Genomic DNA, 72,089 nt, shown 5'->3' with positions numbered 1-72,089 from the left:
TTGTACTCCTCCTTGGACTACCCTTCTATCCCCTTACTTGAGGAAGAGTCTTTGACACACTAATTGCTAGCAAATTGTAAATTCATCATAAGCAACTCTTAACGGTATTTCATGCATAACCAAAAAGTAGGAAATTACTCTACACCCAGTTTTAACACATTCCCTGCACTAGCAAGTTCCAGGATCCTTTCCACAGTTCCATCACACACACACCCACCAAGCATTGCTCCTGCTGCCCCCTCTTACTCGTGCTTTCCTTTACCTTTATCTACAGTATGCCAAGACTTATGTTTCCACTACATGTTCTCATTGTTAGCGTAGTCTTAAGTTGATGTTTTGCATGATAAATCCATTTAAAAAAATGCATGCCATGTACATATTTCTGAATTATGCGTTTTAGCATGAATTATTGTCAACGCGAGTTTTATGTTTTTCCCAAGCAGATTTGAAAAGCCTATTCTTGTTTTAATGTTTGTTTTGTGAGTAGATGGTACTTACTAAGCATCCGCTTATAGATTTGCATTTCCTTATACTGCAGATAAAGGAAAAGGAAAGCTCGAGTAGGAGGAGGTAGCAGGAGCAGTGTTTTGTGTGTGTATGTGTGACGGAACATTGGAAGGAGATCGGGAACTTGTTATTGTATGGAACATGTCGGAACTTGGTGTTAAAGTAATTTCTTATTTTCGGTCTACATGAAATACTATCACTAATTGCCTACGATGAAGTTGTTAGTTTGACAGTATAAGAGTGGCGAAGAGGGGAGCTCTAGGGTCTCCCAAAGGGGAGAAAAAACCCTTTTGTAGAGTAGGGTGTGACCTCCACATGGCCCGTGTCATGGCCGTATGGATTCACACGACCCCCTACTTCCTGTTTCGGCCAAGGTGACACAACCGTGTGGATTCACACGGCCATGCACCTCTTCCTCTCGGCCAAGGGGACACGGCCGTGTGAATTCACACGTCGTGCACCTCTTCCTCTCGGCCAAGGGGACACGCCCATGTGGATTCACACGGCCGTGCCCCTCTTCCTCTCGGCCAAGGGGACACAACCGTGTGGATTCACACGGCCGTGTCCCTCTTCCTCTCGGCCAAGGGGACACGGTCGTGTGAATTCACACGTCCGTGCACCTCTTTCTCTCGGCTAAGGGGACACGACTGTGTGAATTCACATGGCTGTGTAGCTTTGCTTTGTTAGAGTGTATACTGAAAGCCTAAGCTTTTGTAAACATTTATTTTGAATAAAGAATCACATTTAGTCAAATTATCTACATTTGTTTGTAGTTGTTCAATTAATTTATATTGTAGATAACATAGTATGTGGTGTCACATACAGAAGATGATGTTATCAGTACCTTATAAATTATAAACAGTGACTCACGATCAAAATGGAAAGGAACAAACCATTAGAAGGTCGTAGTGTAATTAGGAATTAATTTATCTTAACTATATAATTACACTAGTACACTTAGAGTGTATTGAGTAGGACCATTAGAGGTCATTTCTTTTATACTGACTTTATAAAGGAACAAAGACCTCAGTTATTATGGAAGTGCGTGCTCTTAATCCTAATATAATAACAAGCACATATATTTGATATTTATTTCTTTAATTTATCAATGGGTGAGATTTAGTTCGATAAATCAATAAGCCTGATAAGTTGGGAAATGATATCACTTATAGTGTGTGTTGTTGATTATAGAAGGAAACTGTGTCCTAATAATCTAGGTTGATAATGTCCCCAAGATGAGCTCATAAGGATTGTCATGTTAAACCCTGCAGGTGGATTTAGTCCGACATGACAATAAGGTTGAGTGGTACTATTCTTGGACTAAGATATTAATTAAATGAGTTGTCAGTAACTCACTTAATTAGTGGACATTCAACATCTTAAACACAGGGAGACTAACACACTCATAATAAGAAGGAGCCCAAAAATATAATTTGGGATTGGTGCGGTAGTTCAATAATAGTTCTCTAGTGGAATGAATTATTATTGATAAAATTAAAGTTGTGTGTTCGGGGCGAACACGGGATGCTTAATTTTATCTGGAGACCAAAATCAATTCCTCCTCTCGGTCCCTATCGTAGTCTCTTATTTATAGAGTACTATACCCACCTATACCCACCTTCTATACCCACCTGATGGGGGCCGGCCAAGCTAGCTTGGGAATCAAGCTAGGGCCGGCCTAAGCTTGGTTCATGGGTGGCCCGCCCTAGCTTGAACCCAAGCTATTAAATTTAAAAAAGAATTTTAATTTTAAAATTTTCTTATGTGAAAGATATAATTTATTGGAGATATTAAAAATTAAAATATTTTTTTTAAAAGGATCTACAAAAGATTAAAGAAAGAGATTATATCTCTTTCCTTATTTGTAGATTGGAAAGATATTTTATTTTTCTTCTTTATAAATTATTCACATGGAGAAAAATTAAAATTATAGAAATTTCTTTTATCAACCATGAAGGGATTTTAAAGGAAAATTTTATTTTTTAAAATTTTCGAAGACAAATAAGGAATTTTAATTGTTGATTGAAATTATCTTGTTTGCTCTTATTGATGTGGCCGGCCATGATATAATTGATTAGGAAATTTTATTTAATTTTTCTTAATTAATTGTTGTCAAGGAAAGTTAAGGAAATTTTATTGTAATTAAATTTCTTTATTTTCCAAAGCTAAGGAATATAAAAGAGGGGGTTGGGGTGCCTTCATGAGATACAACCTCTATTATTCTCTTCCTCTTTTTCCTTGGTGTTGTGGCCGGCCATCCTCTCTCCCTCTCTTCCTCTTTGTGGTGGCCGAAACTCTTCCATTGCTTGGAGCTTTTGTAGTGGCCGGATACTACTTGGAGAAGAAGAAGAAGAAGGAGAGAAAGCTTGCATCCCTTGGAGCTTAGTTGGTGGAAAAAGTTCTTCATCCTTGGATTTTGGTGCTTGGCCGAAACTTGAAGGAAGAAGAAGAAGGTGCTAGGTGGTCCTCATCTTGGAAGATCGTTGCCCACACAACGTCCGAGGTTAGAAGAGGAATACGGTAGAAGATCAAGAGGTCTTTCTAAAAGGTATAACTAGTATTTTTTCTTTTCCGCATCATACTAGTTATTTTTGGAAATAATACCAAATACAAGAGGCATGCGATTCTAGTATTTCGAATTTGTTTTAGATGTTGTGTTCTTTTGTTTTTATTTTCCTTGTGATTTGATTGTTCTTTTCGGTTGACCTAAAGTTATTTAAGGAAATTAAATATTAACTTTCCTTAAAAGGCTTTGTCTAGGCGGTGGTGGTTGTTCCTATATCCAAGAAGGCCATGTGCCTCGCCATGCAGTCCTGGAAGCCAATTTTGGAAACTAATATTTAATGAAATTAATAACTTAGGTGATTTGGATCGAACGTGTTAAGTTCTGCAGGAGATCCGAGTCTAAACCTAAAAGAACAAATAGATTAAACTTTGGATCAAACGTGTTAAGTTTTGCAGACGATCCAAGTTTAATTTAAAAGAACACATAGTAGCTAGGAAAAGGTTCAGACCTTTGTACAAAATTTTTGTACAGTGGAACCATTAGGTTTTCCGAGTAGCAACCAACAATTGGTATCCGAGCTAGGGTTTTGCCTCTGTGTATTTGGTATTAGTTTAATTATGCACATGTCATACATAATTTAGGCAGGTTAATAGTAGGATGTGCTAACTTTGTAGATGCAGGATCCAACTATTATGCCTTTTAGTTATTATGTGTGTGATTGGACCCTTGGACATGCCAAGGGCATTTATATGTGTGTGCATGATTGTATTATAAAATACAGTAGGAGCTGTATTTAGTTTTATTAGGATTTTATTTTTGATCTAGTTACATGTACATTCCTTTTATGGAATATAGGATCGGTGGATGTAATTTTTTATTTTATGTTCGATCTAGTTTACATGTACATTCCTTCAAGGAATATAGGATCGAAAAATATAAAATTTTATTTGTGTCGCGGATCGAATCTTGCAAGGCGTGGAACCTTTTGAGGATCAGAGGCGCAGTGAAACAAGGAGCAAGATGGATGCGACATCAAGACCCGGTGGCGGTGGCCAAATATGGCAGCAGCTTGGGATGACAACACACGGAGGACAACCATAGATAAAAGCCATAATAGTTGAAAATTAGATTTTCTATTTATTGCTTTTATATTATGCTGTGTGTTCATGTTAGTATACATGTTTAGTAGGCTAGCATAGTTAAAATTCTTCATTTATAAAAAACTAAGTGGGAGAGGGATTTTAAATAAATTCCACGGTCTCCATTACTGGTTTGTAAGTGATGCAAACAAGCTTGTGCGTTGGCTCTGAGTGCCTCCCTCCATATCGGATGAGCTTGTTTGTGGATCACTAGAACAAACTTCCATTTGGATGACTATAGGAAGTTAATTAAGAGCGTGTGATCTTCTCCATCGGAAGCGGCACAATCTTATTAATGGACTTAATGCCAAGTAAAGGTATACACTTAGGCACAACTAATAGTATCCTCCCCATCGAAGTCACTGCTATTATTTGTGTGACCAAAAGATACCAACTATTAATTTTATTTGTCAAAAAGTTAGGTTGATAAGATAATAAAATTAATGGGTTAAAACCCTCCTTTTATAAATGTTGAATTTGTATACGTCCACACTATCGTGGCATACAAAATTCACGGTGTTTTGAGGTGTTGGTTAATTTAAAATAGTATTGTTTGAGGAATCAATATTATTCTAAATTTAGAGTTCTGACCAAAAGTTATTTGTGATTCTTAGGATGACTTTCAACCCACTGTCCATCATACTACAACAAAATAGACTTACTGGACCTAACTACATAGATTGGAAAAGGAACCTGGACATTGTTCTTACTGCTGAAAGCTATAAGTTTGTACTGACTGAGCCTTGTCCTGATGCACCCACTGGTGAATCTACCCAAGAGGAGATTGAATATCATAAGAAATGGGTAAAGGCAGATGAGATGGCGCGGTGTTACATTTTGGCTTCAATGTCAAATGTATTGCAACATCAACATCAAGATTTACCAACAACTTATGATATTATGAACAATCTCAAGGAACTCTTTGGTCATCAGGATCGGGCTTCTAGGCAAGAAGCCATGAGAAAGATAATGATAGCTACCATGCAAGAGGGTACTCCTGTGAGGGATCATATCCTAAAGATGATGGCTTATCTGAACGAAATATAGATCCTTGGAGGAGAAATTGATGGGGAAACCCAGATCGATATGATCCTCCAAACACTACCTAGAAGTTTTGAGCAATTCCGCCTGAATTACAATATGAACAAAAGGGTATATTCATTGGCGGAACTACTGACAGAACTTCAGGCAGTAGAAGGTTTGTTTCGTCACAATTCTCATATTCACTATGCTGAAAATGGTTCTACTTCTAAACCGCGAAAGGAAGAAGAAGAAGAAACAAGTTGGTCCAAAGAAAGAAAGTGAATAAATCTCAGTGTAGGACCTAAAGCTGGAATGAAGAAGCCGAAGGGCAAGTGCTTCATCTGCAAGCATAGGCGGACTGTCCTCATAGGAATCAAAACAACAAAGGTATATCTCATGCTCTAGTTGTTGAAACATGTTTAGCGGTGTTATCTACCAGCACCTGGTGTGTAGATACGGGAGCCATTGATCATGTCTGCAATTCCTTGCAGGGGTTCCAGGAAACCCGACGACTAACTGAAGGAGAGATTACCGTCTACATGGACAATGCTACTAAGGTGGCGGCTGTTGCAGTGGGAGATGTGTACTTATCTTTTAATAGGAATAGAAATTTCGTTTTAAAGAATTGTCTTTATGTACCCAGTTTTAGAAAGAATTTAATTTCAGTTTCTAAACTGTTTATGGATGGAAATTCAGTTTCTTTTAGTAATGATGTAGTTATTAAGAGAAATAAAGAGATTATCTGTTCTGGTGCATTAGTTGACAATTTGTATACTTTAAATCCAATTTCTCCCACAAAGCAAAACATGGAAATTTATAACTCATCTTTTAACTCTAATAAGAGAAAAGAACCTTCAGAAATGAACCAAGCATATCTTTGGCATCTACGGCTTGGTTATATTAACTTAAGTAGGATTCAGAGGCTTATAGCCGATGGACTTTTGGATTCATTAGAGTTGGAAAATTTTTCAACTTGTGAATCTTGCTTAGAAGGTAAAATGACCAAGAGGCCTTTTAAGGCCAAGGGGTATAGAGCCAAAGAAGTGTTAGAATTGGTTCATTCTGATTTGTGTGGTCCTATATCTGTCTAGGCAAGAGGTGGTTTTGAATATTTTGTCTCTTTTATAGACGATTATTCAAGATACGGATACATTTACCTAATGCACCGCAAGTCCGAGTGCTTTGATAAGTTCAAAGAGTACAAGGCTGATGTGGAGAAACGACTAGGTAAAAGTATCAAGACACTACGGTCTGATCGTGGTAGCGAATACCTCTTAGGAGAGTTTAGGAATTACTTATCAGAGGCTGGGATTCAATCCCAACTTAGGGTACACGGAATGGTGTGGCGAATGAAGGAATAAGACTCTTATGGAAATGGTTAGATCGATGATGAGTTATTGAATTCGTTTTGGGGATACGCTCTGGAAACAGCAACATTGAACAACTTAGTACCTTCTAAATCGGTTTCTACTACTCCCACGAATTGTAGAATGGGTGAAAGCCGTCTAAGACATATTGGATTTGGGGTAGTCGAACATGTCTTGAAACCGATCTTGATAAGTTAGAATCTCTAGATTCGTGGGGTATCCCAGAGGAACAAAAGGTGGTTTATTTTATAGTCCTAAAGACCAGAAGGTCATTGTTAGCACCAATGCCCAATTTTTAGAAGAAGACTATATAATGGATCACAAGCCTAGTATCAAAGTTATTTTAGAAGAACTTAGAGAGGACACGTCTACCTTAGTACCAACAGTACAAGATGAAGTACCACAAGAGCCGCAACACGTGTCACATGATACACAACCACGGACAGTGCCTCGTCGGTAGTGGGATTAAGACTGATAGATTCATGTTTTTGGGAGTGTCTTCAGACTTGATCCGGGTAAACATGAACCTGATCCCGAACATATGAAGCACTCAAAGATAAAAGCAAAAGCAATGAATTGAAATAGAGTCTATGTACTCTAATAAGGTGCGGGAGCTTGTAGAACCACCGATGGTGTAAAAGCCATTGGATGCAAGTGGATCTACAAAGGAAAAGAGGGACAGACGGGAGTTAGTCAAACGATTAGGCAGTGCTGTACACTCAGAAAGAGGGAATCGATTATGAAGAGACCTTTTCACCGGTAGCCATGCTTAAGTCTATCCGGATACTCTTATCCATTGCTGCTCATATGGATTATGAGATTTGGCAAATGGATGTTAAGGCAACTTTCCTTAATGGAAGTCTTGAAGAGAACATCCGTATGAAGCAACCAGAAGGATTTATTGAAAAAGGCAAAGAGCATCTAGTGTGCAAGCTCAATCGGTCTATTTATGGACTGAAGCAAGCTTTAAGATCTTGGAACATCTGTTTTAATGAAGTAATTCAGTCATATGGATTTATTCAGTGTCCGAATGAGTCTTGTGTATACAAGAAGTGTAATGGAAACGTGGTGGTATTTCTTGTACTATACGTAGATGATATTTTGTTAATTGGCAATAATGTCAAGGTATTATCGGATGTAAGGATATGGTTGTCCAAACAATTTGATATGAAAGATTTAGGAGATTGTGCACACATTCTTGGGATCAAAGTTATAAGGGATCATAAGAAAAGAATGTTGTGTCTGTCCCAAGCTTCATATATAGATACAATCCTTGCTCGTTTTAGCATACAGGATTCCAAGAAAGGTTTCTTACCTTTTAGGCATGGAGTAGCTCTATCTAAAGAGATGTCTCCGAAGACATCAAAGGAGATAGAGGACATGAAAGCAGTTCCTTATGCTTCGGCTGTAGGAAGCCTAATATATGCAATGCTATGTACGAGACCTGATATCTGTTTTACCATGGGCATGGTTAGCAGATATCAGAGTAACCCTGGACAAGGACATTGTACTGCGGTAAAGCATATATTAAAGTACCTGAGAAGGACTAGAGATTATATACTTGTTTACCAAGCAGACGATTTGCTCCCTGTGGGTTACACGGATTCAGATTTCCAATCAGATAGGGACAACAATAAGTCTATATCAGGCTATTTGTTTACTTTAGGAGGTGGAGCCATTGCATGGAGGAGTGTTAAGCAGAAATGCGTTTCGGACTCAACCATGGAAGCTGAGTATGTAGCAGCCTTTGAGACGGCTAAAGAAGCAGTATGGCTCAGGAACTTTCTAATGGACTTAGATGTGATTCCTGGTTTGCCCAAAATTATCACAATTTATTGTGATAATAGCGGTGCAGTTGCAAACTCGAAGGAACCACGAGCCCATAAGGCAAGTAAACATATAGAGCGCAAGTACCACCTGATACGAGATATCGTGAAGCGAGGAGAAGTTGTCATCGCCAAGATTACATCAGCAGATAACCTGGCAGATCCTTTCACTAAGGCCCTTCCGGCAAAAGTTTTCGATCTGCATGTGGAGGGAATGAGAATCAGATGTATGGCAGAAGATATGGCAGCTTAGTCATTAGTATAAGTGGGAGATTGTTAGAGTGTATACTGAAAACCTAAGCTTTTGTAAACATTTATTTTGAATAAAGAATCACATTTGGTCAAATTGTCTACATTTGCTTGTAGTTGTTCAATTAATTTATATTGTAGATAACATAGTATGTGGTGTCACATACAGAAGATGATGTTATCAGTACCTTATAAATTATAAACAGTGACTCACGATCAAAATGGAAAGGAAAAAACCATTAGAAGGTCGTAGTGTAATTAGGAATTAATTTATCTTAACTATATAATTACACTAGTACACTTAGAGTGTATTGAGTAGGACCATTAGAGGTTGTTTCTTTTATACTGACTTTATAAAGGAACAAAGACCACAGTTATTATGGAAGTGTGTGCTCTTAATCCTAATATAATAACAAGCACATATATTTGATATTTATTTCTTTAATTTATCAATGGGTGAGATTTAGTTCGATAAATCAATAAGCCCGATAAGTTGGGAAATGATATCACTTATAGTGTGTGTTATTGATTATAGAAGGAAACTGTGTCCTAGTAATCTAGGTTGATAATGCCCCCAAGATGAGCTCATAAGGATTGTCATGTTAAACCCTGCAGGTGGACTTAGTCCGACATGACGATAAGGTTGAGTGGTACTATTCTTGGACTAAGATATTAATTAAATGAGTTGTCAGTAACTCACTTAATTAGTGGACATTCAACATCTTAAACACAGGGAGACTAACACACTCATAATAAGAAGGAGCCCAAAAATGTAATTTGGGATTGGTGCGGTAGTTCAATAATAGTTCTCTAGTGGAATGAATTATTATTGATAAAATTAAAGTTGTGTGTTCGGGGCGAACATGGGATGCTTAATTTTATCTGGAGACCAAAACCAATTCCTCCTCTCGATCCCTATCGTAGCTTCTTATTTATAGAGTACTATACCCACCTATACCCACCTTCGTACCCATGATGTAGGGGCCGACGAAGCTAGCTTGTGGATCAAGCTAGGGCCGGCCAAGCCTTGGTTCATGGGTGACCGACCCTAGCTTGAACCCAAGCTTAGGTGGCCGACCCCCATTAAATTTAAAAGAATTTTAATTTTAAAATTTTCTTATGTGAAAGATATAATTTATTGGAGATATTAAAAATTAAAATATTTTTTTTAAAAGGATCTACAAAAGATTAAAGAAAGAGATTATATCTCTTTCCTTATTTGTAGATTGGAAAGATATTTTATTTTTCTTCTTTATAAATTATTCACATGGAGAAAAATTAAAATTATAGAAATTTCTTTTATCAACCATGAAGGGATTTTAAAGGGAAATTTTATTTTTTAAAATTTTCGAAGACAAATAAGGAATTTTAATTGTTGATTGAAATTGTCTTGTTTGCTCTTATTGAGGTGGCCGACCATGATATAATTGATTAGGAAATTTTATTTAATTTTTCTTAATTAATTGTTGTCAAGGAAAGTTAAGGAAATTTTATTGTAATTAAATTTCCTTATTTTCCAAAGCTAAGGAATATAAAAGAGGGGGTTGGGGTGCCTTCATGAGATACAACCTCTATTATTCTCTTCCTCTTTTTCCTTGGTGTTGTGGTCGGCCATCCTCTCTCCCTCTCTTCCTCTTTGTGGTGGCCGAAACTCTTCCATTGCTTGGAGCTTTTGTAGTGGCCGGATACTACTTGGAGAAGAAGAAGAAGAAGGAGAGAAAGCTTGCATCCCTGTGAGCTTAGTTGGTGGAAAAAGTTCTTCATCCTTGGATTTTGGTGCTTGGCCGAAACTTGAAGGAAGAAGAAGAAGGTGCTAGGTGGTCCTCATCTTGGAAGATCGTTGCCCACACAACGTCCGAGGTTAGAAGAGGAATACGGTAGAAGATCAAGAGGTCTTTCTAAAAGGTATAACTAGTATTTTTTCTTTTCCGCATCATACTAGTTATTTTTGGAAATAATACCAAATACAAGAGGCATGCGATTCTAGTATTTCGAATTTGTTTTCGATGTTGTGTTCTTTTGTTTTTCTTTTCCTTGTGATTTGATTGTTCTTTTCGGTTGACCTAAAGTTATTTAAGGAAATTAAATATTAACTTTCCTTAAAAGGCTTTGTCTAGGCGGTGGTGGTTGTTCCTATATCCAAGAAGGCCATGTGCCTCGCCATGCAATCCTGGAAGCCAATTTTGGAAACTAATATTTAATGAAATTAATAACTTAGGTGATTTGGATCGAACTTGTTAAGTTCCGCAGGAGATCCGAGTCTAAACCTAAAAGAACAAATATATTAAACTTTGGATCAAACGTGTTAAGTTCCGCAGGCGATCCAAGTTTAATTTAAAAGAACACATGGTAGCTAGGAAAAGGTTCAGACCTTTGTATAAAATTTTTGTATAGTGGAACCATTAGGTTTTCGAGTAGTAACCAACATGCTTGGCTCCAGGTCATGTCCTATCAGCCGAAACAAGTTAGAGTAGATCTATGGACTGAGCAGTACATAATGTATAAGAATGCCAAAATTTAGATATGGAAAGGGTAACATCCGTCCTGATAGTTAAGGGTGTGAAGGTCGGGTGTTACAAGGACTAGAGCCAATCAAGGTTGAGTCTAACTCAATAATCTCATGTATCAACATATCTTAGTCAAACCAAATATGAACCCATCTCTAATTCAATTTGTTCTTTGTGTGACCCAATAAGTTCTCTTAACATTGGCAATGTATCCAAATTAAGATTTGTGATACATAAGCAATGAGTGACATCTAGCAAGACATCATTGCTACCCAAGTGACGAGAATGTTGAGATCCGACTTAACTTTCAGTTGCTATTATCTTGTATGACTTGGTCCTTCTATCATTGATATTTAGATTGATCAATGAGCCATAGATCGTGTCATCCTATTATCAATCTTTGTGTTTCTTGATCACTAAGTAGACACACTAAAACAAATAAGCTTAATATCACATATTGACTCATTTGAGCATGACCATACATTCTTGTGTCCTACTAATCAAGGGGCCCATAGATATCACTTGCATTATATGGAAGGGATAGATCCTATCTACATTACTCATATCCCTCCGTATAAGTTATTACATATCCAGTGATCGACTTTATAGTCCACCCTGTTACAGGTGACATTTGTCAATACTAAAGTATACAACACCTTATGTAGGGAACCGTAGTGACTTTAGGTCTAAGGACTATTCACACCAATAGTCATCACATGAGAATGTTTATGACACTCATATAACGATCCATGAAACATTCTCATGGCGGGTCATTATATATATATTCTCTAATATATACCCATGTGTCAACCTGATATCTCATATCCATGACTTGTAATATTAAGTCATCCATTGACCTACATGCTAGTCTCAATGCATTAATATTGTCCTTGCATATTAATGCTTGACTATGAATAGTTAAGAGTAGTATTCTATGTATATCTACAATATCTCACTATCAATTCAACTAATTGATATATTGTAGATTATAACCTCCTACTCTAGGACATTATTATACTTATTTATTCAACAATAAATTGAAATAAATATAATAACCAACTTTATCTTTTATTAATTAATAAAATATGATATAAAAATGCCCTATCAATCATCTCATGATTGGCTCTAGGGCTTACACTAGCAATCTCCTTATGTCACTAGTGTCAATAACTGAAATATGTAATATCCATTGACCTAGTGTGACCATTATGCTTTCTCTGTACCAAAGCCTTGGCCAAAGGATTAACATTAGTTAGTTCTCTGCATATCCTCACATCTCATCTATTGATGATCTCGCAAATGAGATAGAATTTTTGTAGTATCCAATACCTAGTACCACTATTTAAGTAAGATATATACCCTGACTGCGATCTAGAATCATCCTTGTCAGTTTGGAAGCTAGCATTGGTGTAACCCTTTACAACAAGCTCTTCATCGCCTCCAAAAATAAAGAAATAATCTTGAGTCCCTCTCAAGTACTTAAGAATATTCTTGACTATTGTCTAGTGACCACCTGGATTTGAATAGTATCTGCTCATTATGCTTAACGCATACGAGAAATCTAGTCGAGTATAAAGCATGACGTATATGATAGATCCTATAGCAATTGCATAAGAAATCTGATCTATGCATTCCCTTTCTTCCTTAGAAGAGGGGCATTGGGCCTTCAAAAGACCCACACCATGTGACATCGGCAGGAATACCTTCTTGGAATTCTACATGGAAAAATGTTTAAGCACCTTGTCAATATATGTACTTTGACTTAGACCAAGCAATCACTTAGATCTATCTCTATAGATCTTGATGTTGGAGAAATTCCAATGGTCCGTACGACCATGTGTTTTGGTGTTTGGGAAAAGGGTTTAAATTAGGTTCACCCTTGTTATTTGATATGTGTATGTGAGTGTGCAGGTTTGCAGGATACACATATGACTCAGCTTGATGGCTTTGGGTCCAGTGAAGGATGGAGCATCCGAGGGATCATGGACAGGGCAGCAAGGACAAGGGCCGAGGGAAGCGACTTCGAGGCATACGCGAAGGATGGCATTGGGGACGAGCCATGGGCTTGGATGCATCTGAGGGATGAGAGCCAAAGGAAGTAGGCTTGAAGGCTAAAGGTCAAGGCTGCAATGAAGGGTCAAGTGAGTCGTGAGGGTACGAGTGCATGAGAGATTGTACTTAGGGTAAAATCTTAGGTTTAGGGTTTAACTATTGCAGTTACTGTAGCAGTACTGTAGAAGCACTGTAGCAGTTACTGTAGTAATCGACTGGTGAAAAATGCAGTTGACTGATGTAGTCGACTAGGCAGTCGACTAGGAGCGAACAGAATGCTTATGTTCGCTTGACTAGTGTGGAGCACTCGACTGCTAGTTTTAGCAGTCGATTGGTATCGATCCGTTGGGATGTAATGGTTGAATTTTGACAGAGGGCAGTCGACTGATGGTTTTAGCAGTTGACTGGTAGGCGGGGTTTTCCAACCCGTGACCTATATAACCAAGGCTTGGAAGCTTGGTTATAGTTGGCGAAATTAGTAGTGGTAAACCCTATTAGAAGTCTACTAGTCTCAAGAGTCTTGGTTGGTGTTGTGGTGAAGTTTCTCCACTCACAAGGAGCGACTTGAGATAATCGGAGTTTACCGGGGGCTAATCCACCGATGGATAGAGATCGTCCACCTCAAGGACATGCTGTGGAGTAGGAGCAAGTAATCTCCGAACCATGTTAAATGATTGTGTAGCTTGGTTTGATTTCTTTCTTGTCTTTATCTTTCTTTGTATTCATATTAGTTTGTATTTCCTATGCGCAAACTAACAAGTGTAGGAAGCGAGTATTTGGGGGTGCCGTCTATCCAACCCCTCTTCAAGCTGGCCACCGATCCCCTACACTTGATGCCTAAAATTTAGGATGCTTCACCTAAGTCATTCATTGAGAAATATTTCCCAAGCCAAGTCTTCACTGACTGAAGAGTGGGGATATCATTTCCAATGAGAAGTATGCCATCTACATACAATATAAGAAAGATGACAGTGCTCCCACTCACCTTCTTGTAGATATAATGTGTTGGATCACGACGGCCAGCTAGAAGGGGGGGTTGAATAACCTGCAAAAACAAAAGCACAACCTTCTCGATATTTTAACAGAACACTTGCATAAAACGTAATAGCAATAAACAGAAAAGAAGAGGCAAGAGGATTTACTTGGTTACAACCGGGGAGGTTGTTAATCCAAGGAAAATGTCGCACTAACTATCTCCTTCAGGCGGAGAAGCCTCTTACAACAATTAAGTATACAAATAAAGAAGCTAATCTAGAAATTGAGCGTACAAGTGTTGGAAATGAATTGCTTGGAATGATTGAAAAGCTTCTGGACCAAGGCTGTATTTATAGCCTTGGTCGGGGCGCCCCGAAGGGGTTCTGAGCGCCCTAGGGGGGATAAAACTTTATCCCTAACGAAATGGATCACGATTGACGCGATCTGGTCAAAAGTCCACTTCTGGGCGCCCGGAAGGCTAGGGCGCCCGGAATGGATCCGGGCGCTCGGACCACTTAAGTCCGGGTCTTCCACTCCGGCTCCTCTTGCTTCGGTGATCTCTGTCATCCAGAATAGGGCTCACCCGAACCCAACTTCTGGTCTTCTCGAGCAGGCTTCCACTCCAGCTTCTCGTCCCTCGAAATTGTTGTGTGCTTCCTTCTCGTCCGCCAGCATACTCATCCACAGTCTTCATCCCTCGGTCGCTCCCCATGCCAACCTTCTCGCTAGCTGCGTCTCTTGCTCCTCGAGCAGTCTTCCACTCCAGCTTCTCTTCTGTCGGAACCACCGCACGCTTCCTTCTCATCCATCGGTGTACTCTTCCGCAGTGTCTCGTCCCTCGGACGCACCGCGTGCCGTCCTTCTTGCTAGCTGCGTCTTCCGCTCGACTACCTATGCTCCTAAGCTCCTGCACACTTATACACAAGGTTAAAAACACACAGGACCTAACTTAACTTGTTGATCACACCAAAATAATCTTGGCGTTCCAACAATCTACCCCTTTTTGATGTGAGCAACCCAAGTTAAGTTAGGGTAAATAGACATAAAAATTAACTAACTAATTTTGCAATAAAGTGCAAAAAGATATAAAATTTAAATTTTGGTCTACCTCCCCCTAGACTTATACTTTTTCTTCTCTCCCTTTGATCACATAAAAAAAATGGGGTTCCAAAAAAATCTAAGGGTTAAAAAATTTATAAATAAAAATTCTTCAACATCAGTCGGTTCGGTCGTCCACTTAGTTTCACCCAAGCTTCATCCTGGTCATGGATAGATCACCTATGTTTAGGTAAGAAAATTTTTTAAGGAAAAACCCAAAAATTTCTAAGTAAAGCTTTAAGTAAGAGAATTTAAAAAAAAATTTTGACTTAGGAAATTTTGCAAAAATATTTTTAAAAATTTTTCTAAGTAAAGATTTTAAGCAGAAATTTCTAATTTTAGAAAAACTTTTAACTTTTAAGTAAAAGTTTTACGCACAAAAACATTTCTAAGTAAAAAAAAATTTTGAATTTTTTTTTTAAAAAAATGTTTAAAAGACTTATTAAATTTCAAACTTAATGCTTTATCATAAAGTTAATTAAACATTTTATTTCAATATTTTGGCTTCCAGGTCATGGCGAGGCACTAAGCCTTCTTGGTTATTGGAGCAACAACCACTTCCTTAGACAAAGCCTCATAAAGAAATTTTAATGTCTTATTTTCTCGCTGAAAGCCCTAATTCTAATCAGTTCAAGTCAGACAAGACTTTGGAACCCAATATAGGTTCCAGCCAACTGGATTAACTAAAAATTTCTTAGGGGCATACCTTTTTGAAATATTCCTAATTTATCCCCGGTGATATCTAAAATACCAATTTAAATTATTAACTCTTCTAAAATTTGTTTTATTTGAACATGCATGATTTTTCAAGTTATCTACTTGTACTTTCAAACTATCATTTTCTAATTTCAATTTCTAATTCTAATTTTTTAAAATCTTCTAGCAGACAAGATTTATCTAGAATTAATTTCAATGCTTTATTTTCTTTTTCTAGCATGTAACAGTCTTTATTTAATTACTTTATAAATTTGAACATTTGGTCAGGTGGTAGGGAGCGTACCTGACTTACCTTGTCTCCTGCTGATGCTCTCCTTGTTGAGCTGCTTTCTTCCGAAGACTCTTCCCCTTCATCGATGCTCTCGATGTTTATTGAGGATGAGCTTGCTTCATCTTCTGGTAGATACTCAGCTATCAAGGCTATTCCGACGATTTCCTCGATTTCAGATTCTTCCGATGATGACTGGGTGCCCATTGAGGAGTTGGATGCGGCTTCTTTTGGTTCTTCATGGAGCTTTAAGAACTTTTCCCAAAGTTCTTTTGCAATCTGATAGTCGTCGATTTTGTCGAGATCTTCAATCGGTAGTACGCTTAAAAGGTGAAATTCAGTCTTACCATTTGATGTAAAATCATCACGCTGTTTTTTGGTCCAGAGGCATTTTTTGATTTCTTCTCCGTTCACATTCTTCGGTGCTTCATAACCATATTTCATAATTAATAAAATATTAAAATCTATTTTAATAAATACCTTCATTCATCGTTTCCAAAATGCGAACTCCCCCTCGAATGTTGGTGGGTAGATGTTAGCTCCGACCATCGATTCAGTGCTTCATTCGGTGGTTAGTCCTCCTGAAGCACCTTGGCTCTGATACCACTTGTTGGATCATGGCAGCCGGCTAGAAGGGGGGTTGAATAGCCTGTAAAAATAAAAGCACAACCCTTCTCGATCTTTTAATAAAACACTTGCATAAAATGTAAAAGCAATAAATAGAAAAGAAGAGGCAAGAGGATTTACTTGGTTATAACCGGGGAGGTTGTTAATCCAAGGGAAATGTTGCACTAACTATCTCCTTCAGGCGGAGAAGTCTCTTACACCAATTAAGCGTACAAATAAAGAAGCTAATCTAGAAATTGAGCATACAAGTGTTGGAAATGAATTGCTTGGAATGATTGAAAAGCTTTTGGACCAAAGCTGTATTTATAGCCTTGGTCGGGGCGCCCCGAAGGGGTTCCGGGTGCCCTGGGGGGGATAAAACTTTATCCCCAATGAAATGAGTCGTAATTGACATGATCCGGTCAAAATTCCACTTCCGGGCGCTTGGAAAGGTTCCGGGCGCTCGGAAGGTTTGGGCTCCCGGAATGGATCAGGGTGCCTGGACCACTTAAGTCAACCATGTTGACTTTTTGGTCCGAGCCTTTTGCTCCGGTGCTACTTGCCTCGGTCCTGGTCTTCTACTCCGGCTCCTCTTGCTTCAGTGATCTCTGCCATCCAGAATAGGGCTCACCCGAACTCAACTTACGGTCTTCTTGAGCAGACTTCCGCTCCAGCTTCTCGTCCCTCGGAATTGCCGTGTGCTTCCTTCTCATCCGCCAGTATACTCATCCGCAGTCTTCGTCCCTCGGTCGCTCCCCATGCCAACCTTCTCGCTAGCTGCGTCTCTTGCTCCTTGAGTAGTCTTTCGCTCCAGCTTCTCGTCCGTCGGAACCACTCTTTCCGGTCTCGTCCCTGGACGCAATTGGTCGTCCTTCTCGCTAGCTGCGTCTTTTGCTCGACTACCTGTGCTCCTAAGCTCCTGCACACTTAGACACAAGGTTAAAAATACACAGGACCTAACTTAACTTGTTGATCACACCAAAACAACCTTGGGGTTCCAACATAATGTTCATCTTCATTCTTGATGAAACCATACACTTTAAATTGAAGATTCTAGCTTCAAGAAGCTTTCTTAAATCCATATATGGATTGTTCCAAGTTACATACCTTTCCAGCATACTCTGGATCTACAAAACCCTCAGGTTGTGTCATGCACACATCCTCAAGTAGATTTCCATTAAGAAATGCGGTTTTAACATCCATCTGCCATATCTCATAATCATAGTAAGCTACAATAGGAAGCATGATTTGAATGGACTTTAGCATCGCAACTGATGAAAAAGTTTCATCATAGTCTATACCATGAATCTGCTTAAATTCTTTAGCCACCAATCTACCTTTATAGGTATGCATATGGCTATCTATGTCAGTCTTCAGTTTGAAGACCCACTTACACCCAATGGGTTTGATCCCTTAAGGTGGATTTCAAACCCAAGGCTTGTACTACTTAAACATGTCCAATCAGATCTGCGTTGCTTGTACTACTTAAACAGGTTGTTGCTCCACAACACCATGCGGTGTAACAAAATCATGATCCACAACATCTTGTGGTACTTATTTAATTTCCATCAAGGCTTCAGTGCTAGTTTGTGTATCTTGAATTTCTTCAAGATTGACTTTACTACCACTAGTTTTTCTAGAAAATAACTCCCTTTCTAGAAAGACACTATTTCTGGCAACAAACATTTTGCCTTATGTGGGATTATAAAAGTAATATCCCTTATTTCCTTAGGATATTCTAGAAAATAACACTTGTCCAATTTGGGTCCTAGTTTATCTGAGATTTGTCATCAAATGTAAGCCTCATAACCCCAAATATTCATGAAAAATATTTTGGGACTTTTCCCAGTCCATATCGTATATGGTATCTTTATGACAACCTAAGATAGAATGTGGTTAAGTGTGAAAGTGGTCATCTCTAGAGCATGCCCCTAGAAGGAAATAGGAAGATCTGTTTGACTCATCATCGATCGAGCCATATCTAATAAAGTATGATTTCTCCTTTCTGATACATCATTCCATTATGTCATTTCAGGTGGAGTGAGTTAAGATATAATCCCACACTCAACGAGATGGTCATGAAACTCTTGGCTAACGTATTCCCCACTTCGATCTGATCAAAATATCTTAATACTCTTACCATGTTGGTGTTGTACTTCATTCTTGAAATCTTTGAACTTTTTAAAGGATTCTGACTTGTGTCTCATTAGATACACATAGTTGTACATACTGAAATCATCAATGAAAGTAATAAGTAATGATAGCCTCCTCTAGCTGTTATTCTGAAAGGGTCGCATACATCAGTATGCATGAGTCCTAACAAGTCATTATCTCTTTCACTGTGTCTACTAAATGGAGTCTTTGCTATCTTGCCTTGAAGATAAGATTCGCATACCTCATATGATTCAAATGAGTCCCAAAGTCCATCCTTTTGGAGTTGGGATATGTAACTCTTATTTGTGTGACCTAAGCAACAATGCCAGAGATATGTTTGGCTCAAATCGTTAGACTTGAACCGATTAGTATTTATGTTATGGATTGGGTTGTCAAAGTCTAGAACATAGAGTCCATTCACAAGATGTGCATTATAATAAAATATTTCATTGAAATAAATAGAATAACATTTATCCATTATTACAAATAAAAAACCTTTCTTGTCCAAACAAGAAATAAAAATGATGTTCTTAGTTAAGGCGGGAACATAACAACATTCTTGAAGTTCTAAAATAAACTCAGTGGGCAAAGATAAGGAATATGTTCCTACAGCTATAACAACAACTCTTGCGTTATTGCCTACTCGTAGGTCCACTTCATCCTTTGTCAATGATCTACTATTTCTCAGCCTCTACACATTACTACATTAGTACAAATGTGAGATGCACACTTTGTATCTAATACCCATGAAGAAGAAATAGATAGATTGACTTCTACAACATATATACATGAGGTAGAAGTCTCACTTCTCTTCCTTTTCAGTTTCTCTAGGTGCAACTTGCAGTTCCTCTTCCAGTGTTCGGTCTCACCATAGTGGAAGCAGGTTTCTTCCTTAGCAACCTCACCTTTGGGTTTCAATGCATGAGTCTTTCCCTTGCCTTTGGTTTGGGTCTTACCCTTATCTCTGGGCTTCCAGTTGCCTTTGCCCTTTTGCACCATCAAAATGATACTAGGCTTTGCCTTCTTAAGGTTTAGTTTAGCAGTTCTCAACATGCTCAACATTTTAGGAAGTGGTTTCTCAATTTCGTTCATATTGTAGTTCATGACAAATTGACTGTAGCCCTCAGGCAATAGTTGTAGAATAAGGTCAGTGGCCAATTCTTGGCCTAGTGGGAATCCCAACCTTTGTAGATTCTCTACATACTTGATCATTTTAAGCACCTAAGGTCCTACGGGACTTCCTTCTTACATTCTACACTGAAATAGTGCCTTAGAGATCTCAAATCTATCATGCCTTGCTTATCCTTAATATAGTTGTCTAAGATGTTCAACCATATCATAAGTATCCATGTTCTCATGTTGATTCTAAAGCTCAGAGTTCATGGTGGTGAGCATAAAGCATGATACATCTAATGTATCATCTTGATGCTTCTTATAAGCATCCTTATCAGCTCTAGTGGCAATATTAAGGGGTGCTTCAGGAATGGGCTGCTCTAAAATGCACACTTTTCTTTCTTGCTTGAGAACTATTCTCAAGTTTCTGTACAAGTCTAGGAAGTTAGCTCCAATGAGCTTGTCCTTATCAAGGATAGATCACAGAGAGAGGGTATTCGACGTATTTGATGACATGGTAATCTACAATAATAAAATACAGAAATAAGTATCATATTTAGAAAATTTAATTAGGCCTTTAATTAAATGATTCTCCCACTGAATTATAAAGCTTGGTAGGAGCAAGTTATGGATGTGGTTTGGCCCACACTACCAGCTCAAAATCCAATCACGATGACATTCATGTGGGACAAGATCCATGTTATACCGTATCTTGAGTTAGCTTTTGGCTAATCAACCAAGACTTAGTATAATTTAGGTAGTTAACGTGTACCAATTACATCCTATGTAGCTCTTGTATCATTCAGTGTATAAGACTATTTGTTCATTTGCCCATCCTATGAAATCCACATTATAGCTTATCTTGAGTTAGCTTTGTCTAATTGCCCAAGACTAATATAACTTGAATTTTATCATATAGGATATGCCTCTAAGTTCTCAATCCAATTGATATAATTTAGTTAAGTCACACCCAAAGTTTAATAGTTAGACATTACAATTGTCATATTGCACTCTATCAAGATAAATTGAGTCACTTTACTTTGACAAAGCCTGACTACAATTGATCGAGCTAGAAGTGAGTACCAAACTTTGGTAGGCACATATTAAAAGGACCTAATTATTGTTGGGTTTTTCGGGCCGCGAAAACCTCTTTTTCGCGTTGCGAAAACCCCGAAACCCCGCCACCGGATCCGTGCGAAGAATAAAATTTCGAAAAACAAAATTACGAGTACGAGTTTACCAACCTATAGATCTACACTAGAACTATATGTTAAGAGTTTACCCTTGATGCGTGCCTTTCGCGAATCTCGCTCGTCCAAGGTGCCGGATCTAAAGTTGTCAAGGTAGACAACTCTCTAGAAGTATCCACACGAACACAAGAAGGAGATCACCAAACTAAAGTGTGCTAGCACCTTAGTAGGGTTCGGCAAGATGAGGAGAGGAAGAGCAAGAAGAGAGAGCACTAGGAGGAAGAAGATGAGAGTTACACTTGCAAAAATGAAACTCATTCACTCCCATAAAGTGGCCGGCCACACTTATGTGGTTTGTAACCTCCATGGGATACCAAGAGTCATAACTCTTGGTAACTCCCATGAAGTGACACTTCACTTAAGTAACCATGATGATGTGGAGCATCATCATTGGTCCACTTAATGCCAACTCACCAATGAGGTGACATTGAGTTGGCATAAAGTCAAGTCAAACTTGACTCTTCCTCTTCTTCTCAAGTCAAGTCAAACTTGACTTAATCTCTCTCATGGTTGATCTAATCCAACCATTTAATTCAAGCCAATTTAATATAATGAATCTAATTCATTTAATTAAATTGATTCAATGAGTCATAATCTAAATTAGACTCATTGAACACATGAATCAACATGAGTCCAACTCAATTAGCCCAATTAGGATTACTCTTAATCCAATTTGATTCATCGCATGAATCTAATCCTCTTGGTTTATCATATGAACCTAATCTCCATCTAATTGTCCTTAGTGTGTGACCCTATAGGTTCTTGTAATGTTGGTAATGCCCCTAAACCCATTTAGGAGCATAAGTAATGAGCGGTATCTAGCAACACATCATTACTACCAAGTTACAACAATGTTGAAATCCAACATCACCTTGTGACTACTAATTGTGGCTCCTCACAATATATGACAAGTGTCCTTCTATCCTAGACATCTAGATTGATCAATGTGATGCATAGACCGTGTCATCCTCTGACCAATCTAAATCTTGAACTCCAAGTAGACTCACTAAATCAAATGAGCTCAATAACTCATATTGACTCATTTGGGCATGGCCATGCACTTCGTGGTCTCACTCTATCAAGAATATCAATGTCGCTCCCGTCATATGGGAGGGATAGATCCCATCTACATCACTCATATCCCTCTGCATAATTCGTTACATACCCAGTAATCGCCTTTATAGTCCACCCAGTTACGGGTGACGTTTGACGAAACCAAAGTACATAACTCCTTATGTAAGGATCCATGGTGACTTCAGGTCCAAGGACTAGTAGTCATACTAATAGCCACATGAGAAAGTATATGACACTCATATAACAATCCATGATACTTTCTCATGGCGGGTCATTCAGTATACATTCTCCAATGCATACCCATGTGTCAACTTGATATCTCTATATCCATGACTTGTGAGATCAAGTCATCGAGTTGACCTACATACTAGTCTTATTGCATTAACATTATCCCTGAATGTTAATACTCGACTAGGAATGATTAAGAGTAGCGTTCCCTATATCATCTCACTATCGGTTCAACTAACCGATTGATATAGGTGAGAACCTTCTACTCAAGGACGCTATTATACTTAGTTTATTTGGCACCAATACAAGTAAGTATAATAACCAAAAATGAATGCCTTTATTTATATAAGAATATGATACAATAAGTTCATAATACAATCATTAAATGATTGGCTCTAGGGCTCTAACTAACAATCTCCCACTAGCACTAGTGCCAATCAGTGTAGGATCTAAGCCCCAATGACCTAGTGTGACCATCTTGCTTCCTCTGTGCCAAAGCCTTGGTCAAGGGATCTGCGATGTTAGCCTCTGTAGGTACTCTGTAAATCTTCACATCTCCTCTCTCGATAATCTCTCGAATGAGATGGAAGCGCCGTAGTATGTGTTTGGTCTGCTGGTGTGAGCGAGGTTCCTTCGCCTGTGCTATAGCTCAATTGTTGTCACAATAGAGTTCAATAGGGTCAGTGATACTGAGAACCACCCCAAGTTCAGTGATGAACTTACGGATCCAAATTGCCTCCTTTGCTTCCTTTGATGCAGCAATGTACTCGGCCTCTGTCGTAGAATCAACTACTGTGTCCTGCTTTGAAACTCTTCTAGCTCACAACACCACCATTTATGCTAAATATGAACCCTGACTGTGATCGATAATCATCCTAATCGATCTGGAAGCTGGCATTACTGTAACCCTTTACAGCTAGCTCGTCATCGCCTCCATATATCAAGAAATATTCTTTAGTCCTTCTTAAGTACTTAAGAATATTCTTGACCGCTATCCAGTGACTTTCACCTGGATCTGACTGGTATCTGCTCGTCATGCTCAAAGCATATGAGACATCAGGTCGAGTACATAGCATGACGTACATGATAGATCCTATGGTTGAGGCATAAGGGATTTGATCCATGCGGTCTCTCTCCTCTCTAGAAGAGGGACCTTGAGTCTTTGAAAGACTCATACCATGTGACAACAGCAGAAATCCCTTCTTGGAGTTCTGCATGGCAAACCGAAGGAGTACCTTGTTAATATATGTACTCTGACTTAGGCCAAGCAATCTCTTAGATCTATCTCTATAGATCTGTATCCCTAGAATGCGGGATGCCTCACCTAAGTCCTTCATTGAGAAGCAACTCCCTAGCTAGGTCTTGACAGACTGAAGAAAGGGATGTCCTCCCCAATGAGTAGTATGTCATCCACATACAATATGAGGAAGATAATTATATCCCCTACAAACTTCTTGTAGACACAAGGCTCATCTTCGTCCTTGATGAAACCAAACTGTTTGATTGCATCATCGAATCAAAGATTCCAGCTCCGAGAAGCTTGCTTTAGTCCATAAATGGACCTATGTAGCTTGCAAACTCTGCTAGTATGCTGTGGATCTACAAAACCCTCAGGTTGTGTCATGTACACATCCTCGAGTAGGTTTCCATTAAGCGGTTTTGACATCCATCCGCCATATCTCATAGTCATGGTATCTTGCCATAGCTAGCATGATCGAATGGACTTAAACATCGCTTGGAGAAAGGTTTCATCATAGTCAATACCATGAATCTGCTTGAAACCTTTAGCTACCAAGCGACCCTTATAGATAAGTCCATCCATGTCAGTCTTTCTCTTAAAGACCCACTTACACCCAATGGGTTTTACCCCTTCAGGTGGATCAACCAAAGTCCATACTTGGTTGGTGTACATGGATTCCATCTCGGATCTCATGGCCTCTAGCCATTTCTCGGAATCTGATCTCATCACAGCTTCCTGATAGGTGGTAGGCTCATCCTCTATGAGCACAACGTCATCATGGTCAGACAAGAGAAATGAGTATCTCTCAGGCTGACGACGTACCCTATCAAACCTGCGAAGAGATATGTCTACTTGAACTGGTTGTTGTTCCTCAACTCCTTGTGGAACAACATCATCCACAACACTTTGTGGTTCTAGTTCAACTTCCATCGAGGCTTCAGTGCTATTGTTCGCATCTTAAACTTCTTCAAGATCGAACGTGCTCCCACTAGTTTTTCTAGAAACAAAGTCCCTTTCTAGAAAGACCCCAGTCTTTGCCACAACTACCTTGTGCTAACTGGGAATGTAGAAGTAATATCCCTTAGTTTCCATGGGATATCCAATAAAGTAGCACTTGCCAGATTTGGGTCCTAACTTGTCTGAGACTTGACGTCGAACGTAAGCCTCACAACCCCAAATCCTCATGAAAGACACCTGGGCATCTCTCCCAGTCCATATCCTATATGGTGTCTTTATCACGGCCTTAGATGGAACTCGGTTGAGTATAAAAGCTGCCGTGTCTAGAGCATAGCCCCAAAGGAATGTTGGAAGATCTGTGTGACTCATCATAGATCGTACCATATCTAATAGGGTATGATTCCTCCTTTCGGATACACCATTCCACTGTGGTGTTCCAGGAGGAGTGAATTGGGATAGATTCCCACACTCAGCTAGGTAGTCACGAAACTCATGGCTAAGGTATTCTCCACCTCGATCTGATCGAAGTATCTTAATACTCTTGCCAAGCTGGTTCTGTACTTCATTCTTGAATTCTTTGAACTTTTCAAAGGATTCTGACTTATGTGTCATCAAGTACACATAACCATTCTACTGAAGTCATCAGTAAATGTGATGAAGTACTTATAACCGCCTCTAGCAGCGACATTGAAAGGGCCACATACATCACTATGTATGAGTCTTAACAAATCAGTCGCTCTCTCACTGTGCCCACTAAAGGGAGTCTTGGTCATCTTGCCTAGTAGGCACGACTCGCACGTCTCATAAGATTCAAAATCAAATGAGTCTAGCAAACCATCCTTATGGAGCTGGGATAAGCGTATGTCATTTATATGACCTGAGCGACAGTGCCAGAGATAGGTTTGGTTCAGGTCATTTGACTTGAACGTCTTGGTATTGATGTTATAGATAGGGCTTTCAAGATCTAGAATGTAGAGTCCGTTCATCAGAGGTGCACTATAATAGAACATATCTTTTAAATAAACAGAACAACATTTGTCCTTTATAATAAAAGAGAAGCCTTTCTTGTCCAAACAAGAAACTGAAATTATGTTCTTAGTTAAAGCAGGCACATAACAACATTCATCTAATTCTATTACAAGCCCAGAGGCATAGATAAAAATAAGTCCCTACAAAGCAACCCCACTGCTCCATTGCCTCAGCGTAGGTCCACCTCGCCTAATGCCCCGGCGCCACTAGCACATTAGTACAAATGTGAGATGCAAATCCGTATCTAATACCCATGATGAAGAAATAGATAGATTGACTTCTATAATATATACCTGAGTCACTTCGCTTCTTCTTAAGATCTTCCGGTACACCTTGCGGTTCCTCTTCTGACCTCAGTGGAAGCAGGTAGCATCCTTGGTGACCCCTCCTTTAGGCTTCAGTGTCTTGCCTTTGCCTTTGGTTTGGGACTTTCCCTTACCAAATGAACGAAGTTGACTATAACTTTCGGGCAAGGAGTGCAAGATCAAGTCAGTGGTCAACTCTTGATCAAATGGGAATCCCAATCTCTGTAGGTTCTCTATGTACCCAAGCATCTTGAGCACATGTGGACCTACAGGAGTCCCAGCTTGCATCTTGCATTGAAACAGTGCCTTAGAGATCTCAAATCTCTCGTGCCACGCTTGTCCTTGATACAGTTGATGAAGATGTTCAACCATATCGTAAGCGCCCATCAACTCGTATTGCTTCTGAAGCTCAGAGTTCATGGTTGCGAGCATTAGACAGGACACATCTAATGCGTCATCTTGATGCTTCTTGTAAGCATCTTTGTCCCTTCGCTCGGGGCATTAGCGGGAGGAGCCTCACCGGCCGGTGGCGCATAACGCACCACGTTCTGCGAGAACTATTCTCAAGTTCTCCGGAAATTTGCTCGTTGAGCTTGTCCTTCTCAAGGACGCAGGAAGAGAAGGTGTTCGTATTCGACGTCATGGTTATCTACAACAGAAAAATGCAGAAAATAAATATCATATTCTTTTAAATCATTTAATTAGGCCTTTAACTAAATGATGCTCCCACTGAATTCTATAATCACTACAAGAAAATTGGGATTCTACAACACTTAAATGACAACGCTTTTTATAAAAAGCGTTGTCTATTTTTTTTTAACAACGCTTTTAGTGAAAAACGTTGTCTATTTCATTATTTTCTTATTAATAGCCAACGCTTTTCTAAAACTGTTGTCTATTAGTGATTTTTATGGGTCAAAGATAATGCTTTGTAAAATGCGTTGTCTATTTGACTTTTTCTTAGTGTCTACGACAACGTTTTATAAAAAGTGTTGTCTATTGTTAAGTTCTCATCTAAATCTTGATTAATACAAACCGTTGGATCTAAGTAAGGAGTAGAAAACCTGAACCCTTCTCCCAACTCCTATCTTTCGATCGTTTTTGATTCCAAACCCTTCTCCCAACTCCTCATCTCACGCGGCCTTCTCCATCCAACTCCTCTCCGGCAAATCCCTCTCTGGCGAACCCCTCTCTGGAGAACCCCTCCGAACTCCTCTCCGTTAAGACCGCGGGATTAATCTCTTCACCTCTGTCGCCTCATTCACACTTCCTTCACACTGCCCCATCTCTTTGACCACACCTTCGTCAAGCGGCAGATCCCGGTGCTGAGGCGATCGACCGCCGACGTTGAGGCAGTGTAACCACAGCAGTTCCCGTTGTCTTATGGTATCCTAATCAATGGATAGTTTCGCTCTCCTTTCCAGATTCTCCCTTCTTGCTGCGGGTCCAAATCCCCACGAGGTCATCAGCCGGTGGCAGCCTACTCTTTTTTCCTTTCCCCCTCTACCTGCGAGAAGAAGCAAAAGGGTAGGAAGCAGAGGAGGTCCTGGATTTGTTACCTTCGCTCTAACGAGTGGAAGCAGCGATCGTGCCTCATCTAGTATTGGTATTGCCTCGCTTCGTAAACTACTAGATCTTCCACGAGTCGTATCTTAGCTAATAGTTTCGGGTTTTGCAAGGGGTTAGGTTCCTCGTATCTTAATTTGGAAATTTATTTTAAATTGTTCATATTAGTTTATCTCTGCATAGTTTGACGAATTCTTTTTATGGTTAATTTTGTTTGACTTTGTGAGTGTAAATGTTCTTGCTACATCTGCTTCTCTTAAAAATTATTACTGCCTTCTCTCTGAGTAGATGTGGTTTACAGACGTACTATATCTTATTTTATGTAGGGAAAGAGCTCAATACGCAGTTTTTTGCTAGTGTTACGTCTTCAGGCAACGACCAATTGACAACAAGTAGTGCAATTGCCCCAATTCCTGTGCTGTCATCATCGTCATCCATGTATGTCCCGTAGGCATTTTCGTTGTGTTTGAAAATGAAGGTATACTCTTGGTTGACACTGAAATTGAAGCATTTGCTACTTGATATTTGTTCATGTTTCAAACTAATAACTTGTAGTTCTTTCTCACAGTCATGAGTGAACTTGTTTCTTTTATAGCATATATGTTTGTGATACTTGCATGACTCATCATTTCCTTTTAATCCCCCTGGGAAATTGTAGGGGTTCACCACTATTTTGGATTGGAGTTGGAGTTGGTCTGTCAGCCATTTTTCAAGTGGTGAGTCTGTTCATACTTCTTGGATAAGTTTTGCTTTTGTTTTATGAAGATTTCTTCTTTATCTTACTGAAAAGCATGTTAATGGTGTGACAGGTTGCAAATAGATTAAAGGTGAGTCCCTTTGCAGCTTGTACCCTTTGTAAGATTATCTCTATCCTAAGAATCTTATTTTCAGTTAGAAAGTGCTTGATATTAGAAATTTATTTCTAGATTGTGTGAATTTCTTTGGAAGTTGGCTTAACATGTTGTCATTGGTTTGTGAAAGTACACTGTCCAGGTCTCTTTTGGAAATAACAAGATGATCTTCCTATCCTTAGAAAGGTTTTGCACATTCTTGGCTTCCTTTTGTTAGTGCTTTGTATATCATGAATAAGAAAATGCTCATATCATAGGGCAGTTATATCATGAAATAGGTTGGGATGATATGTTCATCTTTAAAGGGCACTAATATATTTTATGGTTGGAAGAGTTCAATCAGATAGAGGTAGACCTCAATGAATTTTAATCTTCTTAATGGATTTGAATATTACTAGTGATACGCTAAAAGTGATATGCTTTAGCGTAGAGCTCAATGAAGTGAGAAGATTCAGAAGATAGCCTTGTTTGGTTGTTGAAAAAATGTCTATTAGTTTTTCCCACTTTTTTTCATCAAAGAGAAGAGATATTGTTAGAGGTTTCTCACTATTAGTTAACTGTTTTCTTTTTTTCTGAATTAACTTTGGGCACAATGTTTGAATCTCCAGTTTATTGCCTATGATTATTGAACCTGCAAAGTAGTAAATAACTAATGGAAAAATGAATTATTTTTTGAAATGTGATTATTGTACTTGCAAACCAGTAAATATCACTGAAAAACATTTTTATTTCATTACAATTTCAAATTGTCTTCTAAATTATTCTATTTGCAATTGCAGTGTTTTCTACTTGCTTCTCTTGTGTCATTTGTGTGGGCACTGGGAACAATATAGCATGGTTGTCAATATTGGTATCAATATCAGGCATTCAAAAAACTTAGGTATCAGCTATATTGTGTCTTGTGTCTTTTAATTGCATTTTGTATATATTGTGTAATTAAATCTTTAATTATATATCAGTGATATTTATATTTGATAAATCTTTAATCTAGATCAATTCATTGTTAAAGACTTCTATTGCTGCTTCATTTTTTTACTCAGGTCATGGCTTTTGCTAGCCAGAACTGTTACTTGTATAAGTCGCATTAATAAACGTCCATTCTTTTAATCCAAAACTATTCTGGGGTCCCAAACCTATCCTTAGTTAATCCAGCTTGTCCTCAGGTTTATGTTTTCTGAGAGCATACCATTGTTTCTGAGCCTGCCATTGGTTGAGCTAGGTTAAACTCAAATGATGGAGTTACGCTGAGGAAACGTTTGATTAGGTTACAAATAACTAAATCATAGTCGAAGGTCCAGTTATAGAAATGCTGGTGGTTCTAATTAAATAAGGTATCACATTTAGTAAATACACCATATTAAATTGGATAGTGTCCACAGCGTATTTGGCTATAGTACAATAGACAACCCAAAGCTTCCAAATACTGTGTTAAATTTATTAAAGAAACCATCCTTACTAAATCCCAAAAATTTGTTTAGTTGGAGCCAATAAACTAGTTTGAATCTCTGCTAGGGATACTCAAAGCAGAGTAGCAAACAGAACATTTGAGTCCTAAATTTAAAGGCATTGGACATGGTATAAAAGAATTATCATAGAGATATTATGTTTTATACCTTTTATCTGTATGAGACATATTGTCTTATGTAAAATTCTGCAGCATTTGTGGATGTTTCTCTAGAAGAACTATTTCACAATGAACGATCCTTTATGAATGAGGTATCAAAGGCAAGCCCAATGGAGACGCAATCAGCTAAGGAAGTAAGTATGCAATGCTAGGAATAAGCTATGCTGTATTTCAGTATTATTGTTAATTTATTGCTGAATTATTATCTTGTGCCTATTGAAGATACAAACGAATGGAACTGTAAAACAGAATGCAAGTTCTTCAACCGAACAACCTGATTATCGTAAGTGACATTGGACTCATACATAGTGATGTATGTGGCCCTTTCAATGTCGCTGCTAGAGGCGGTTATAGGTACTTCATCACATTTACTGATAACTTCAGTAGATATGATTATGTGTATTTGATGACACATAAATCTGAATCCTTTGAAAAGTTCAAAGAATTCAAGAATGAAGTACAGAACCAGCTTGGCAAGAGTATTAAGGTACTTCGATCAGATCGAGGTGGTGAATACTTAAGCCATGAGTTTCATGACTACTTAGCTGAGTGTGGGATTTTATCTCAACTCACTCCTCCTGGAACACCACAGTGGAATGGTGTATCCGAAAGAAGGAATCGTACCTTATTAGATATGGTACGATCTATGATGAGTCACACAGATCTTCCAACATATCTATGGGGATATGCTCTAGACACGGCAGCTTTCATTCTCAACCGAGTTCCATCCAAGGTCGTGATAAAGACACCATATAGGATATGGACTGGGAGAGATGTCCAGGTGTCTTTCATGAGGATTTGGGGCTGTGAGGCTTACGTACGACGTCAAGTCTCAGATAAATTAGGACCCAAATCCGACAAGTGCTATTTCATCGGATATCCCAAGGAAACTAAGGGATATTACTTCTACATTCCCAGTCAGCACAAGGTAGTTGTGGCAAAGACTGAGGTCTTTCTAGAAAGGGACTTTGTTTCTAGAAAGACTAGTGGGAGTGCGTTCGATCTTGAAGAAGTTTAAGATGCGAACAATAGCACTGATGTCTCGATGGAAATTGAACTGGAACCACAAAGTGTTGTGGATGATGTTGTTCCACAAGGAGTTGAAGAACAACAACCAGTTCAAGTAGACATACCTCTTCGCAGGTCTGATAGGGTACGTCGTCAGCCTGAGAGATACTCATTTCTCTTGTCTGACCATGATGACGTTATGCTCATAGAGGATGAGCCTACCACCTATCAGGAAGCTGTGACCAGATTCCAGAAATGGCTAGAGGCCATGAGATCGAAATGGAATCCATGTACACCAACCAAGTATGGACTTTGGTTGATCCACAAGGGGTAAAACCCATTGGGTGTAAGTGGGTCTTTAAGAGAAAGACCGCATGGATGGACTTATCTATAAGGGTCGTAGCTAAAGGTTTCAAGCGATTCATGGTATTGACTATGATGAAACCTTTTCTCCAAGAGGCGATATTTAAGTCCATTCGGATCATGCTTGCTATTGCGACCTACCATGACTATGAGATATGGCGATGGATGTCAAAACCGCGTTTACGAATGGAAACCTGCTCGAGGATGTGTACATGACACAACACGAGGGTTTTGTAGATCCACGACATACTAGCGAGTTTGCAAGCATAGATCCACGGAGGTGGAATCTTCGATTCGATGATGCAATCAAATAGTTTGGTTTCATCAAGAAAAGATGAGCCTTGTGTCTACAAGAAGGTTGTAGGATATAGTTGTCTTCCTCATATTGTATATGGATGACATACTACTCATTGGGAAGGACATCCCTTTGATCTGTCAAGACCTAGCTAGGAGTTGCTTCTCAATGAAGGACTTAGGTGAGGCATCCCGCATTCTAGGGATACGGATCTATAGAGATAGATCTAAGAGATTGCTTGGCCTAAGTCGAGTACATACATTGACAAGGTACTCCTTAGGTTTGCCATGTAGAACTCCAAGAAGGGATTTTGCCAATGTCACATGGCGTGAGTCTTCGAGACTCAAGGTCCCTCTTCTAGAGAGGAGAGAGGCCGCATGGATCAGATCCTTATGCCTCGGCCATAGGATCGATCATGCACGCCATGCTATGTACTGACCCGATGTCTCGTATGCTTTGAGCATGACGATCAAATACGATCCGGTGAAAGTCATGGATAGCGGTCAAGAATATTCTTAAGTACTTAAGAAGGACTAAAGAATACTTCTTGATATATGGAGGCATGATGAGCTAGGCGTAAAGGGTTCATGATGCTAGCTTCCGGCACGACCCGGGATGACTATAGATCACACCGGGGTTCGTATTTTGCATTAATGGTGGTGTCTTTGGAAGAGTTTGAAGCGAGATAATGTAGATGATTCTACAATGGCAAGTACATGCATCGCATCGGAGCGAAGGAGGGGATTGGATCCGCAAGTTCATCATTAAACTTGGGGTGGTTCCTAGCATTTGACCCCATTGAGCTCTATTGTGACAACAATGGAGCTATAGCATAGGAAGGAACCTCGCTCACACCAGCGGACCAAGCACATACTACGGCGCTTCCATCTCATTCGAGAGATTATCGATAGAGGAGATGTGAAGATTTGCAGAGTACCTACAGAGGCTAACATCGCAGATCCCTTGACCAAGGCTTTGGCACAGAGAAAGCATGATGGTCACACTAGGTCATTAGGCCTTCGAGCCTATACTGATTGGCACTAGTGCTAGTGGGAGATTGTTAGTTAGAGCCCTAGAGCCAATCATTTGATGATTGTATGGACTCATTGTATCATATTCTTGTATATTTATAAAGGCATTTGGATTTTGGTTATTATACTGACTTGTATTGGTGCCAAATAAACTAAGTATAATAATGTCCTTGAGTAGATGGTTCTCACCTATATCAATCGGTTAGTTGAACCGATAGTGAGATGATATAGGGAACACTACTCTTAATCATTCCTAGTCGAGTATTAACTGTCAGGGACAATGCTAATGCAATAAGACTAGCATGTAGGTCAACTCGATGACTTGATCTCACAAGTCATGGATATAGAGATATCAAGTTGACACATGGGTATACATTAGAGAATGTATACTGAATGACCCGCCATGAGAAAGTATCATGGATCGTTATATGAGTGTCATATACTTTCTCATGTGGCTATTAGTATGACTACTAGTCCTTAGACCTGAAGTCACCATAAATCCCTACATAAGGAGTTATGTACTTTGGTTTCGTCAAACATCACCCGTAACTAGGTGGATTATAAAGACGATTACTGGGTATATAACAAATTATGCAGAGGGATGTGAGTGATGTAGATGGGATCTATCCCTCCTATATGACGGGAGAGACATCGGTATTCTTGATAGAGTGAGACCACGAAGTGCATGGCCATGCCCAAATGAGTCAATATGGGATATTGAGCTCATTTGATTTAGTGAGTCTACTTGGAGTTCAAGATTTAGATTGGTCAGAGGATGACACGGTCTATGCCTCACATTGATCAATCTAGATGTCTAGGATAGAAGGACATTCGTCATATATTGTGAAAAGTCACAATTAGTAGTCACAAGGTGATGTCGGATCTCGACATTCTTGTAACTTGGGTAGTAATGATGTGTTGCTAGATACCGCTCATTACTTATGCTCCTAAATGGGTTTAGGGCATTGCCAACATTACAAGAACCTATAGGGTCACACACTAAGGACAATTAGATGGAGATTTGGTTCGTATGATGAACCAAGAGGATTAGATTCATTTGATGAATCAAATTGGATTAAAAGTAATCCTAATTGGGCTAATTGAGTTGGACTCAAGTTGATTCATGTATTCAATGAGTCTAATTTAGATTATGACTTATTAAATCAATTTAATTTAATGAATTAGATTCATTATATTAAGTTGGCTCGAATCAAATGGTTGGATTAGATCAACCATGGTAGAGATTGGGTCAAGTTTGACTTGACTTGAGAAGGAAGACCAAAGGTCAATTTTGACTTGACCTTTTGCCACCTCATTGGTGAGTTGGCATTAGGTGGACCAATGATGATGTTCCACATCATCATGGTGTGCCACCTCATGGGAGTTACATACCCATTCTCTTTAATGAGGCATTAAATGAGAAATGGGGGTTACTCTTGGAGAGGTGGCCGGCCACTTTAGGGGGTTAATGAAATTCATTTTCATTGAACTCCTCATTCACTCCTTTCTTCTTCCTCAAGCTCTCCCTCTCCCTCTCCTCCTTGCTTGGCCGAATCTCACCAAGGTGCTTGTACACCTTTGGGTGAGGTTTTCTCCACCTACGTGTCCGTGTGGATACTTCTAGAGGACCGACGCTTGACGGTTTAGAGATCCGGCAATTCCTTGGACGAGCGGGAACGCGAAAGGGCACGTTTCAAGGTATACTTCTTAACACATAGATCTAGGAGTAGATCTAGATATTTAAAAACTCGTACTCGTAATTTTCGTTTGGTTTTCTTTGCACGGATCTACGGCTTTGGGTGATTCGGGGTTTCCGCGACGCGAAAAGCGATTTTCGCGGCCCTAAAAACCCAACACTTTTTGCAAGAAAGCGTTTGCAGAGAAGAAAGTGTTTCATTTCTGCAAGCTTTCTTTCTGCAGTTTGAAGAAACGTTGTATTTCTGCAAGCTTTCTTTCTTTCCGCAAGCATTTCATTTATGAGTAATGAGTTTTGGTTCATTTATAGAAAATAGCTAGTAGAAGTAATTTTTTGGTTCAAACTATTGACTGTAATTTTTTGTTTATATTTCAGGCCAACTGTTCAATCTGTTCAAAGCTCACAAAGATCCTAGATAAAATCCAATTGCTTATTCCTGTAATAGATTGAGAAAGACAAGCTACTTCTTCAGTATTGTGGTAGTAATTATTGTACTGTTTTGTCCTGTTCTCAAGCCGATAATAATTTTTAAGTGTAGCTAGTAGAAGTAAACAAATATGTTGGCTTCGAGGTCGGCTAGTTATTTTGTGCTCTTTTGTTTTATATGTGAATATCACTATCTACTTTGAAATAGAATTAGTGTTAATTTTGATATTTACTAGCTTCTCATGTAATTAAATACTAATATTACTTCAATGTCAGAATTCTATTATTTTGGTATGAGTTTGAAATCATTAGCTGAGTTGATTATATGTAAAATTTGAATCTAGACATGGTAAAAAAAATAATAGTTCCGTAAATATAAAAACAATGATTTTTAAATAATTTTTTTTATTTTTTTCTTTAAAACGACAACGCTTTTAAAGCATTGCAAAAAGTGTTGTCTTTGTAAAAAACAACAACGCTTTTAAAGCATTGTAATAGTGTTGTCTTTGCAAAACATGACTACGCTTTTAAAGCGTTGCAAAAGCGTTGTCTTTTCTACCAAAAATAATGCTTTAAAAGTGTTGCAAACACGTTGTCTTTGCATAAACCGACAACGCTTTTAAAGCGTTGCAAAAGAGTTATCTTCGCTACAAACAACAATGCTTTAAAAGCGTTGTCGTTGAGTAGACTTTTAACAACAGTGCCTTTAACAACGCTTTTTCAGGCAAAAAGACAACGCTTTAAAAGTGTTGTCTATTAGCTTTTTTCTTGTAGTGAATTCATGTGGGACAAGATCCACATCATACTAACCCTTGAGTTAACTTTGGCTAATACGCCCAAGATTTAGTATGATCGGTAGGTAACAATTTACCAATTACATCTCTATGTAACTTTTGTTTATAGGATCATTATCCGTAGTTATATTAAAACTTGAGTTAGCTTTGGCTAATACGCCCAAGAATTAATATAAATGTGATTTATGTCCTATCTTTCCAACCATTGGAAGAATGCCTATAGTTATACTCGATCCAACCGAGTTAACTAGAAATACTCAATCTAATTGAGTTTGTACTCGCCCATGCGTTGATAAGCAGGACCAAGATTGTCCCTCCGTACCCTACCAAGATAATATGTGTTGCTCTGCTTTGGCAGATTCAACAACACATGTGATCGAGGTAGTGATAGGTATCACGGCACGGTAGACATTAGAGTTGATGCGATTTAGATCTAATCTAATCGTCGATGTGTATCAAATACGCGATAGATCTAATCTAATCGTAAGGGTGCATCTTGTACACGATTTAGATCTAATCTAATCCTTAGACACTAATTAATTACTAATCATGCATCACATACACACAAGCAATTAATTAAATTTATTTGTGATTAGTCATGACCCTACTACGATCTTCTCAAGCCAATGAGAAGATCGGATAGTCAACCTAGGTCAACAGCTTCTCAAGCTCCTTCCTTTGACCACCTTGTGTTGCTTGCGCCTTCCTCGTAACTCCGTCTCGAGTGGACCTTCTATGACTCCAATTTTGTACATTACAATTTTGAAACTCGAGTTACATTCGAGTCTAAACTAATTTACAACAAGAATACAAAATAGAGAAAGGCACGACGTGCAGGCCGCGAATCAAATGTACAACACGCACAACACAAATAACGGCGCGCAGGCCGTAATATGAATTACAACACAATTCCAATCAGATTGGGTCGTTTTGGGCCATGTCCATCACAAATTATACATAATTCTAAATTATGTAATTTCCATAATTTTCTGTAATTTTAATACTAATTTTTTACAATTATTACGAGTAAAATTTCCCGGCGGTCCCGTTTAGCGGTTTTCGGGCGCAATCGCGGAACGAATCCCCTTGCGGGGCCAGGGGCAGCGCCCCTACCCACGATCTAACCATCGCGAGTATCCCTAAGCGATCCTACAGCACCTTAGTCCGCTGTCCCAAAAAGTTTTGGGGCGAAACTTTGCCGTTTCGGAAAAATCTTCTCGGTAGCCGAAGCCTACAAGCGTATAAACACTTGTGCTTCGCTTCTACGAGAAAATTACTCATAAAAATCCATAAAAACTTAAATTTACAGAAAATCACAGAAGCTATATTTTTTTCATAAAAATCAAAATAAACTCGTACAAGTCTTCGCACGTGGCTCCGATACCACTGTTGGGTTTTTCGGGCCGCGAAAACCGCTTTTTCGCATCGCGGAAACCCCGACACCGGATCCGTGCAAAGAATAAACTTTCAAAAAACAAAATTATGAGTACGAGTTTACCAACCTATAGATCTACACTAGAACTATATGTTAAGAGTTTACCCTTGATGCGTGCCTTTCACGAATCCCGCTCGTCCAAGGTGCCGGATCTCAAGTTGTCAAGGTAGACAACTCTCTAGAAGTATCCACACGAACACAAGAAGGAGATCACCAAACTAAAGTGTGCTAGAACCTTAGTAGGGTTCGGCAAGATGAGGAGAGGAAGAGCAAGAAGAGAGAGCACTAGGAGGAAGAAGATGAGAGTTACACTTGCAAAAATGAAACTCATTCACTCCCATAAAGTGGCCTGCCACACTTATGTGGTTTGTAACCTCCATGGGATACCAAGAGTCACAACTCTTGGTAACTCCCATGAGGTGGCACTTCACTTAAGTAACCATGATGATGTGGAGCATCATCATTGGTCCACTTAATGCCAACTCACCAATGAGGTGACATTGAGTTGGCATAAAGTCAAGTCAAACTTGACTCTTCCTCTTCTTCTCAAGTCAAGTCAAACTTGACTTAATCTCTCTCATGGTTGATCTAATCCAACCATTTAATTCAAGCCAATTTAATATAATGAATCTAATTCATTTAATTAAATTGATTCAATGAGTCATAATCTAAATTAGACTCATTGAACACATGAATCAATATGAGTCCAACTCAATTAACCCAATTAGGATTACTCTTAATCCAATTTGATTCATCACATGAATCTAATCCTCTTGGTTCATCATATGAACCTAATCTCCATCTAATTATCCTTAGTGTGTGACCCTATAGGTTCTTGTAACGTTGGCAATGCCCCTAAACCCATTTAGGAGCATAAGTAATGAGCGGTATCTAGCAACACATCATTACTACCCAAGTTACAAGAATGTTGAAATCCAAAATCACCTTGTGACTACTAATTGTGGATCCTCACAATATATGACAAGTGTCCTTCTATCCTAGACATCTAGATTGATCAATGTGAGGCATAGACCGTGTCATCCTCTGACCAATCTAAATCTTGAACTCCAAGTAGACTCAATAAATCAAATGAGCTCAATAACTCATATTGACTCATTTGGGCATGGCTATGCACTTCGTGGTCTCACTCTATCAAGAATATCGATGTCGCTCCCGTCATATAGGAGGGATAAATTCCATCTACATCACTCATATCCCTCTGCATAATTCGTTACATACCCATTAAACCCAGTTACGGGTGACGTTTGACGAAACCAAAGTACATAACTCCTTATGTAGGGATCCATGGTGACTTCAGGTCCAAAGACTAGTAGTCATACTAATAGCCACATGAGAAAGTATATGACACTCATATAACGATCCATGATACTTTCTCATGGCGGGTCATTCAGTATACATTCTCCAATGCATACCCATGTGTCAATTTGATATCTCTATATCCATGACTTGTGAGATCAAGTCATCGAGTTGACCTACATGCTAGTCTTATTGCATTAACATTATCCCTGAATGTTAATACTCGACTAGGAATGATTAAGAGTAGCGTTCCCTATATCATCTCACTATCGGTTCAACTAACCGATTGATATAGGTGAGAACCTTCTACTCAAGAATGCTATTATACTTAGTTTATTTGGCACAAATACAAGTAAGTATAATAACAAAAAATGAATGCCTTTATTTATATAAGAATATGATACAACAAGTCCATAATACAATCATCAAATGATTGACTCTAGGGCTCTAACTAACAATTATGGCACACATCAACATATATGCTAAATTAAATGTGACATGGTTATGGCCCTTAAACTACGATCTTCTCAAGCCAATTAGAAGAGAGAAAGGTCAACTTAGGTTAAAGCATCTTCTCCAAGTGATTCCTTGGCCGTCGTGTGTGTAGGATCGTTGGGCCGGCTAGAAGGGGGGGGGGTTGAATAACCCTGTAAAATAAAAAATAGAACAACCCTTCTCGAACTCTTAAACTAACACTTGCATAAAATTAACTTAAACAAGAAAAAGCAAGAAAAGGAAGAGGCACCGGATTTCACTTGGTTACAACCGGGGTGGTTGTTAATCCAAGAAAGATGATCGCACTATTAATCTCCTTCAGGTGGAGAAGCCTCTTACAACGTTGAAGCTCAGGAAACAGAAGCTAACTACAGAGAGCGTACAAGTGTTTGAAAGAAATGCTTGAGTTCTGAATTGATGAAAAGCTTCTGGACCAAGGCTATATTTATAGCCTTGGTAAGGTGGCGCCTGGGGGATAAAAATTTATCCCCAATGTTCAAATCGTGTAAATCATGATCACGGTCAAAATCAGGTCGGGCCGCGAGCCAGTCAATAGATGTTGACTTTTTAGTCGGGACCTCTTCTCCGGTTTAGTCCCGCCGGTCCGATTCTTCTCCTCCGGATCTGCTCGCTTGGGTGATCTCGCCATCGGAAAAGGGCTCACCCGAACCTAACTTCCGGTCTTCTCGGGCTCCTTCCCTTGGAATCCCTTGTTTTTCATCCGTGTTGGATCGAGAAGTGCTAGAGGGGGGGGGGGGGTGAATAGCGCTCGCGGCTTTCACACTTTTCGAATTCGTACGAGTAAAAACAAACGCAGCGGAATTAAAGAACAAGCAGATGAACATAGTGGATTTACTTCGTTCGGAGCCTGTGGCGACTCCTACTCAAAGGCCCGCGATCCTTGATCGCTTTCCGTGGGCAACAACTATAAGCACGAGAATTATTACAATCTACGTACAAATTAAAATAGTAATTAAAAATACCGACAACACTTAGAGAATATGAATTCTGGAGCTCAGAGTCATCGGAAAGTAGTCGCAGCACTTCGGGAACCTTTCGTTAGCAGCTAATCACATATAGGGATCGCTTGGAATTCTTGAGATGAGCTGCTGGTCGAGATCCCTTATAAAGGGTGTTCAAGGCGCCTTCTACTGTTCACCAAGGCGCCTTGAATGAGCCGAGTTAGCCGCGGAGATAAGGGCTGAATTGGTCGAACCTTATCAGGTTCAAGGCGCCTTCAGCCTCTCCAAGGCGCCTTCATCAAGCTGTCCAAGGCTCCTTGGCTTCTTTCAAGGCGCCTCCAAGCTTGCTTCGCATCCAGTTCAGGTTTTACACCCGAGGCGCCTCCAAGCTCCATGGAGGCGCCTCGGTACTATTCAACCGAGGCTAATTTTACACTTTGGTCCCTGCAAGATATGTTAAACGCAAAAATACCCTACAGCACAAAGTTAGCTCATAACACATAAGTGATAGTATAAGAGTGAAAGTTTGGCAGTCTCCGGACTGTCCGAGTCTGACTTCGAATTTCCAACCGGAAATCCTAGGTCGACCCGACGCCTACTGTTCCCTCTGCGGGGAACGCGTCCTCACCTAATCCACTCAGGAGATTTACCTTTTGCCAGTTTGGTCCTCCAGATCAACTGGACTTTTGCTCAGCGTCCGTTGCTTCCGGTCTTCATGCTGGACGTCCGGTCCTCGACCCTTCCAGACTTCTACCCGGTTCGCGACACCAGGATTTTAATCTAGGGTTACCACCCCTTAGGATTTTTGCCCGAAACTTTGACCCGCCAAGACTTTCCGCATAGGGTTTCCACCCCCTATGACCTAGGTTACTACCCCCTAGGGTTTTCCCTTTGCCTAACCACAGCTTGGACTTTTCTCAACCTAGGGTTACCACCCCCTAGGACCTAGGGTTACCACCCCCTAGGGTTTTCACCTTGCCTAACCGCAGCTAGGAATTTCTTGAAACACTCAGTCATACACATTAGATAACAATTAAACTTAACTTTGAATCCCTTTGCCATTATCAAAACTATGGTTCGATCGTTGGATGCTTCCCGCACCAACAATCTCCCCCTTTTTGATTATGGCAACCGTAATTCAAAGTTAAGTGAAAAAATGCAATAAAGGTAAATATAAATAAGTACAAGCATAGATAACGCCTAAGCACATTGAAGCCCCCTCTTAAACTGATATCTTTTAGTTTTGAATTTTTGAATTTTTGGATTTTAGTTACCTTTGAATTTCCTTATACTCTCCCCCTTTGCCATATATCAAAATAAAGAGGGGAGAAACAAAATGAGTACTGAAGTAAACACTTAGCTTTTCAAATTTTCTTGTAAGCATTAAAGTCTAAGTGTTTCTTTTAAAATTTCTAACAAAATTTCTTCTAAATTCTAAGTATAAGAAATGATTATTTTGAAATAATTTTCAAAGTATTTTTCAAATAATTTTTGAAATTAATTTTCAAAGGATTTTACAACTAAATTTTGAAATTAATTTTCAAAGTATTTTTCAAATGATTAATTTTCAAAAGATTTTATAAATAAGTTTTGAAATTAATTTTCAAAGGATTTTTCAAAGGATTTTGAAATTAACTTTCAAAGGATTTAAAACTAAGTTTTGAAATTATTTTCAAAGGATTTTAAAAATAAGTTTTGAAATTAATTTTCAAAGGATTTTACAAATAAGTTTTGAAATTAATTTTCAAGGGATTTTAAAAAGGATTTTGAAATTAACTTTCAAAGGATTTAAAAATAAGTTTTGAAATTAATTTTCAAAGTATTTTACAAATAAGTTTTGAAATTAATTTCCAAGGGAAATTTTCAAAGTATTTTACAAATAAGTTTTGAAATTAATTTCCAAGGGATTTTAAAAAGGATTTTGAAATTAACTTTCAAAGGATTTAAAAATAAGTTTTGAAATTAATTTTCAAAGTGTTTTACAAATAAGTTTTGAAATTAATTTTCAAGGGATTTTAAAAAGGATTTTGAAATTAATTTTCAAAGGATTTAAAAATAAGTTTTGAAATTAATTTTCAAAGGATTTTAAAAATAAGTTTTGAAATTAATTTTCAAAGGATTTTAAAAATAAGTTTTGAAATTAATTTTCAAGGGATTTTAAAAAGGATTTTGAAATTAACTTTCAAAGGATTTAAAAATAAGTTTTGAAATTAATTTTCAAAGTATTTTAAAATTAGTTTTGAAATTAATTTTCAAGGGATTTTAAAAAGGATTTTGAAATTAACTTTCAAAGGATTTAAAAATAAGTTTTGAAATTAATTTTCAAAGGATTTTACAAATAAGTTTTGAAATTAATTTTCAAAGGATTTTAAAAAGGATTTTGAAATTAACTTTCAAAGGATTTAAAAATAAGTTTTGAAATTAATTTTCAAAGGATTTTACAAAAAAGTTTTAAAATTAATTTTCAAAGGATTTTTCAACTAAGTTTTGAAATTAATTTTCAAAGTATTTTACAAATAAGTTTTGAAATTAATTTTCAAGGGATTTTAAAAATAAGTTTTGAAATTACTTTTTAAGGGATTTTTCAAAGGATTTTGAAATTAACTTTCAAAGGATTTTTCAACTAAGTTTTGAAATTAATTTTCAAGGGATTTTAAAAATAAGTTTTGAAATTAATTTTCAAAGGATTTTAAAAATAAGTTTTGAAATTAATTTTCAAGGGATTTTAAAAAGGATTTTGAAATTAACTTTCAAAGGATTTAAAAATAAGTTTTGAAATTAATTTTCAAAGTATTTTACAAATAAGTTTTGATATTAATTTTCAAGGGATTTTACAAATAAGTTTTGAAATTAATTTTCAAAGGATTTTAAAAATAAGTTTTGAAATTAATTTTCAAGGGATTTTAAAAAGAATTTTGAAATTAACTTTCAAAGGATTTAAAAATAAGTTTTGAAATTAATTTTCAAAGGATTTTACAAATAAGTTTTAAAATTAATTTTCAAAGGATTTTTCAACTAAGTTTTGAAATTAATTTTCAAAGGATTTTTCAACTAAGTTTTGAAATTAATTTTCAAAGTATTTTACAAATAAGTTTTGAAATTAATTTTTAAGTGATTTTAAAAATAAGTTTTGAAATTAATTTTCAAGGGATTTTTCAAAGGATTTTGAAATTAACTTTCAAAGGATTTTTCAACTAAGTTTTGAAATTAATTTTCAAAGTATTTTGCAAGTAAGTTTTGAAATTAATTTTCAAGGGATTTTAAAAATAAGTTTTGAAATTAATTTTCAATGGATTTTAAAAAGGATTTTGAAATTAACTTTCAAAGGATTTAAAAATAAGTTTTGAAATTAATTTTCAAAGGATTTTAAAAATAAGTTTTTTTTAAAGGATTTAAAATTGTTTAAATAGATTAAATTTTGTTAAGTTGATTTATTTGATTAGATTACATTGATTATAGACTAAGTTCAACCTTTATCCATCTCACCCGATTCTAAGTTATCAATCAGGTAATCTTAAGTATTTTTGTGAGATGGTTATCTTTGATTTAAATTGTTTCTAAGGATTAATTTACATTTGAGTTAAGATTAGGTTTTCCAATTAGTCAATTAAATAAGTATTTCAAAGATTGATTCCCAGGTCAGGGCGAGGCTCTAGGCCTTCTTGGGTATGGGATCATCCACCCCTTCCTAGACAGAATAGCTCAAAGAAATAGATATTCAATTTTCTTTTTGAAACTCCTAGATTTAACTAGCAAGTGTAAATTACGCCTAGTGCTTTAAGCTATCCTAGTCTAAGCATGTATATTGCAAGGAAAAATAAATAAACAAGCATCAATCAATTCTATTTATTGGTAAAGATGGTCTTTCTATAGGCTCCCCCTGGATCATAGCCTCGATATGGTCTATCAAGGTAATGGATCTGATCCTTGGGGACCCAATAGTGACCAGGTCCAACTTGATTAACCAAGTTTGACTTGGGGACCCATGCTTGAATTATGTTTCTATTATTTCTATTTACTAATGACAAGTATGATATAAACTTTGTTTTGGTCTTAAATCCAAGTCCGGATTTGTTGTAAACGACTCGCTGTTTTCCAAGAATCAGATCTAGATTCTTGGAACCCAAGGTGAACCGTTCTAACGTGTCCTTGAGTTCTTTAATTTGAGTTTTCAAATTATAATTTTCTTACTCAAGTTGTTGGACTTGAGTTGAACTTCCAATTTGAACTGACTCAGTTAGAACTGACTCAGTTAAAGAACTCGAGTCAGTCGCTCCCTTAAGGGCTGTTACCTCCTTTTGGAGCGACTTAACCCGGATGTTGGATTTAGCAAACTTTTTAAGCAAGTACGAAATTAAATTTTGCAGATCATCTAATTGAGTTTCGGCAAGTAAGGCACTTACAGTTGGGTTCGGTCCTTCGGAAACGGATGCGTATCTGTGGCTTCGCTCGGACTCAGTTTCTGACTCGATCTCGATTTCGGACTCGAATTCAGATTCGGTTTCGTCAATATTTACTTGTACTGGCAACGCGAGGAAGCTTGTCGGTTCTTCCGCGTCGGACTCGGATTCATCTGATGGCTCGGACCAGGTCGCCTTTAATGCCTTCCTTTTTTTCTTCTTGTTTGGACAATCTGGCTTGTAGTGCCCCTTCTGGTTACAGCCGTAACAGGTGACTTCAGATTTGTCCTTCGTGTTTGTTTGATTTGTCTTTTTCGACTTGCATACTTTCTGTACGAGCTTTATCAGTTCAGAAATAATTTCGTCATCGTCCTCTGCATCTGATTCATTTTTGGACTTGGGCTCAGCTTTGCGCCTCGACATTGATTCACGCATTCTGCTGGTACCTGCAATTAAAGCAACACCTTTCTTGATCGAACGTGCATTAGTCTGTTCATGCAATTCTAATTCCGAAAATAGTTCATCTAATTTGATTGAAGAGAGGTCCTTAGAAACCTTGTAAGCACCATGGATGCCCACAAGGTGTTCCTTGGAAAAGCGCTAAGTGCGTACCTTATTATGTCGCGGTTCTCTATTCTTTGGCCGATTGCGTGAAGGCCGTTTAGGAGGTCCTGAATGCGCACGTGAAGCTGGGTTGCCGTCTCATTTTCCTGCATTCTCATATTGTATAATTTATTAAGTAGTAAATCACATTTACTCACCTTCGTGTCGGAGGTTCCCTTGTGAAGTTCAATCAGCTTTTCCCAAAGCTCCTTTGCTGATGAGAATGGACCGACTCTCTTGAGCTCCTCTTTGGTCAGTCCACACTGGAGGGTGTAGGTAGCTCTGACATTGGCTTCCACTTTCTTGATGAAGGAGGGTTCCCAGTCTTCGCAGGGAGTAGGTTTGCCATCAGTGTCAGTCGGTAGTTGAAATCCAGTTCGGATGATCATCCACATCTCGAACTGGATCTTTAGAAATGTCTCTATCTGTCCCTTCCAGTACCCGAAATCTTCTCCAGAGAAGAGCGGGGGATGGACGGTGCTGAAACCCTCTTGTTGGGCCATTGAGAGAATATGCAAAAAGGAATAGAAAAATATGTCCCAAGACTACGTCTTGGATTAGCAGTGCGGGAGTAAAGACTTGAAAAAACAACTAACCCGAGTGGTGTTGCACCAACTTCGAGCGAGATCGATACGAACGAAAAAAGAACTGGAATATAGTAAGAATACTAATTTCAGTTGACTCCGAAAAATTTAAAACACCGCGAAAAAAAAATTGCGTGATTGGTGGTTGCACCAGATCAACGCGACCCCGCTCTGATACCAATTGTTGGATCGAGAAGCGCTAGAAGGGGGGGTGAATAACACTCGCGACTTTCACACTTTTCGAATTCGTATGAGTAAAAACAAACGCAGCGGAATTAAAGAACAAGCAGATGAACACAGTGGATTTACTTCATTCGGAGCCTGTGACGACTCCTACTCGAAGGCCCGCGATCCTTGATCGCTTTCCGTGGGCAACAACTATAAGCACGAGAATTATTACAATCTATGTACAAATTAAAATAGTAATTAAAAATATCGACAAAACTTAGAGAATATGAATTCTGGAGCTCAGGGTCGTCGGAAAGTAGTCGCAGCACTTCGGGAACCTTTCGTTAGCAGCTAATCGCGTATAGGGATCGCTTGGAATTCTTGAGATGAGCTGCTGGTCGAGATCCCTTATAAAGGGTGTTCAAGGTGCCTTCTACTATTCACCAAAGCGCCTTGAATGAGCCGAGTCAACCGCGGAGATAAGAGCTGAACTGGTCGAACCTTATCAGGTTCAAGGCGCCTTCAGCCTCTCCAAGGCGCCTTCATCAAGCTGTCCAAGGCGCCTTGGCTTCCTTCAAGGCGCCTCTAAGCTTGCTTCGCAGCCAGTTCAGGTTTTGCACCTGAGGCACCTCCAAGCTCTATGGAGGCGCCTCGGTACTGTTCATCCGAGGCCAATTTTGCACTTTGATCCCTACAAGATATGTTAAACACAAAAATACCCTGCAGCACAAAGTTAGCTCATAACACATAAGTGATAGTATAAGAGTGAAAGTTTGACAGTCTCCGGACTGTCCGAGTTTGACTTCGGGTTTCCAACCGGAAACCCTAGGTCGACCCGACGCCTACTGTTCCCTCTACGGGGAACGCGTCCTCACCTACTCTACTCAGGAGATTTACCTTTTGCCAGTTTGGACCTCCAGACCAACTGGAATTTTTCTTAGCATCCGTTGCTTCCGGTCTTCATGCTGGACGTCCGGTCCTCGACCCTTCCAGACTTCTACCCGGTTCGCGACACCAGGATTTTAACCTAGGGTTACCACCCCCTAGGATTTTTGCCCGAAGCTTTGACCCGCCAAGACTTTCCGCATAGGGTTTCCACCCCCTATGACCTAGGGTTACCACCCCTTAGGATTTTCCCTTTGCCTAACCGCAACTAGGACTTTTCTCAACCTAGGGTTACCACCCCCTAAGACCTAGGGTTACCACCCCCAAAGACCTAGGGTTACCACCCCCTAGGGTTTTCACCTTGCCTAACCGCAGCTAGGACTTTCCTGAAACACTCAGTCATACACATTAGATAACAATTAAACTTAACTTTGAATCCCTTTGCCATTATCAAAACTATGGTTCGATCGTCGGATGCTTCCTGCACCAACAGTCCGCCGGCGTACTCATCCGCAGTCTTCGTCCCTCGGACGCACCGCGTGCCGTCCTTCTCGCTAGCTGCGTCTCTTGCTCCCCGAGCAATCTTCCGCTCCGGCTTTCGTCCCTCGGAACCACCGCACACTTCCTTCTCGTCCGCCGATGTACTCTTCCGCAGCACGTCGTCCCTCGGACTGCTGTCCTTCTCGCTAGCTGCATCTTCCACTCGACTACCTGTGTTTCTAAGCTCCTACACACTTAGACACAAGGTTAGAACAGCACAGGACCTAACTTAACTTGTTGATCACACCAAAACAACCTTGGGGTTCCAACAATCTCCCCCTTTTTGGTGTGATGAACCCAAGTTAAGCTAGGGTTAAAATAGACATTAAATAAAATTAAGTAAATTACTTAATTTACAATTTAAGCGCAAAAAGATAGAAAAGATAAAATCTATCTACCTCCCCCTAGACTTATACTTTCCCTTCTCCCCCTTTGATCACAAAAAAATGGAGTTCCAATAAAAACAATCTAAGGGTTAAAGACTTAGAAAAAGTATTTCTAAAAAAAAGTTCTAAGTTTTTAAAAAATTTAGAAATTTTTTAAAGTAATTTAAGCTGAGATTTCTAGTTTTAAGAAAAAGTTCTTAACTTAGGAAAAAATGATTTTTGAGAATATTTCTAAGTATAAAAAAATCCTAAGTAAAAAAATTTGTGAAATTAAAAAAAATCCTAACTTACATTTTTAAGTATTTTTTTTAAATGACTTAGGCAAAAAAGATTTCTAAGTAAGTAAATTTCTAATTTGAAATAAAATGTTTTGAATAACGTTTTTCAAGCACTAATTAATTCTTATATTAATGCTTCATTAGTAAGTTAATTAAACATTTATTTCAATATTTTGGCTTCCAGGTCGTGGCGAGGCACTAGGCCTTCTTGGTTATTGGAGCAACAACCACTTCCTTAGACAAAGCCTCATAAAGAAATTCTTTGTTTAATTTTCTCACTTAAAGTGCTAATTTTAATTTTAAAATTAATTTAAGCATGACTTTGGAACCCAATATAGGTTCCAGCCTACTGGATTAACTAAAAAATTTTTAGGGACATATTTTCTTGAAATGTTCTTAATTTGTCCCGGGTGATATTTAAAGAACCAATTTAAATTATTAAATCTTCTAAAATTGGTTTTAGATGAACATGCATAGTTTTTCAAGTTATCTACTTGAATTTTCAAATCATCATTTTCAAGTTTCAATTTTTCATTTGCTAGTTTTAATTTATCTAATTCTTCTAAGAGACAAGACTTAGCTAGAATTACTTTTAAATTTTTATTTTCACTTTCTAATTTGCAGCAGTCTTTTGTTAAAAGTTTAACGAACTTAAACATTTTATCGGGAGGAAGAGATCGTACCTGACTTACCTTGTCGATCTCGTTGTCTGTTTCTCCGACAGTATTCGAGCCCTTCATCGCACATGATGTGCTTTAGAGTCTCAAGTGTCTTGGCAAGGTGTGACCATTGGCTCTCGAAAGACTGAAGACCATCATGCAAGTGCGAGAGAGTTCCATTCTAGAAAGACGTTGCTAGTGAGACTGACGGCTTGTAAGACTGACGTCTGATTGGCACGGAATGTGACGAGAGAGTGACGAGAGAGTGAACTACCGTGCGAGTTCCATTCTAGAAAGACTATGCTCGTCTCCCTTTCGGCTTGTGATGGTAGATCTAGATTTACAAAGTTTCTTGAATCTTCTTACCATCATTACCATTTCCTCGTCATCGAGAGAGGATTTCGACTCAGGTTCGTCTCTCGAAGCTTTGAGGGCAATGTTGTTCTTGGGCTCCTTCATTCCTGCACATCTTGACTCATGGACTTCAAATGTTGAAAAAAAAATCTTCTAATGAAATTTTTTCTAAGTCCTTTGAAATGTAAAAAACATCTACTAGTGATGCCCATTTTGAATTTCTCAGAAATGAATTTAACGCGTACCTGAGCGAATCTCGGTTACTTACCTTTTCTCCGAGATTCGTGAGTCTGGTGATGATTTCTTTTATTATGGAGTGCAGATATGCGACTGTCTCGTCTTCCCCAAGTCACAGGCTGGTGAGCTGATTGCGAAGTAGATCTCGTCTAGCGAACTTGGCTTCGGACGTACCTTCATGCAGCTCGAGAAACTTCTCCCAAAGTTCCTTTGCGGAGTTATATTTACCGATCCTGTTGACTTCTTGAGGCGGAAGAACGCTCAGCAGATGGTATTCTGCTTTGCCGTTGATGTGTGCTGATTATATACTCTTTTATGCATGTTTTTACGCACATTTACATACTTTGAGCATGCTTGATATATGCATTTTTATACTTCCAGCTTTCCTTTTAGCATATTTACTCTTTTGGTTTTGTAACGACCCAATTTTCCCTATTTTGAATTCTGAATATCTTTAAAAATATTTGAAAATGCTTTTAAAATATTCTAGAGATTTTTAGAAATTTTTAGAGTATTTTTATGCAATTTTTGGAGTCCGTTTGGTATTATTACCGAGTGGAGAAAGTTTAAAAAAAAAAAAGTGCAAGAGCTAGGATTCGAACCCAGCTTCTCGGGCCCAAGTTGTAATCGGCCCAACCAACCAACTGAGCTACACGATTTTTGTTAACCTTATATGGAGCGAATAATATCTAAGCAGTAGTAAATGAATAGAGAATAAATAGGAAGAAAAATAGTTGCAGCTGAGACTCGAACCCGCGAGCCGCGTATTAAGCAGAACGCAGCCAACCAATTGTGCCAGCGGCTATTGTTAATTAAGGAGAGAACGGACAATATTTAAGGGTTAACAGAGAACAAATTACCTAGGTTATAAAGAGAGGACTTTAGTGATTTTCGGACAAAAACCTAAACTCCTCTTCTCTCTCGCGACGGCGCCGACTCTTTCGGGCGATTTTCTTTCTCGGGCGAAAAAGGGGCGACGGCGCTAGGGCTCGTCTCCGGCGGCCGGCGAGGACTTCTTTCCGGGAGTTGTTCGCGGATTCGTGGTCTCCTCGTCAAGGAGAACACGCGGATAGGAAGGGATCGCCGAGATCTTCACTTCATCCAAACCGTAGAGCACTTCCCCTTCGGTTGTAAGTTCAAGAACACAAGGTGAGTTGCTCCTCACCTGCAGTAGGAGTAGTTCCGATTTGTTTTTGTTTTCTGGTTGTTTGAGTTTCCTGTGAAGCATGCTAGGGTTGCTGTTTTACTGCCGTGTACTCTAAGAAGTTAGACAAAATCCTTTTGTGAAGTTTGATCTGTAAAGAATTCTTCGATTAGACTTAACAAAGGCTTAATACAAGATTTTTGATCTCTAATCTATGAAGAACCAACTATAGTTTCTGTGGTTTCGGGTTGGTTTATAATGGTTGCTGCCATAATTGTTAAATCCGAATATGCTAGGTGGATTATGGGATCATTTTATGGTTGAGTAAGTCAGATTTGAGTTTGTGCCATGCAATGGGTGTAGATCAACCCTATTTGAGAGAGTCCTGTTGGTTTCTTTTAATGGCTTAATTTATTTCCTTAAGTTTAGAACCATGTTAGAACAGTTTGAAGTTAGAAGAGTAGTTAAGGAAATATTTTGCAATGAGCTAGGTTTTGGTTCCTTATATGCTTAATGTGCATGATTAAAAGTATGATAACAGCAGCATTCTTTTAGTTGATAACTACATTAAAGTCTTAATCAGAATGCTCATATTCCTTTACAAGTTTTATTAGTTTTGGCTTGATTTTAATAAGCAATGAATATGAGATAGATTGATTAAATTTTGAGTTTGTAGTTAGTTTTCCGTATTGCTGTTAGAAGTTTAAAAAAAAAAAAAGAGACCAAAGTTTTTAATAGAATCCCTAATCTTTTTAAGAATTGGGATTAGTAGCATATCAAGTGCTCAAAGATATGCCAAGGCATTTTATCAGAAGAAGTATTTAAAGTAAGATATAAAGAAAAGTATTTTATTTTAAAAAGGGCATGTACCGGACACAAGGTCCAAGGGATGGGCTCCAAGTTGCCCCTAGACATAAAGTCTAGAAGTGTCTTAATGGTTTTGGGATTAGCTACCTCAATTCTCATTAAGAAAGGCGCGCAAAGTGGTACAATGCCAGGCCCAAGTAAAGTTGAGTATTATTTTAAAGTATAAAAGTATTAAATTTTGGAAACAAATAGAACAAGTTTCTTTTATCTAAATTGAAAGATTCTAACAAGATAAATTGTTGTTTCCTTTAGAGATGCATGATGTAGTTTCACTTCTATTTCATGTTGAGCATGTACCTCCTGTTTTCTTTTATGTATATGCATTTCTTATCGGATTTTGTGAGTAGAAAGCACTCACTAAGCTTTTAGCTTATAGATGCTACTTTTCCTCCTACTGCAGATATGGATAAAAATAAAGGAAAGGCTAAAATGGCATAGAAGAAGGCGACAAGGAGACACTGGTGATGTGTGTGTGGATGGCGGTGATGGAAGATTTGGGGACCTTGTTTTTTTTAAATTTCTGCAAGTTAAATTATTTAGGTTTCTTCTTAAATAACTAGGAGAATTAATAAAAATTAGATTCTTTATGCTCTCCCTGTTTTACTGTTTTGAAGTTGATTAATTATGTTGGTTCTGTTGAGTACAATATGAATTGTTTGAGTTATATGAAATTCGGTTTTGGTGCATTGCTTAAATCTGGAAATTTCCTAGTGTTGCCGTGGGAGTTAAAACCATAGAGTTCTTTTCCTTTTTTTTCGCTTGATTGCATTGCCTTTTTGATACTGCTGGAAGATTTAACCTGTTGTGAAATACTCAAAATTTTCCTGCTTGGTATCTATATTGCTGTCAGTTTTCGTGAGGCCGTGGGAATTACATAGTTTAGTTTCCCTTTTTCTACATTGCTGGGTATTCATGTGTTAAACTGGAAATGCAATATATGAGTTGAAAGAAATGCATGTATTCTTTCTGCTGGAATTACTTTGCTTGGTATAATTTGCTGGTATCACTGGTCGGCAGATGTCTTCTGCTGGTAGGTTCGGGAACCATTCGGAAGGTTAAATGCATAGATGATGCTTGATAAAATGCTTGGTTTTAAAATGCTCAGAAGTTCTCCTTATGCACACTGTAGAGTATTAACATTTAAAGGTTGAGCTGGTAATAAATTGTTATGCATGCAGTTTTTTTTTAGGTACAGCCATGACCGAAATATGCACAAGTATATACATGCATACAAGTTTTAAATGCTATTATGGAAACATGCTAATACATTTTAGTATGATTGATAGACTTGGTTGTTGGCAGTACTGAAATAATTAGTAGTAATATAGCATGCTAAAAAAAAAAAAAAAAAAAAACAAACAACAACAACAGATATCATGACAAGTTTATTTTCTTTAAGTTAAGGGAAATCCAGTTTAGTAGTATAAGTAGTATAGTAACGGTCGCCTTCATAGTAGTAGTAAGGAGAGTGGCTGTTACAGTTGGTATCAGAGCAGGTCCATTTTCCCGCAGCACACACACATCAGCATCATCCTTGCCGCTTTCAAGTAAGAAAGTATTTAAGTTCTTTCTTTATTGCTTTCCTTTATTTACATTATTATTTGCAGTATGGATGGATAGTTATAAGTGAATGAGTAAGATAAGAATTTTATTTTTTAGCTATTTCCTTTCTTAATATATAAATGGGTATGTTTAGAAAGGGTAGAGAAATCATCAAATTTTCTTATTGGTTTAACTAGATGTCGAGAAGAGGACGTCCCCGTACCGCTCGTGTTGAGGACCATGTTCAGGAGAATGAGGTGCCAGGCTCAACTGAGCCCAATCTTTCTGAAGTTGTTGCCCAACTTCAGAAACAAGTAGCTGAACAGCAGCAAGTAATTGCCAATCTGATGGCAAATCAGCAACCAGTCCCTCCTACTCCTCAAACAGAATGTGGAGACTCCAGTGGTAATCGAGGTTCCACCAGCTGCCCAAGGAGTCGTCACAGCACCTGCAGACAAGAAGTCGAGAAAGTCAAGTGTGCCTCCTTCGCCTGACTGGAGATGCACGCATGTGGTGGGAGAGAGTAAAGAGCAAGAGGGCAATCAATCGATGAAATGGATTGATTTTGAGATGAATTCTATGACGAGTTCTTTCGCCAAAAGATCACCAACAAGCACTGAGGAGTTTATGGAGTTTGACAGGGGGATCCGGAGGAAGCTAAGAGATTCAGCAGCTGAGCCCGCCTCGCCAACTAGTGAGGAGCGAGGAGCGAGTCGCGATAATGCTCAATGTCCCTGTGATATCACTTAATGTGGAAGGACTCATCAACCCTCTGGAGAAGAGTTTGGTGAGAGCCTTAGTGCCGAGCACTACCGCGCAAAGATGAAGGCAGAGAGCAACACAAGCCAATCAAGATGGAGACCAAGACCTGGGGAAATCGTAAACCACCAAATAATCGAATGAAAGGCAAGGCACTAAAAAGTGGAATTGTAGAAGAGAAGGGAGGACCGAATCAAAACAGACTAAGCTCCTTCCTCCCTAAATGTGGGAGAACACATCCAGAGCCTGTCTCTTGGGCAAGATCGATGTTATTCTTGTGGTCAAGAAGGACACATGGCCAAGCAATGTCCTAACAAGTTCAAAGCACCCCACCACAGCCAATACAATATGGAGCCAAGCCTCAACTACATTATATGCCCGCAACTCGAAGGACCTCAGATCACCAAGGAAGGGAAGCTCCACCGCCCAGCCAATTGACAATGCCGTAGTATTCTCCCTTACCAAAGAGGAAAGTCTTGCCTCCAGTAAAGTCAAGTAGTTATTTTTGATATAGCTATCGTGACTATTTGACATCACACCCATTCTTTGTATCCATACCTTTTGCCAAAGAATTACAGTGTACCTATAGAAGCATGAATTCCAAGTTCCCAACCCTACCTTCCGGGAAGTCATGGAATCTAGTTCACGGGTCAATTACTCGGACGTAATTCGCTGCAATTTAATCGGCATGTGTGTCTCAGTCCTATGCGAGATTCGATATCATTTTGGGTATGGATTTCTGAGATGATCGTTGGGCCGCAGAAGGAAAAGTGATATTTAGTCCTAAGGTGAACCATCCTTGAATTTATAGGAGTACCAAGGAGGAAGACCAAATTCTTCTCTCTCACCATGTTAGCTAGGTGTGCCGGTCTGTTTTCAGATGGTCTAGAGAGAGAAGAAGAAAGACCTAAGTGAGAGGAAGTTCGGGAGTATCCGGAGGTATTCTGAAGAGCTACGGACTACCTCCCAATAGAGAGGTGGAGTGAGATTGAACTGTTCCCGCACGTGATTCCATTTCAAAAGCTCCATACCGTATGTCCTCCAGAGTTGAAAGAGCTACAAGAACAATCATGACAAAGGCTTCATCTAGTCACTCACCATGGGGAGCTCCCTGTGTTGTTTGTCAAGAAGAAGGATGGATCTATGCCGGATGTGCATAGATTATAGAGTCCAATCAAGACCATCAAACGTATCAAGAATGTATCCACCGCCCAGATCGGCGATTTATTTGATCAATTGAAGAAACAAGATAGATCTCGCGCTCGGCCTGCATACACGAAAGTAAAGGAGAGTGATATACCGTAATCCGAGCACCGGAGGACGGATATGGACGAATTATGGGTCATGCCTTGTGTGACTAATGCACCGCAATTTCATGGACTTGATGAATAGAGTGTTCAGTGAATACCTTGACAAGTTTGTCATTGTGTTCATCGACGACATTCTAATCTATTCCGGAACCCCAGAGGAGCATGATGCGTTTGAGAATAGTCCCTGGATGGACTCTCTTAATTCTCAAAGTGCGATTTTTGGTTGGAACAGTGGCATTTCTAGGTCACATTGTTTCAAAAAAGCATTCAAGTGGATCCAGTAGAAGCTCGGACCAAGAATGCAGATCAAGCTTCCTTGGTTTAGGATACTACAGAAATTTGTGGAGGACTTTCCAGATAGCCTCCACTTACTCACCAGAAAGATAAGAAGTTTGAATGGTCGATAAATGTGAGCAGTTTTTCAAGAAGAGACTGAGCTTTATAATCGACTGTTCCAGAGGGCGACAAGAGTTTCGACATTTATAGTGATGCTTCCAAGATGGGATTAGACTGCTCAGAAGGAAAAGTTATAGCTTATGCTTCCGCATACCAAAGACTAGAAGAATTACCCCACTCATGATCTAGAGTCGGCAATGTAGTCTGCACCGAAACTCGCGACACTACTTGTATGGAGTCCAGGCGGAATCTTCAGACACCAGCACTCATCTAAGGACTTAAACATGAGGAGTAGAGTGTCAAAGGTTATGAGTGGAAACCTCTACCACCCGTAGCTAATAGCGGCATGCACAAGCGCATCATCCTTGATGTCCTTATCATCATTAGCCTTGCTGTCAGGTTTCGGACTTGAAATTATTTATGGGCAACTTTCTGCATTGATCCTAGAGTCAACCCCGCTTGAGGATATACGAAAAGCAAAGTGAAGATCCGTATATCCAAAAGATCAAGCAAGGAATACAAGAAGAAGGAAATTTCGAGTGATGTGGAATTCTTTTTTGAAATCGCCTTTGTGTTCCCAATGATGAAGAAGAGAAAGAGAATTTTAGAAGAGGCCCATAGTATATGCATCCCGGTTCTACCAAGATGTACCAAGACGTGAAATGAAGTGGTCTCGACTCAAAAGAGCTAAATAATGTCAAGAGCACGACATGTCGAGAAGGTAACGAACTGTACCGAGGAGTTCTACGTTCCTATACCGTAGTGGAAGGGAAGACATATCCATGGATTTCATAACAGGTCTCCCAAGAACCACAAATGGATACGATGCGATATGGGTGATAGTGGATTGACGACCAAGTTCCTTTTCTAGCCATCAGTGTCACACTATAGAGCACTAGCTAATACGTTAAAGAGGTGATCGACTCACTTGAGTTCCCAAATCTATTATTTGATAGAGATGGTCGACCTTCACTTTGGGAGTGTACAGATAGGCACCAAAAGATCCCGTCCTTCCATCCTCGTCTCGGACGAGGAGGATGTAAATCAGATCCTAGAAGATAGGGCTTGTGCATTAGATTTTAGCGCTTTGCAAGTATTCTGTGTTATCAGAGTTTGTTACAATGACTAAGCCACCATCGATGGCACCATATGAAGCATTGTATGGCAGAATATGAAGGCTTTCAAGGAGAAAGAAGAGAAATGGAAGTAGAGTGGGCATTATCGAGATGATAGAAGAAACCACTCAGTTATTCAAGATCGACAGAGTACCGTAAAAGCTTGTTCTACACATGAAGGCCAGCGGAATTCCAAGTAGGAGATTTAGTCTTTCTCAAAGTTGCTCGAAGGGAGTGATGAGATTTGGCAAGAAGGGCAAATTAAGTCCTCGTTATGTAGGACCCTATCATAGAGGATTGGGAGTGTAGCTTACAGGCTGGACTTACCACAAGACATGTCAATACACAATGTGTTTCATGTCTCCATGTTAAAGAAGTGTCTTCATGACCCTAGCCAAGTGATTGAACTCACTGCACAAGAGGATCTTAGTGAGTAGCGAGACAGACGATGACAGACCAAAGAGACTAAGGAACAAAGAAGTGCCACTAGTGAAGGTCATGGCAGAACCGAAGCACGAGGAAGTCACTTGGGAACGAGAGGATAGAGACAAAAATATCCAGACTATTCTAAGTTCGTGGACTAACTTTTATAAGGTGGAATTGTAACGACCCAATTTTCCCTATTTTGAATTCTGAATATCTTTAAAATATTTGAAAATGCTTTAAAATATTCTAGAGATTTTAGAAATTTTAGAGTATTTTTATGCAATTTTTGAGTCCGTTTGGTATTATTACCGAGTGGAGAAAGTTTAAAAAAGAAAGATTCAAACGCTTATCGCCCAACCAACCAACCGAGCTACATTTTGTTAACCTTATATGGATCTAAGTAATAGTAAGAAAATAGAGAATAAATAGGAAGAAAATAGGTACAATGAGACTCAACAGACCAAATGTTACAAGACAGCGTCAACCAGTAACGGCCAGCTATTGTTAATTAAGGAGAGAACGGACAATATTTAAGGGTTAACAGAGAACAAATTACCTAGGTTATAAAGAGAGGACTTTAGTGATTTTGGGACAAAAACCTAAACTCCTCTTCTCTCTCGCGACGGCGCCGACTCTTTCGGGCGATTTTCTTTCTCGGGCGAAAAAGGGGCGACGGCGCTAGGGCTCGTCTCCGGCGGCCGGCGAGGACTTCTTTCCGGGAGTTGTTCGCGGATTCGTGGTCTCCTCGTCAAGGAGAACACGCGGATAGGAAGGGATCGCCGAGATCTTCACTTCATCCAAACCGTAGAGCACTTCCCCTTCGGTTGTAAGTTCAAGAACACAAGGTGAGTTGCTTCTCACCTGCAGTAGGAGTAGTTCCGATTCGTTTATGTTTTCTGGTTGTTTGAGTTTCCTGTGAAGCATGCTAGGGTTGCTGTTTTACTGCCGTGTACTCTAAGAAGTTAGACAAAATCCTTTTGTGAAGTTTGATCTGTAAAGAATTCTTCGATTAGACTTAACAAAGGCTTAATACAAGATTTTTGATCTCTAATCTATGAAGAACCAACTATAGTTTCTGTGGTTTCGGGTTGGTTTATAATGGTTGCTGCCATAATTGTTAAATCCGAATATGCTAGGTGGATTATGGGATCATTTTATGGTTGAGTAAGTCAGATTTGAGTTTGTGCCATGCAATGGGTGTAGATCAACCTTATTTGAGAGAGTCCTGTTGGTTTCTTTTAATGGCTTAATTTATTTCCTTAAGTTTAGAACCATGTTAGAACAGTTTGAAGTTAGAAGAGTAGTTAAGGAAATATTTTGCAATGAGCTAGGTTTTGGTTCCTTATATGCTTAATGTGCATGATTAAAAGTATGATAACAGCAGCATTCTTTTAGTTGATAACTACATTAAAGTCTTAATCAGAATGCTCATATTCCTTTACAAGTTTTATTAGTTTTGGCTTGATTTTAATAAGCAATGAATATGAGATAGATTGATTAAATTTTGAGTTTGTAGTTAGTTTTCCGTATTGCTGTTAGAAGTTTAAAAAAAAAAAAAGAGACCAAAGTTTTAATAGAATCCCTAATCTTTTAAGAATTGGGATTAGTAGCATATCAAGTGCTCAAAGATATGCCAAGGCATTTTATCAGAAGAAGTATTTAAAGTAAGATATAAAGAAAAGTATTTTATTTTTAAAAAGGGCATGTACCGGACACAAGGTCCAAGGGATGGGCTCCAAGTTGCCCCTAGACATAAAGTCTAGAAGTGTCTTAATGGTTTTGGGATTAGCTACCTCAATTCTCATTAAGAAAGGCGCGCAAAGTGGTACAATGCCGGGCCCAAGTAAAGTTGAGTATTATTTTAAAGTATAAAAGTATTAAATTTTGGAAACAAATAGAACAAGTTCTTTTATCTAAATTGAAAGATTCTAACAAGATAAATTGTTGTTTCCTTTAGAGATGCATGATGTAGTTTCACTTCTATTTCATGTTGAGCATGTACCTCCTGTTTTCTTTTACGTATATGCATTTCTTATCGGATTTTGTGAGTAGAAAGCACTCACTAAGCTTTTAGCTTATAGATGCTACTTTTCCTCCTACTGCAGATATGGATAAAAATAAAGGAAAGGCTAAAATGGCATAGAAGAAGGCGACAAGGAGACACTGGTGATGTGTGTGTGGATGGCGGTGATGGAAGATTTGGGGACCTTGTTTTTTTTAAATTTCTGCAAGTTAAATTATTTAGGTTTCTTCTTAAATAACTAGGAGAATTAATAAAAATTAGATTCTTTATGCTCTCCCTGTTTTACTGTTTTGAAGTTGATTAATTATGTTGGTTCTGTTGAGTACAATATGAATTGTTTGAGTTATATGAAATTCGGTTTTGGTGCATTGCTTAAATCTGGAAATTTCCTAGTGTTGCCGTGGGAGTTAAAACCATAGAGTTCTTTTCCTTTTTTTTCGCTTGATTGCATTGCCTTTTTGATACTGCTGGAAGATTTAACCTGTTGTGAAATGCTCAAAATTTTCCTGCTTGGTATCTATATTGCTGTCAGTTTTCGTGAGGCCGTGGGAATTACATAGTTTAGTTTCCCTTTTACTACATTGCTGGGTATTCATGTGTTAAACTGGAAATGCAATATATGAGTTGAAAGAAATGCATGTATTCTTTCTGCTGGAATTACTTTGCTTGGTATAATTTGCTGGTATCACTGGTCGGCAGATGTCTTCTGCTGGTAGGTTCGGGAACCATTCGGAAGGTTAAATGCATAGATGATGCTTGATAAAATGCTTGGTTTTAAAATGCTCAGAAGTTCTCCTTATGCACACTGTAGAGTATTAACATTTAAAGGTTGAGCTGGTAATAAATTGTTATGCATGCAGTTTTTTTTTAGGTACAGCCATGACCGAAATATGCACAAGTATATACATGCATACAAGTTTTAAATGCTATTATGGAAACATGCTAATACATTTTAGTATGATTGATAGACTTGGTTGTTGGCAGTAATGAAATAATTAGTAGTAATATAGCATGCTAAAAAAAAAAAAAAAACAACAACAACAGATATCATGACAAGTTTATTTTCTTTAAGTTAAGGGAAATCCAGTTTAGTAGTATAAGTAGTATAGTAACGTCGCCTTCATAGTAGTAGTAAGGAGAGTGGCTGTTACGAGTTTGTATTGTTGCACCTGTAACAACCCACCCTTCTTACTTCTACCTCTTGAATGTTACCTAACTACAACTCTCTATCTAGTGTCACCGACGCTATTATTAGAGAGATTACAAAATTTCAGTGGTCTTGACCAAATCTATAATACACAAGATATATATACATGCTTGAACACATTTTATTCACAACCACGGAGAATAAATTCATACTATAACCAAAAGACTAGACTAGCAACAAGAACTAAACACAACTCCCTGAATAGGACATAAATAAGCTACAATACGAATCAAACTCAATCACAATCACATAAACTTCATAACAGTATTTAAAGAAAAGAACTAAAGCATAAACTCTAATCATTAGGTCCTGCAAGCTTGCTCTCTCCATAGTCCAATCATCACACACATTCATCATCACCACCACCTGTCGCCTCCCTTTCATATCTTAGCTTTTCCTTTATCTGCAGTAGGAGGAAAAAAAAGATCTATAAGCGAAACGCTTTAGTAAGTACTAATCTATCTCACAAAACTCGGAAGTGCATAAACAAGAATGCCGAACAAAACTGCAAACTCAGCAGTAACAGAAATCCAGCTGAATACTTAAAATAAAGCTATTCATGAAGCAATGAAACAACTACTGTAAGCTTAGAATTAAAGAACTAAACTTTTATTGATTCTAAGCATAAACTTGTTTCATTTTCTTATATCCTTATACTAGAAAAATAAATCTTTTAATTTCTCTTTCACTTTCTTCTTTCTTCTTATACTAGAAATTAATCTTTAATTTCTCTTCCTTCTTCTTGTTCTTCTTACTTTTCTTATACTAGAAATTAATCTTTAATTTCTTCTCTTTCTTCTTCTTGTTCTTCTTGTTCTTTTCTTCTCTTTGGGCCGTGCTTAGTACCGCCTATGCTACCCCCCTAATAGAGATAGAGGTCAGCAGTAAAGACCTCGGTCTTACCGGCCGAGACCTCGAAGCGGAAACGTCACCGGATTTGTTTAACGACAACCTCAAGTCGGGTACTAGCCTCTTACTTTAGTTTACTTACCTTTTTAACTAGACCTTGGTCTCTTTATTTTTACTTAGTTTCCTCATAATCCTTTATTAGAGTTTATTAGAATCCTTTAGATATACCTAACAAGTGTAGGATTTCAACTAACCAAGCATGTTATAAACTAAACTAAAGAAAGCAATTTAAAGCCTTTGAATCATACTGTGAAAACATGGCAAAGGATGCTATTTTTGTGCTTCTAAACATGCTGTAAAATCAAGTATGAAATGATTCTAATCATGCTGTAAAAACAAGTATAGAACGATACTTTAGGGCTTCTAACCCTGCTGTAAGTACATGGCAAGGATGACTACTCTAAGGCTTTTAAACATGCTGAAAAATAGAATAAAACATGCTACTTTAATCTTCTAAACATGCTATACAAAATAGGCAAAAACATACTACTTTAAACTTTCTAATCATGCTAGAAATAAAGCAAAAGGAAGCTAACTTTGGGCTTTCTAAGTATGCTGTAATAAACAGGTATAGGATGCTACTTTAGTGATTCCATTCATGCTGTAAAAATAGGCAAGGAATGCTACTTTAGTGATTCCAATCATACTGTAAATATAGTAAAAAGGAAGCTAATTCTAGACTTTTTAGCATGCTGCAATAAAAGTAAAAGAATGCAACTTTATGCTTCTTATCATGTTGTAAAAACCCTAAATCCATTTGCTGGAATTTATGGCAGCAATTAGACCTACACGAATACTACATTTAAGGGCTGTAGGCATGCTTAAAAGACAACTATAAGCTGATATTAAGGCTGTCCAGTTTCAACAGGAGTTCGAAATAGAATTTCTATGTAAGAAATGCTCAAAATCTACTTGGTATAAGGAGCTAGCAGCTTAGGTAACACAAAAAACTACTTAACTGTATAACGAAACCAATGGTAAAGCCACTTGGCACAAATCATACTACAAGTTTAATTAATCTAAACAAAATTCGGATCTCCCTGTAAAGCTCACGGCAGGACTCGATTGACATCAAGAACCCACACAACTTCAATCCCGCAAGCTCAAATCATGCTTTGTTAGATTGGCAAAAGACAATCAAAACCCAATCCTTCCTCAAAAACTCACGGTAGAAATCCATAGATCTCAAAATCCATACTATTTCCATTCCGAAAGCCAACAAATCGAAGCAAAACTCGAAACAACTCCTACCGCAGGTGAGTAGTACTTACCCCTTGTTCTTGCACTTACAACCGGAAAGGAGGCAACAAGGGCTTCGGGAGAAGCTTGAAATCTCGGCTCTTCTTCACGTTTCCGAGCCCCCCTCGTCGAGGTGATCACACACGGTGAAGACCGGCCGGAAAGGGCCTTTCGCCGGCGCCGGAGACAAAGCCCTAATACGGCTTCGTTTCGCCCGAGCAGAGATGAATCGCGCGGCGTGAGGAGAAGAGAAGGAGTTAGGGTTCGGGTAATTCAATTCCCAAACGCTATTAACCCATGTTATAATACCTAGGTTTTCTTTTAAAACCCCGGCTTTATTATTAACTACTCCTTAAATATGTTTCTCTTCCTATTAGGTTAGCAAAACGAGCGTAGCTCGGCTGGTCGGATGCGTCCGGTTAGGTTGGTCCGACCCGAGGTCGTGGGTTCGAGTCCCATCTTTAACGTTTTTTGTCAAAACTTCTTTCTTTTTGTAAACCTACTAAACGAACTCCAAAAATTACATAAAAATACTCTAAAAATTCCTAAAAATCTCTAGAATATTTTAAAAGTATTTCCAAATATTTTTATGGACTTTAGAACTTGAAATAGGAAAATTGGATCCCTTATAAAAGTTCGTCCTCGAACTTAGAATAGCTCACAATATTACTGTATCCTCACGACTTCCTGCTGAGTGCTTCTGTCCGCCAGATGACCTTCACTAGTGGTACTTTATTTCTTAGTCTCTTGATCGCTATCCACTATTTGTGTAGGTCTCGCTCTCATAACTAAGATCCTCTTGATCTGCATCGATCGAATGAATCACTTGGCTCGGGTTGGGAGACACTTCTTTATGGAGACATGAATACATTGTGTATTGACATGTCTTGTGGTAAGTCCATGTAAGCTACCTTCCCAATCCTCTATTGTAAGGTCCTACATAGCGAGGACTTAATTTGTCCTTCTTGCCAAATCTCATCACTCCCTTCATAGGAGCGACCTTGAGAAACACCGAATTCTACTTGAATTCAATATCACGCGTGTGTCCAGAACTCTTCCTAACTCCGGTCTGTCTCTCCGATCTCTTCATCTTCACTTTGCCTTCTCTGTATGTCCTCAAGCAAGGTAGGCTCTAAGGTCAATGCGGAGATAATTCCAAGTCCAAAATTTGACAACTCCTGCAGTGGCAGAGCTAATGATGAGAGACATGGATGCTTTCTACTTAGTGCATTTGCCACTTTGTTAGCTTTTGTCCTGGTAGAGGTTCACAGCCGTGATCTCAAAACACGGTCTCATGTTTAAGTCCTTCCGAGTGAAGTACTTAAGACTCGATGATCTGGAAGATTCTATCGAACTCCTTACAAATAATGTCACCGTAGTTTAAAACCACAACCCATGAGCCTCAAGATCATGAGTAGTTCTTCATAATCTTTGAGTTGTCCGAAGCATAGGCTATGACTTTTCCTTCTTGCATGAGCACACTCCTAAGCCCATCTTGGAATAATCACTTAGATGTCAAAACTCTTGTCACTCTGTGGAACAGTCAATGATCAATCTCTTCTTTAGCTCTTGGAACTCGCTCACATTCATCGACCATTTCGATCTCTTGTTCTTCTCGGTGAGGGAAGTAGGGAGAGGCTATCCAGAAAAGTCCTCCACGAACTTTTGTAGTACCCAGCTAAACCAAGGAAGCTTCTAATCTCCCTGGCGTTCTGACCGCTTCTATTTTGGCCGGATCCACTTGAATACCTTCTTTAGAAATAATGTGACCTAAAACGCCACCTAATTTAATTCGCGAACTGACTGAGGATTTAGCATAAAAGTCCTCAAGAGTCTGAGACTATCCTCAAGGCGTGGTCGTCGTCCTCCTGGGTTCTTGAATAAACCATAAGTCGATGAATACGATGACAAATTTGTCAAGATATTCTCACAACACTCTGTCCATGAAAACCGCTGGTGCATTAGTCACACCAAAAACATGACTACAAACTCATAGTGTCCGTATTTGGTCCCGAAAGCTATTCGTATATCACTTTTTTCACCTTTAACCGATGGTACCCAGAGCCGGTCTATCTTAGAGAACCATTCCTTTTGATCATATAAATCATCTATTCGGGATGAGGGTACTTGTCCTAATCGCTACTTTTCGCTAGCCGCCTAAAATCTATGCACATTAGCATGGATTCGTTCTTCTCGACGAACAACTCCGGAGCTCGGGGTGAATGGGGATGAAACCCTTGTCAAGTAGCTCCTGAAATTGTTCTTGTAACTCTTCGACTTCCAAACATGATATGGAGTTTTGAAATCGAATGGTCTCGAAACAATTCAATCTCAAATTCCACTTCTATTGGAAGTCAGTAGCTCCGAAATACTTGACACTTGATACTACAACATCCTCCCCTTGCTTCTACCTTTACCTATATGATGCGAAAACCCGCACCCTTTAGCTAATATCCGTGAGTCGCTAGAGATGAGAGAGTCTTCTTTCTTGGCACTCCTGTGAACTCAAAAGTTGGTTCACCTTGGACTAAAATCACTTTCCTTCGGCAAGTAACACGATCGTGTTGACTTTGAAAATCCATACCAAAATGATATCGAACCTGCATGGCGAGAACTATCGATTTACATATAGTTCTTAGTCGCATTGACTTAAGGACAGACCCATCGATTGATTCCATGACTTTTCCAAGTAGGGTTGTCGAACTGAGTTCATACTTTAATCACGGTCACCGTAGCAAGACACGAAAGAATGGGTTGCCCAAGTATCAAGTACTGAAGAGCTATCTGATAACTACTTAACTCGTTACAACTGGGGGCACTAGCGTCTTCGTGAGGGAGAATACCGCACCATCCAACTGTGAACCGTGGTTAACTTCCTCGACGATATAGGGTCCCTCAATGCCGCTCCATGTGGTGCAATGTCGCTGACCTCCATATTGCAATGGATGTGGTGAGGTGCTTGATTTTGTTAGGACACTTTAGCCATATGTCCTTCCCCTACAGAGTAACATCCATCTTACAAAGGCGTGCTCGGATGCATTCTTCCACATTTGGGATGGGAGGAAACTTGGTCTGCGTTTGTTGTCCTCCTCCTCGCTACCTCCCTTCCAGCCCTTTTTACCTTTGCCTTTCCAATTGCTTACTTGATGATTCCGGCTTCCTGTCTCCTTGTCCTCTATCTTCAATGGCTTATGTTGCGCTCGTTGTGCCTTGATGTTGGTAGTGTTCAGCAATTAATGCTCTACTGATCAACTCTTCACCCGCCTCTGGCTGATGAGCTCCACCTTGCTGCTCATGTTATCTCGAGGTCTCGACGGAGCATCACCTCGCCGCTTCTCCTTCTATCTTACTAGCTCCGCAAAGACGAGCTAGTCTTGAACTTCTTGGTCGCTTCTTCCACGACAAGTCACCTTGTTTGAACTCTATAAACTCCTCGTAGTGCTTGGTAATCTGCAGTGGAAGAACTCTTCATAGAACTGAAATCCGTGTCATCAGTGACTGCTCTCTTGGTCTTTATCCTCTCCCACCACATCTGGCGCTCTCAACAGAAGAGCACTTGACCTTCTCGACTTCGCCACCAAGAAGCTCCATAGTGCTCTCTAGTGTTTTAAACAAGCCTGGGCATCCAGGCTGTCGAGCTCTCTTGACTTCGCCACCAGATAAGATAAGCTCGTCTCGAGGTCTCCCCGAGTAACTGTGGAGTCTCGCTACTAACCGGTCTCGCACATGTTGGAGGAGGGGAGGAGCCCATCGATTGGCTATCACCCTCTGTGCACTTGCTCTCTCAGGAGTCGAGCAACCACTTGAAAGTCAGGCTCTAGGTCACGCCCAGCTCTATGGTTTTCGGAGGTGTGAGTATGGGACGCCCTTCTTGCCATCTATTTATTCAAGGTAAAAGCTTGATATCTTACTTTAACCCTTCTAATCATACTTAAAGATGAATAAAGAAAAGGGAAATTAAATCTTTTATCTTACTTAAGCACTCAAACAAATAAGTACTCTATATACTATAGTAAAAATAAGGAAAGCAGAAATAAGGAAGGGATTTAAATACTTTCTTACTTGGAGACGACGAGGATGATGCTGATGTGTGTGTGATGCTGGAGAATGGAACACTGCTTTGATACCAACTCTACTTATCTAGTGTCACTGACGCTATTATTAGAGTCAGTTACATTTATCACGGTTCAGAGGAATTCTTACCGAAAAATTTCGGCAGAGTCTCCCCTGTACCGGTGACCAAATCTATAATACACAAGATATATACGCAGCCACATGCGGCTGGAACACATTTTATTCACAACCACGCAGTAATAAATTCATACTATAACCAAAAGACTAGACTAGCAACAAGAACTAAACACAACTCCCAGAATAGGACATAAATAAGCTACAATACGAATCAAACTCAATCACAATCACATAAACTTCATAACAGTATTTAAAGAAAAGAACTAAAGCATAAACTCTAATCATTAGGTCCTGCAAGTTTGCTAGCACTCTCTGAATCTCTCCATAGTCCAGTCACCACACACATTCATCATCACCACCACCCTGTCACCTCCCTTCATATCTTAGCTTTTCCTTTATCTGCAGTAGGAATTATGGTGCTTTAGTATACTACATCTCATCTGCTTCAGTTTAGTCACTATGTTTGAGTGATGTATGAGGAGCAATATATGTTAATTATCCTTTACATTCTTATGTTTCCATTGGCAGCGGCAAAGGCAATTGAAGTTTATAATTTTACACTTCTTAATGGAAAGACTATTCGCATTATGTATTCGAATCGTGACCCTAGCTTGCGCAAAAGTGGGGCTGGGAACATTTTTATCAAGGTATGATAATATACTTAGAATAATCAGGAATGTGGGCACTGAATGTTTATTGTCTTGCCTTTAGCATTGCTGTTGTTAACTTTGTTTTTCTTTTCTTTTCTTCTTTCTCTTAGAATCTAGAAAAATCTTTAGATTTCAATGCACTCCTTGATTCATTTTCAGTCTTTGGTAACATCCTGTCTTACAAGATTGCGACAGATCTCTGGTCTTCAAAAGGACATGGATTTGTGTTTAAACAAGAGGAGGCAGCAGCCTCTTACTTTAGTTTACTTGTTACCTCTTTTTAACTAGACCTTGGTCTCTTTCTTTTTACTTAGTTTCCTCATAATCCTTTATTAGAGTTTATTAGAATCCTTTAGATATACCTAACAAGTGTAGGATTTCAACTAACCAAGCATGTTATAAACTAAACTAAAGAAAGCAATTTAAAGCCTTTGAATCATACTGTGAAAACATGGCAAAGGATGCTATTTTTGTGCTTCTAAACATGCTGTAAAATCAAGTATGAAATGATTCTAATCATGCTGTAAAAACAAGTATAGAACGATACTTTAGGGCTTCTAACCCTGCTGTAAGTACATGGCAAGGATGACTACTCTAAGGCTTTTAAACATGCTGAAAAATAGAATAAAACATGCTACTTTAATCTTCTAAACATGCTATACAAAATAGGCAAAAACATACTACTTTAAACTTTCTAATCATGCTAGAAATAAAGCAAAAGGAAGCTAACTTTGGGCTTTCTAAGTATGCTGTAATAAACAGGTATAGGATGCTACTTTAGTGATTCCATTCATGCTGTAAAAATAGGCAAGGAATGCTACTTTAGTGATTCCAATCATACTGTAAATATAGTAAAAAGGAAGCTAATTCTAGACTTTTTAGCATGCTGCAATAAAAGTAAAAGAATGCAACTTTATGCTTCTTATCATGTTGTAAAAACCCTAAATCCATTTGCTGGAATTTATGGCAGCAATTAGATTTCAACAGGAGTTCAAAATAGAATTTCTATGTAAGAAATGCTCAAAATCTACTTGGTATAAGGAGCTAGCGGCTTAGGTAACACAAAAAACTACTTAACTGTATAACGAAACCAATGGTAAAGCCACTTGGCACAAATCATACTACAAGTTTAATTAATCTAAACAAAATTCGGATCTCCCTGTAAAGCTCACGGCAGGACTCGATTGACATCAAGAACCCACACAACTTCAATCCCGCAAGCTCAAATCATGCTTTGTTAGATTGGCAAAAGACAATCAAAACCCAATCCTTCCTCAAAAACTCACGGCAGAAATCCATAGATCTCAAAATCCATACTATTTCCATTCCGAAAGCCAACAAATCGAAGCAAAACTCGAAACAACTCCTACCGCAGGTGAGTAGTACTTACCTTTGCTTGTTCTTGCACTTACAACCGAAAGGAGGCAACCGGAAGTTGAAATCTCTGGCTCTTCTCTTCGTTTCGAGCCCCTCGCCGAGGTGATCACACAGTGAAGACCGCCGGAAGGGCACCGGCCGGAGACAAAGCCCTACGGCCTTCGTTCCCGCAGCAGATGAATCGACAGAGCGGAGGAGGAGAAGAAGGAGTTAGGTTCATTCAATCCCAAACGCTATTAACCCATGTTATAATACCTAGGTTTCTTTAAACCCGCCTTTATTATTAACTACTCCTTAAATATGTTTCTCTTCCTATTAGGTTAGCAAACGAAGGTAGTTCACTGGTCTGACGATGTCCCGGTTAGGTTGGTCCCGGTCGTGGGGTCGAGTCCCATCTTTAACGCTTTTGTCAAAACTTCTTTCTTTTTAAACCTACTAAACGAACTCCAAAATTACATAAAAATACTCTAAAATTCCTAAAATCTCTAGAATATTTTAAAAGTATTTCCAAATATTTTATGGACTTTAGAACTTGAAATAGGAAAATTGGTATTGGACATTCTGACTGCATTAAATCTGGAAGCCTAAGAATTTGTGAGTTCGAAGGCCTGGGTTATCAAGCGTTGTACTACATGTCGCAAGAGAAGGAAAGACATGGACATCAATATCTCAATCTCCACCGTGTCTTAATTTGAAGAAATCGTAACAAAGTCATGTGGCTTGATCTGCGGCTGACGGTTTCTGAGGTGCTGCCGGCGGCGTGTGTTGGCCAGCAAAAGCAAAGGTGAAGTTTCAGGACCAAGACTAGTGGCGGTGCAAGCACCACGCGTGTAACATTTCCATTAGCAGAGGGTCTGCAGCAGTGCCACCACCAACCGTGCGGTTCTGCAGGAAGGAACATGGCCGTGGTGAATCTCACACAGCCATGTCACGGCGTGTGGCGTGATTTCTCCTCTATTTAAACCTCCTTCATGAATTGAAAGGGATCTCTCCCCCTTTGGGAGAGGTTTCCTCATTCTTGGTTCTAGCGATTCTAAGGAGTTCTTGATGATTTACTGAGCGAGGAAGACGATGACTTCATTGATGAAACTTTCTTTTTTCTTGGTTTCTTGGATTGGGGATTTAAGAAATGCTTGTAATCTTCATCTCTTCGGATATTCTTCCTCGATTCATGGAGTAGATCTTATATTCTAGGGTTAAGGGAGTACTTGTATGATGGATTGATGTAATCTCTTATGGATTTGCCAATTTCTTGTTTCAATGACATTGCCTTGCTTGTATCAATTGGATCTTGAATGATTAATGGTGATTTGTGCTTAATTCTCATTTTTGATTGATTGTTTGGATTTCTTGTGGACTTTGTAAAGATAAACTCTCACTCGATCATCCGAGGGATCCACGTGACAGGTGCAAGCCCGTGTAAGGACGTTTGAGAGATAATCTTGAAGAGGAAATAGGAATTTTCAAGAGAGTAGGATGGATCTTATGATTAGTTTCTTGTATCTTGATAGATTAATAAGTTGTGGGCTTCTAAGTTGATATCCGAGGAAGGCATAGTAATAGGTGCGCTTCTGTGTAAGGACAACGTGGGTTCACGTCTAATTGATCATATTTAGATACATTTCTCAGTCCTTAGCCGGTTATCTATTGCAAGAGAGAACCGGCAACTTTCTACAAGTGTTAGGCAATTGAGGGATAAGAAGTGGTGATCCATTTACATTCAAGAAATCTTACAAAGAAACCGAAACTCCTAGAATCTCCCTTTATCATAACCCAAAACACTAAATTCTTGTTTATTGATCTATAATATTAGATTTGTTTACCTTCACTTTGCATTTGAAACGATTGGATAGTTGTTTAGCTAATTCGCATTGAGACATTCCTAGTGCTTATTCCAGTCCCTGTGGATACGATAATATTTTATATTACTTGCGACATTTCCATACACTTGCGGAGCGTGACAAGTTTTTGGCGCCGTTGCCGGGGACTGCGCTATAACATTAGGAATTATCAATTGAGTTAGACTAAGCAATAACATTTGTTTTCCTTTCATATTGCATAGTTGTAACTAATCATTAGATTTCTGTTTTTACTTTCTTGTATAACTTTTACTTCTTGTTAATTCTTTTTATACAAATTCAATTCGCATTTTTGATTCTTTTATTTTTCTCTTTCTGTTGAATTGTCATTTGCTATCTTGTTCTTGTGTATGCGAAGATCTAACTTTGCAGGAGAATTCTTTCCTTTTGACCCTGAGATTGATAGAACTTTCCATAAAAGAAGAATTCTACAAAGGCAAATTGAAGAACAAGAACATTTGAACATGGTGATTATGCAGCACCTTATTCAAGAGGTTTTCGATCTAGTATTTCAAGACCTTCAGTGGAAGCTAATAACTTTGAGATCAAACCCGCAATTATATCTATGGTGCAGCAGAACCAATTTGGTGGAGGACCTCATGAAGACCCCAATCAACACTTAGATGTCTTTTATGAAATATGTGGTACCATGAAAATGAATGGAGTTCCTTCAGATGATTAGATTATTATTATTTGGGTTTTCTAAGAGATAGGGCAAAGCAATGGCTGAATTTCTGGCCCCTAATAGCATCACCACTTGGGCGCAGTGAGCAACATTCTTGATAAATTCTATCCACCAAGCAAAACAGTATGAGGAATTTAATTGCAAGCTTCAAGCGACCACTCTGAATCTTTTGAAGCATGGGATAGATACAATAGTATGCTCAGCACAATGCCCACATCATGGGTTGAAAGATGGTTAGTGTTGCACACTTTTATAATGGTATCAACTATCATACCAAAGTGTCCTTGATTCAAATTAGGAGCACTTATGAACAAAAGTTTAGATGAAGAAATTATTGATGAGTAGCACAAAATCATCATCAATGGGCAACGAAAGAAGTGGTGGCTATTCCTCGTACCCAACAATTAAAGCATCGTGGAGTGAAGTTTGATGTAAACACTTCTCGCAAAATTGACTCTACAAAGAAATTTGAGAATACGGGACTAGTTCTAATATGGTCAATGCTATTAGTACATCTTGTGAAGTATGTGGTAGAGCATTCAAATGACTCATGTCCATTGGGAACTATCACCGCACAAATCAACTGGAACAATGTGATGCAATCATGAGTTACAATCAAAGGCGGAACAACCCATACTCAAATACTTATAACCCTGGATGGAAGAGCCATCCCAATTTTTCATAAATAATCAAGATCAAGGACCATCTATGGGGCAAGACCAAATTTTCAAGTCGGGCAACAAAATTTTCAACATCTATCTTCTCAAGGCTTACCAAAGTCAAATATTGAAAAGATGCTTGAAGAAATTATCTCAAGTCGAATGAAATGAAGCAAGATTTAGCAAAGCTCATTCGGAGAATGGATAATTCTGAAAAACATCAAAAGATCCAGGATAGTCAAATTGCCCAACTAGCTTCCTCATCATCCAGAGCACACTGACAACTTCCAAAACTGATGTGAATCCTATGGAGCATTGCAATAGAATTGAGCTTAGGAGCGGACGGACCTTGGGAGACTCCCAAGTGACTGCTTCAAAAGGGATACAAAAAAAAGAAGAGCTCTCTCCTCTTATACCAAATCAGATTCAAGCTAATGAGGAGAGTACCATTGAGGTTGAAGAGACTCTTCCACTGAACCATCAGAGCAAAGCTGTCCCTTTTCCTCAGAGACTTACAATGCTCAAGAAAGATGAAGAATTTGGCAAGTTTTTAGAAAAAGTTAAGGAAATTTGTGTAGAGGTAC

General features: G+C 38.7%; 1 protein-coding gene across 1 annotated transcript; it reads left to right on the top strand.

Annotated features, from left to right (window-relative positions):
- The first annotated feature begins 27,588 nt into the window (after positions 1 to 27,588).
- Positions 27,589 to 35,142, top strand: LOC121986595. The gene is made up of 9 exons (XM_042540555.1): positions 27,589 to 27,796; positions 28,083 to 28,194; positions 28,415 to 28,472; positions 28,566 to 28,583; positions 28,750 to 28,793; positions 29,387 to 29,487; positions 30,286 to 30,365; positions 30,454 to 30,514; positions 35,000 to 35,142. The coding sequence occupies exons 1-9, from the start codon at positions 27,589 to 27,591 to the stop codon at positions 35,041 to 35,043; spliced, it is 726 nt and encodes a 241-aa protein (XP_042396489.1). The 3' UTR covers positions 35,044 to 35,142.
- Positions 35,143 to 72,089: the final 36,947 nt, after the last annotated feature.

The sequence above is a fragment of the Zingiber officinale genome, chromosome 5B, assembly GCF_018446385.1.
Source record: "Zingiber officinale cultivar Zhangliang chromosome 5B, Zo_v1.1, whole genome shotgun sequence".
Lineage (NCBI taxonomy): Eukaryota > Viridiplantae > Streptophyta > Magnoliopsida > Zingiberales > Zingiberaceae > Zingiber > Zingiber officinale.
Note: the sequence above shows the minus strand (reverse complement) of the source record. Positions and strands in the feature narration are given on the sequence as shown.

What these genes read in the sequence shown, in the direction of transcription:
- LOC121986595 (XM_042540555.1), top strand. Translation starts at nt 27,589, where the DNA reads ATGGATAGTTTCGCTCTCCTTTCCAGATTCTCCCTTCTTGCTGCGGGT. An exon ending in CTGTCATCATCGTCATCCAT is followed by an intron (nt 28,195 to 28,414) that starts GTATGTCCCGTA and finishes GGGAAATTGTAG; the next exon opens with GGGTTCACCACTATTTTGGA. An exon ending in ATCTTCCTATCCTTAGAAAG is followed by an intron (nt 28,794 to 29,386) that starts GTTTTGCACATT and finishes TTGCAATTGCAG; the next exon opens with TGTTTTCTACTTGCTTCTCT.